Source organism: Brachyhypopomus gauderio, chromosome 16 (genome assembly GCF_052324685.1).
Source record: "Brachyhypopomus gauderio isolate BG-103 chromosome 16, BGAUD_0.2, whole genome shotgun sequence".
NCBI classification, from domain to species: Eukaryota; Metazoa; Chordata; class Actinopteri; order Gymnotiformes; family Hypopomidae; genus Brachyhypopomus; species Brachyhypopomus gauderio.
Genome location: NC_135226.1, coordinates 7,757,438 through 7,827,175, shown reverse-complemented (window position 1 = coordinate 7,827,175; position 69,738 = coordinate 7,757,438). Strand labels below are relative to the sequence as shown.

General features: G+C 43.3%; 7 protein-coding genes across 12 annotated transcripts in view; 6 read left to right on the top strand and 1 right to left on the bottom strand.

The window, feature by feature from the left end:
• nlk2 (nemo-like kinase, type 2) overlaps positions 1 to 4,863 on the top strand; it is a 41,680-nt gene extending 36,817 nt beyond the window's left edge. The window contains exons 8-11 of the mRNA XM_076977451.1: positions 460 to 546; positions 835 to 1,033; positions 1,954 to 2,047; positions 2,213 to 4,863. Coding sequence (XP_076833566.1) covers positions 460 to 546; positions 835 to 1,033; positions 1,954 to 2,047; positions 2,213 to 2,267 — 435 coding nt within the window. The 3' untranslated portion in view covers positions 2,268 to 4,863. The remainder of the gene's footprint in view (positions 1 to 459; positions 547 to 834; positions 1,034 to 1,953; positions 2,048 to 2,212) is intronic.
• A 12,722-nt stretch (positions 4,864 to 17,585) lies between these two features.
• Positions 17,586 to 20,443, top strand: lyrm9 (LYR motif containing 9). Of its 2 annotated transcripts, XR_013121629.1 has the most exons (4): positions 17,586 to 17,893; positions 18,202 to 18,294; positions 18,374 to 18,502; positions 20,310 to 20,443. XR_013121629.1 is itself a non-coding variant. In XM_076976474.1 (3 exons), the coding sequence occupies exons 1-3, from the start codon at positions 17,768 to 17,770 to the stop codon at positions 18,440 to 18,442; spliced, it is 288 nt and encodes a 95-aa protein (XP_076832589.1). In that variant the 5' UTR covers positions 17,586 to 17,767; the 3' UTR covers positions 18,443 to 19,916. The 2 variants fall into 2 exon arrangements, 1 of the variants encoding a protein (XP_076832589.1); XM_076976474.1 differs by lacking the exon at positions 20,310 to 20,443 and having other exon boundaries at positions 18,374 to 19,916.
• On the top strand, positions 20,310 to 30,560 carry LOC143477740 (nitric oxide synthase, inducible-like). Its single transcript, XM_076976475.1, is given in 25 exon segments — positions 20,310 to 20,445; positions 20,551 to 20,652; positions 20,816 to 20,964; positions 21,890 to 22,052; positions 22,139 to 22,230; positions 22,383 to 22,524; positions 22,669 to 22,808; positions 23,327 to 23,501; positions 23,660 to 23,761; positions 23,910 to 24,104; positions 25,187 to 25,272; positions 25,387 to 25,531; positions 25,611 to 25,715; positions 25,842 to 25,891; positions 25,983 to 26,157; positions 26,244 to 26,364; positions 26,484 to 26,562; positions 26,676 to 26,866; positions 27,020 to 27,186; positions 27,556 to 27,766; positions 27,888 to 27,975; positions 28,212 to 28,333; positions 28,424 to 28,572; positions 28,880 to 29,074; positions 29,823 to 30,560. Coding segments are annotated over 25 exon segments (3,321 nt in total). The 5' UTR covers positions 20,310 to 20,385; the 3' UTR covers positions 29,940 to 30,560.
• Positions 30,561 to 35,910: 5,350 nt separating this feature from the next.
• LOC143477883 (uncharacterized) lies at positions 35,911 to 43,822 on the top strand. Its single transcript, XM_076976740.1, has 16 exons — positions 35,911 to 35,997; positions 36,387 to 36,498; positions 37,451 to 37,637; positions 37,966 to 38,373; positions 38,462 to 38,605; positions 38,736 to 38,819; positions 39,167 to 39,235; positions 39,408 to 39,604; positions 39,943 to 40,102; positions 41,320 to 41,427; positions 41,528 to 41,624; positions 41,886 to 42,116; positions 42,446 to 42,518; positions 42,684 to 42,773; positions 42,910 to 43,031; positions 43,623 to 43,822. Exons 1-15 carry the CDS (start codon positions 35,916 to 35,918, stop codon positions 43,004 to 43,006), a joined length of 2,139 nt encoding a protein of 712 aa, XP_076832855.1. The 5' UTR covers positions 35,911 to 35,915; the 3' UTR covers positions 43,007 to 43,031; positions 43,623 to 43,822.
• Positions 43,823 to 53,882: 10,060 nt separating this feature from the next.
• On the top strand, positions 53,883 to 58,735 carry LOC143478198 (centrosomal protein of 164 kDa-like). The gene is made up of 9 exons (XM_076977163.1): positions 53,883 to 54,013; positions 54,132 to 54,291; positions 55,551 to 55,658; positions 55,759 to 55,855; positions 56,794 to 57,024; positions 57,353 to 57,425; positions 57,599 to 57,688; positions 57,825 to 57,946; positions 58,538 to 58,735. Exons 1-8 carry the CDS (start codon positions 53,886 to 53,888, stop codon positions 57,919 to 57,921), a joined length of 984 nt encoding a protein of 327 aa, XP_076833278.1. The 5' UTR covers positions 53,883 to 53,885; the 3' UTR covers positions 57,922 to 57,946; positions 58,538 to 58,735.
• Positions 58,736 to 61,216: 2,481 nt separating this feature from the next.
• On the bottom strand, positions 61,217 to 62,601 carry LOC143477817 (uncharacterized). Its single transcript, XM_076976652.1, has 3 exons — positions 62,579 to 62,601; positions 62,371 to 62,450; positions 61,217 to 62,276 (listed from the first exon to the last, which is right to left on the bottom strand). Exons 1-3 carry the CDS (start codon positions 62,579 to 62,581, stop codon positions 61,346 to 61,348), a joined length of 1,014 nt encoding a protein of 337 aa, XP_076832767.1. The 5' UTR covers positions 62,582 to 62,601; the 3' UTR covers positions 61,217 to 61,345.
• A 1,300-nt stretch (positions 62,602 to 63,901) lies between these two features.
• Positions 63,902 to 69,738, top strand: part of LOC143478024 (uncharacterized) — a 9,993-nt gene continuing 4,156 nt past the window's right edge. The window contains exons 1-12 of one of the 5 annotated variants that reach the window (XM_076976940.1): positions 63,902 to 64,665; positions 65,290 to 65,376; positions 65,778 to 65,889; positions 66,840 to 67,026; positions 67,341 to 67,478; positions 67,569 to 67,658; positions 67,747 to 67,890; positions 68,021 to 68,104; positions 68,720 to 68,788; positions 68,981 to 69,177; positions 69,328 to 69,423; positions 69,572 to 69,731. In XM_076976940.1, the coding sequence (XP_076833055.1) occupies positions 65,295 to 65,376; positions 65,778 to 65,889; positions 66,840 to 67,026; positions 67,341 to 67,478; positions 67,569 to 67,658; positions 67,747 to 67,890; positions 68,021 to 68,104; positions 68,720 to 68,788; positions 68,981 to 69,177; positions 69,328 to 69,423; positions 69,572 to 69,731 (1,359 nt within the window). In that variant the 5' untranslated portion in view covers positions 63,902 to 64,665; positions 65,290 to 65,294. Of the gene's footprint in view, positions 64,666 to 65,289; positions 65,377 to 65,777; positions 65,890 to 66,839; positions 67,027 to 67,340; positions 67,659 to 67,746; positions 67,891 to 68,020; positions 68,105 to 68,719; positions 68,789 to 68,980; positions 69,178 to 69,327; positions 69,424 to 69,571; positions 69,732 to 69,738 lie in introns of all 5 variants that reach the window. The other 4 variants (XM_076976938.1, XM_076976939.1, XM_076976942.1 and 1 more) reach the window with 4 other exon arrangements.

The following is a 69,738-nucleotide window of genomic DNA, read 5'->3' as shown; positions in this document are numbered from 1 at the left end:
GAGGAGAGGTGGGGGTGTGGGTGGGGGTGTGGGTGGGGGTGGGGGTGGGCCTGGTGGGTGGTGGAGATAATTAGACAGGGTTAAAAATAACCCTGATCATTGTTCTCGCTGTCCCATATCCCCAGCTAATGCCTGGCCAGCTATCTGCTTTGGCATTGTTAGTAGAAACACCCCCACCCCCCAACCACACAACACCAGACCCCACATCACTGTAGCCTGGTAGAGGAACGTTCCTGCCATGCCCAGAACCCCTTTCATGGTTGATGGATGTTCTTCAACTGTGTTCGGGTCATAATGGCCCGTAATGGGAGGCCTGCAACTGGTTACATGTGTGTCATCCTTCGGCACCCCTGCCAAGATTCACGCCCGGAACCTTTCTCGCTCTTTTACCGTTGCCGGTGGTGGATAAGTGTCCTGTTCCTTTCCGTGGCCTACAGTGTCCTGTTCCTGTTCCCACAGCCTTCACTTCCTGTCCTGTACACCCTGTCCAGTCAGGCTACCCACGAGGCCGTTCACCTGCTCTGCAGGATGTTGGTCTTTGACCCGGTGAGTGTCCTGAACTCTCAGCTCTTACCAGACCAGCCGCTTCATCCGCAAACCAAATTCCAATTCCACCTATTTGATTCATTTTTATATACTAGTTGTGGGTGTGAGGGTCAGATTATCATAGTGAATCACCTGAGAGTGATGTGTAAATCTGGAAGCGTGAATTAGTTTAAATGAAATAGTGAAAAGCGTGAAAATAGTTTATGTATGCGTCAGAGTGCACCGATATCCGTGTAATCGTGATCGCGTCTGCGTAGTAAAAGTGACTAACAGCGTTGTCGTCGACAGTCGAAGAGGATCTCGGCGAAAGACGCTCTGGCCCACCCGTACCTGGACGAGGGGCGTTTGCGGTACCACACCTGTATGTGCAAGTGCTGCTACACCACGTCCTCTGGCCGGGTCTACACCAACGACTTCGAGCCCATCACCAATCCCAAGTTCGACGATGGCTTCGAAAAAAACCTCACCTCTGTGCGGCAGGTCAAAGGTGAGAACAGACTGGCCATCTGTCTGTATATCGCTCGCCCACTAGCACAATTACACATACTCTCTCTCTCTCTTTCTAGCTTTCTCTCACTCTCAAACGCTCTCTCTCTTGCATTCTCTTTCACTCTTTTTTCTCCCTCACTCTTTTTTTCACTTTCTTTCACTTTTTCCCGCTATCTCTCTGTCTCTGTATCTGTCTCTTGGTCTCTCGCTCTTGCACTCTCTCTTCCTCTGTCCCTCCCTCTCTCTCTCTCGTGCTCTCTCTCTCTCTCTTGCACTCTCTCTCTCTCTCTCTCCCTCCCTCCCTCTCACACTCTCTCTCTCTCTACCTCTCTTTCATGCTCTCTGTCTCTCTCACTTGCGCTCTCTCTCTCTCTCTCTCTCTAATTGGGCTCAGGCAGGTCTAGGATCATGCTCCTGTCATGCCTGTCTGTGCTCCTGCTGCTAGCGCCCTCCTGCCTTACTGCCCCCTGCTGGCGACGTCATGCACCACCACACCCCCCCCCCCCAAGCTTCATTTTCACCTCCCATCATCACCACCAGGCTCCTGTTCCCGGCTGCTGTTAGCAACAGCTCGTTGCTTAAAGTCAGGCTTAGAACAGCCCCGCCCTTCCTCCCCCCTCGTCTTCCTCCTGCCTAGGGCGTTCTGCGGGGAAATTAACAGAGCAAGGGTGAGCAGCCTGTGTGCTCTTGTGGGGGGCAGCGGGGAGCCTCCTCACGTTCACACGCACGAGGACCCGTCTGACTGTGCACGTCACCCCGCACGTTTCTTTTACACGTTCTGGCTGTCAGCCTTCTTGACTTTAAAAGGTAGAAGAGAACTGCAGACTCAAGGCCTTTCAACCAAAAAGTTGAAAGTTGTCGTTTATAAATACCAGTCGTTTACAAAAGTCCCCTTGTGTGTCTGTTTACATCTCACAGAGATCATTCATCAGTTCATCCTGGATCAGCAGAAGGGAAATCGGGTGCCGCTCTGTATCAACCCCCAGTCCGCTGCCTTCAAAAGCTTTATCAGGTGAGCGGGGCGCAGTGCTTTTGGAGGAGGAGGAGAACAGATGTTTTTCTGTTCTTTTTGTTCTGTTGGTATTTCCTCAAGCATGTTGTGAACACTAGTCGGAGACATAAGGGTGCTGTGGGTGTGACTGAACCCCCCCCCCCCCCCCCCCCCTCCTTCTCTCAGCTCTACAGTAGCCCAACCCTCAGAGATGCCTCCATCTCCGCTTGTGTGGGAGTAGCTCCAGACGACGACGACGATGATGGTGACGAAGATGATGATGATGATGATGATGAAGACATGAAAACCATGGTGGTTTCCCTTCCCTAGTCTCCTCCCACTCACCCCCCCCCCCCCCCCCCTGGACTACTGACGCCCAGGCGCGCCCGATCCTGCGTAGCATTTCACTGGAGTCCAGCGCTAGCCAAAGCGCTCATGCGTGTACTGTAGTACTAACGAAATGAAGTTTAAAGACGCAAACCACTGCTGACTAAGGAGGGACAGGAGGGAGGGACGGCCTCAGGGCACGTGTGTGTGTGTGTGTGTGTGTGTGTGTGTTGGGGGGTTGTGTGGGTGGGTGGGCACATATGTACACACTCACTCTTGTAGCGGCCGGGCACAGCCATTAGACGAAGACGAGCTGTGTGGACTCGAGTGTGTGTCAAATGTCAGCATAGAGGCGCTGAAGGAAGCTGTTAATCCGATATCTGTATGTCAGGCTTTATTTATTCACCAGTAGAGGGCGATATTTCTCTTTCACTCGCTGACTCGCTGACGTGCACACACGTGCCGCCTCTCCCTCAGGACCTCCACTGGTCCAGCTAGAATCAGCTCATCGCTATTAATTTATTTAATGTTAAGTTGTAGTAAATAATTTTATAGTTTGTTCTTTGTTTGTTCTTATTGTTTTTTTCATCTTTTTTGAAGTATTTGTCAGTTTCATCCTCTTTCTCTCAACCATTACTTCCCTTTTGATTTCTCATGTTGAAGAGGTCAGAGGTCGCCGTTCGCAGTCGTGCGTGACACTGCAGGGGATGCCGATGGCGAGGGCGTCTGTGCCGGGTATGGACTCCCAGCTCACGTTTTGCCCCCGTCGGTGCCGAAAAGCGGCGCGGTGGGCGTGACCCGGCGTAGCCAGCCTGGACACGAGATGCCAGTACCGGCCCCAGCCAATCGGGCTGTAGGGGGCGGAGCCACCGCAGGTCTGCGTATGCGTCCCCACCTCCCCAGCTGAACACGTACTGGGGGGGGGGGTGTAGTGCTGTTGCCGCGTAGAGCAGACGTGTAGTCCCGTAGGTCAGGACCGAAGCGGGAAGGTCCCAGGGGCCTACGCTGGGGCTGGGAGCAGGTGGCGAGACGTCTCGTTTACGTCTCGGCTGCCGTCGTGAGACATGACTGAGCAGCAGTAATGCAAAAACAAACAAAAACATAAAACGTCGAAGGAATGTGAACGACTGCTTGTTTGTGAAACCATGCGGTAACCTGAAATGCCAAAAAAAAAAAAAAAGACAGCAAAGATTTCCATGGGGTAAAGAGAAGAGAGAGGCTAAACAGGCATTCCGTGAAAACGATATTCCCAAAGCTTATTCCTAAAGTGTGTGCGGGAACATGCATGAACGGCTCCAGCGCATGATTCCGGCCGTGTCCCGGCCCAGAGTGGCGGGACCCGCCTCGTGCTTTGGGTTTCGTTGTTTTGGCTTCTCCTCACAGGGAGGGACGTAGTCCGTGAAGGTTTAGAGCAGAGGAGTAGTTTCACCTCCATATATCACACTGTCCATAACACAATCTCTCAGAAAAGAAAAGAAAAGAAAAAAACAACAAAAAAAAAACAGATCTCACAAAATGAAAATATTTAATATATTTTTAGAGGAGTATTTTTATTTGTTCTTTAATGTGCTATGGCATGCTTCCTCGTGATCCACTGAATATGGTATGTAAATAAGTGCGTAGTTGATAGGTTTCCAAACTACCCCTTAAAAAGTTCAAAATATGTGCCGTACAAAAACCAAAAAATGAAAAGAAAGAAATAATACGGAATCAAACATAACAGTACTGCTGTATAGAGGTCAAATTAGCCTGCACATTTTTTTAGGGCTGTGAAATTTGATTTTATTTTTGAGACTTGCATATATTTGTAAATATTATTTTTTTCTTTTTCCACTTTTTTTTCCCTGCACTAACAAGTGTAGATAAAACATAATCCAAAACAGTATGATTATGGAAACAAACACATAACCAATTATGTTAATTGTGTCTTGTGTGTACTGCAGAGCTGTGGATATGAGTAGTCTAATGAAGTAGAACCCATTATTATAATTATTATTATTATTATTATTATAATTATTATTTCATTTTTCTTTAAAGAAACACTGAACTGTTTGTGTATATGTATATAATGAATTCACATTGTTGGTCTCTACCTCTGGAGCTCAATGACTTGGTTGTTTACCTCCACATGTTTTTAATTTAATGTGGAGATTTAAAACTTGAATGTCCCTTCCAACTTTTATATTCCTATAAAACCCTGTGCAAAAAAATGACAAAAAAATCATTAAAATTGCAATTGGTTGGAAGTGGGCCCATCTTATCCCGTGTATTCCTAACTCGTTTTTGCCGACTGTTAAATCACACCAGTCATTTTTGTCATGTGACACAACCCACAATGATTGACATGGTTGGTATCCATCACTGAAAGATGTCACATTTGCATTTGAAGTACATTGTGATTCTAATCTGTTTCAACGAATAACGCTGTTGAAAATAACCTTTGCGGAATTAAAGAGCGTTTGCAAAAAAAAAAAGACTAACCTGTAACTTCTGTTGGGCCAATTTGAAAAGGTACTCGTGCTGTCAAACATTTTTATAAGACATTTGAAGTTTATATTCAGAGGTAATGGTATTTGAATACGTTTTACGGTATATATGATTATAATAAGGAGATAGCTTTTGATTACCTGGAAACAGGTGATTCAGAAGGACCAGATAAACTTTAGATGTATTACATGTTTGGGGGGTGAAAAGCAAGTGTCTGGTCTCTTTTCAAAGTGTAGATTTGAAGTACAGTGGTGAAGCTCATTAAATGTTGACAAAAACAAAAACTACATTTTGTGTTTTTTGTTTGTTTGTTTGTTTGTTTTTGGGGGTTTTTTTGTGCTGCTGTTCATATATTTAATAGCCTCCCTTGTCTGTCAATGAATCAGCCATGATTTGCAGTGATACTGTATGTCTAATGGGGATTGTCATCAAGCTGAGATGAATAATTTCTTCTGAAAAGAGAGGGTCTGTCTGCACACTCCCAGGTATTCCACCGAGTAGCACCGACACACTCCAAACCTGGAACGCCAAACTGCTGTCAAAGTATTCCGCCTTTGGATAAGTGAAACCGAGATCAGCTACTAGCCATGTCATCACCTCTGTCATTCTACTCCTAATAAACTTCAATTCATTTCAGGATTCTTTCGTAAACAAGGTATGTTTTCATTTGTGTTGCTCATTGCGTGCACAGTGGTAACCCCATGCTTTACACAAACAAAGAAATTTCAAAGATATGAGTGAAAAATAATAACCAAGCCAAACATACCACTATAAAAATGTTTTCAGTAATGGGGAAGGATTTACAAAGAACTGCCTGATTGTTAGAAGATCACAGTGCAAAATGTCAGTACATGACTTTTAGATACAGAAAATGCCAGCATCCAGAGACCAAGTGAGAGCTTCAGAAGAAATTATTGGTTGGACATTTACATTTACATTTATGGCATTTAGCAGACGCTCTTATCCAGAGTGACTTACAAAAGTGCTACGTAGTTGCTTGGAATCTCCAAGGTAGTATAGATAGTCCTGAACACAAGGTACTCTAAGCTGGAAAAACCACTAGACAAAAGTCATATGATACCTAACAATTATGCCAAGTCATTATTATACCTAAATATACACATCACCTGAGGAAAAAGACAGTAAGCAATTCCTATAACCCAATTATGCACAATACCTGAGAAAAAGACAGTAAGCAATACCTATAACAAACACCTGAGGAAAGAGACGATAAAGCACAGTAGACGAAAGCATAATTATGTAAAGTGCACTTGAAAGAGGTGGGTCTTCAGTCGGCGTCTGAAGACAGCAAGTGACTCCGATGTTCAGACACAAGGGAAGTTCATTCCACCACCTTGGAGCCAGGACAGAGAAAAGTCTGGATGCTTGTCTCCCATGTGTCCTGGATGATGGAGGGTCAAGACGAGACATACTTGAGGCGCGGAGGGCTCTAGGTATGCTTCTGGGTTTTACCATGGCCATCAAGTATGGAGGAGCTGGACCATTCTTTGCTTTGTAGGCCAGCACCAGGGTTTTATATTTGATACGGGCAGCTACCGGAAGCCAGTGGAGGGAGGACAGCAAGGGAGTGACATGGCTGAACTTGGGAAGGTTGAAGACCAACCGAGCTGCAGCGTTCTGGATCAGTTGCAGGGGTTTGATGGCATGCATAGGAAGACCAGCCAGGAGGGAGTTGCAGTAGTCCAGTCTTGAGATGACAAGGGACTGGACAAGGACCTGAGTGGACATGAATTGTTAGTCATTTGCAAAGCACCACTACACCAGTTAGATACATGTACTCTGAACACGATGAACGTATGAGCTGGAAGAAGCTTCATAATATACATGTATCCATCATATGTGGATGAGCGTAACTGATGACTGCAGGCCTCTTCTAGGTGTACACATCATCTAACGCAAATCAGCTAAATTAAAGGGAGATTCACTACATGGTCCAGATAATAGGAAATAAAGGATTAAAATCTTCAGCATCTTGCAGTGTCCGGTGTCATTGGCAATACTACAGTGAAGGAAGATCATCACACACAAGATTATCACTCTGATTACAGAGTCTTGGCTTACCCTGTGTGGCCAATCTGGCATTTCTTGCTGTTTACTTAGTGCTGTTGGTTGACTTTCTTACTACCATCGTCCTAAAGGTATATACCTAATACTATTTAGGTATTTAGGTCTCAAAACCTTTCCACAAGATAACGCTTATTGGAAGCAGATTAGGAATATGATCTGAAATGGCCTATGAGACAAAGACCTACAGATCTTTAGAAGTGGCTTAATTATTGCACTTTTACACTAGTCTGGGAAACAGCACATGACGCTACCAAACACATCCTCCATTTTATGTAATTGGAAATGTATGTTTTATATAAAGTTATGTCTTCTTCACCATGGCAATATTTTCTGTAAATATATTAATTATTAATATTAGTTTATGCGGATGACACCCAGCACTGTATATCTTCCTAATCTACTCCCACCTTCCTCCCTTCCTGAAGTCAAAACCTTGTTCATACATTTTTCACTGTCCGTCTTGTGGGAACAAAATATACACTCTCAAAAAGGAATAGTCTCTCACTTTATACTGACAGCTCATTCGCTCTCTTCTTTCCTCAGGTTATAACAGGTGTCTTTCTTCCACTCCCGCACCAACCACGCCACACGGCACGCCTATTTTCACCTTCGTTCCTGCCTCACCCCTCACACCACATCTACGCTTGTTCATAGCCGTGTCACCTGTGTCACATTGATTACTGTAATTCACTTCTGTTGGGCCTTCCTCACAAATCCCTTTATAAGCTTCAATTGGTCCAAAACTCGGCCGCCTGTGTCGTTACGCGCAGCGCGTGAATTGACCACATCGCCCCCGTTATGCAGCAACTCCGTTGGCTCTGTGGGAACCTTCGACTCCGTAATCCTTCGAGTTTAAAATCCTTCTCTACACACTTGAAGCCGCCCACAACATGAGCTCCTCCTCATCTTTCTGACCCGGTCCACGTTGCCACCTCCTGCTGTTCCCTTTGATCCTCCCCATCTATTCGGTTTACTGTGCCTCCGGCCCGCCTCAGCACAAAGGGGGTAGCGCATTCTCCCTCTCTGCCCCGAACTCCCACACCACAGCCGTAACACTGAGACTCTACCTCAAAACTCATCTGTTCAGGATAGCTTACCCTTACTTATCTTTAGTCAGTTTCTCTTTTTTTTAATCTTCTTCCTGTTTTTATGTACATTAAAAACGACTAAAACATTCACACACACACTGTGATAGGATGCTCAAATCCTAATCATCAAATGTCCTCACTCCTAAATATTCCACAGTCAACGGTCAGCTGTATCATAAGAAAATTTGACAGCAACTCAGCCAGGAAGTGGTAGGCCTCGTAAACTGACGGAGCTGGGTCAGCGGATGCTGAAGCGTGAAGTGCAAAGAGGTCGCCAACTTTCTGCAGAGTCAATCACTACAGACATCTAAACTTCATGTGGCCTTCAGATTAGCTCAATAGCAGTGCTCAGAGAGCTTCATGGAATGGGTTTCCATGGTTGAGCAGCTGCATCCAAGCCATACATCACCAAGTGCAATGTAAAGCGTCTGATGCAGTAGTGTGAAGCACGCCGCCACTAGACTCTAGAGCAGTGGAGGTGTGTTCTCTGGAGTGACAAATCACGCTTCTCCATCTGGCAATCTGATGGACGAGTCTAGGTTTGGCGGTTGTCAGGAGAATGGTACTTGTCTGACTGCATTGTGCCAAGTGTAAAGTTTGGTGGAGGGAGGATTATGGTGTGGAGTTGTTTTTCAGGAGCTGGGCTTGGCCCCTTAGTTCCAGTGAAAGGAACTCTGAATGCTTCAGCATATCAAGACATTTGGACAATTCCATGCTCCCAACTTTGTGGGAATAGTTTGAAGTTGGTCCCTTCCGCTTCCAACATTACCATAAAGTCATAGATGGCAGAGACTGGTGTGGCTGAACTCGACTGGCCTGCACAGAGTCCTGACCTCAACCCATTAGAACACCTTTAGGATGAATTTGAGCAGAGACTGAGAGCCAGACCTTCTCATCCAACATCAGTATGTGACCTCACATGCACTTCTGAAAGAATGGTCAAAACTCCCATAAACACACTCTAACCCTAAACCTTGTGGACAGCTTTCCCAGAAGAGATGAAACTGTTCTAGCTACAAAGGGTGGACCAATGTCATATTGACCTCTGTGGATTAGGAATGGGATGTCAGTGTATGTATATATATATATATATATATATATATATATATATATATATATATATATATATATTCCAAAATGTAATTTTTGATGTTTGATATCAGTGTCCCCAACGTACATTATAGGATACACCTCTATAAAAATGTTATTGACCTTTTTATTGATGGCCATTATTGATGTAATCTTTGATGGCATGTACCCATTCAGGATGTCAGAAGACCCCTGCACAGCTCTACAGCTGTGTGGTGTTCACCCTATGCCATCGCTATAATAAACTTTCACTGAGGCTGTAGCTATCAACTTTCAACACGAGCAGTAGGTCTCGTAGAAATTGAAGAAATACTTGGTAGAAATCGTGACTCAAACCACCTAGTTATTTAACTTCAAAGGATTTCTGAGCTGTATCCATCCTATTATTTTGCATCCTATAATCAGCTTGTCGTCTAACATCAAAGGTATAATGTGTCGGTTGTTCTGTCAAAATTACTTCAAACGTCCGCTCTGCTTTGATGACAGCTATGCTGACTTTTCACATTCTTTCAGTCACCTTCATTAGGTAGCCATGTGAGATGTTTCTCCAGTTGCTTTACACATGTTCTTTTATCCGATAAGCTGTTTGCTGAGGGATTGGTTGAGGGACTGACTCTGTTTTTGCTATTCTAAAATGAAAAATGTATTGTATTTCACATTTACAAAATTTACCAGGCACTCGTGTTAGATCAGGGTGTTTATAATGCATTATAGGTGTGCAGCTTTCATATTAATATGCATTGCTGAATGAACAATAAATCGGAACATAACTGCGCCCTTCTTCTGACGTTGGCAGCTGGTACTCGGCGTCAGGACTTTGGTTTACGTTATTCATACGTCGTCCGTCACGTGTCCGTTAATCCATGCATCCCTCAGTTGGTGTGTTATGAGTGGCGACACCCTGCAAATTATTGTCATATTGTTTTGATTTAAATAAGCATGTTTAGTGTGTGTGCACGTGTACATACCTTAATGTTACATTGGCTTCTTTTGAACTTGTTAGTGCACTTTTATGTTTATTTTAGTGCTGTCAATTCCAGGTGCCGAGATTAAAAGTCCTCACCAGGATTTTGCTCAATTTTGATTTTCTAATTAGCAATCCAGGTAAAATTAGTGGAATCAACACAATCCAGGAAGCCTGAGCAAAATCCTGGTGAGGACTTTTAATCGCGGCACCTGGAATTGACAGCACTAGTTTATTTACATTTGTTTACTTTAATTAAAAGCTTCAGTTGGAAGCTCAGTTGCTTCGATCGTTTTTTCTATCCATTCTTTGCCCATGACACATAAATAGATTAGATGGAACATCAAAACATATGAGCCCATGGTATGAAGCATGATAAGGTTATTTATAATCTTAGCAAGTTATAAAAATGTAAAGTGTTTGAGATGACTACTACAAACTAACAATCATACACTTGTTCTTTTGGCTTTGAGATGTTTCGAAGGCATAGGGTTATTGATACCATCTTCAACATAATGATAGGCTTGTCGCAAAGTTCTGCAGATATTCAAGTAGCTATTTCCTTACTTTTCTGGAGAAAGTCTTCTAAGTCCGAGTAGCTGAGAGTATGGGATTGAGTTTTTGCAGGCCTTGGAATGTGAAGGAATGTATTGCAAATACGAATCAGAGGTTTATAATAGATGGTGGAATTTTAAGACTTTCCAGACTTCATTGAATCATCCAAAAAGGTTATTGCAGTATGTCACGATGTGCTATATTCCATATATATTCAGGACTGGGTGGATCTTGGAGAATGAAGAAATGAACAGTTGGGTCTCTTCTAATGAGCATGTAGCAATACCAAAAATGTCATCAATATTTCCCTGAAATTATAAGCATACAGGTCCAGTATATTGCTCAAAATTTCTGAGTTTCTCAGTGAGTCCATGAAAGAGGTTAGCATTGGATGATCCCGTTTTACTAGCCTATAGCCATTAAGGACTGGCCCACTCTGACAGACCAGCTTCAGCTTAAAAGGTTCCTCAGGCTGGCCTCCTATTATAGGAGGTTTGTGAAGGACTTCTCCTCCATAGCTGCCCAACAGTTCTGCCTGCTGCAGAAGGACTGTGACCAGGCCCGTTGACAGTCTTGCTAGGGCCCGGGACAAGAAAGTTTAATGTGCCCCCCCCCGGCGCACGTCATTTGAATTTCGTCATTTGACAATCCTTCTGTTAGGTCATATAGTATATAATATAGCCACACATCAAAGCTGTTTCTGACAGCTGACTGTTTATATACTTGACGCGTCGCGAGCGGCGCGAGGGTTCGCGCGAAAATGACGTAATCGCAGTGGCACCGACCGTGTGCGAAGGCCTCGCGCGCTGTCCATTCGCGAGGTCGTGCACCTCTTGACTTTTGTAACTTCGCGCGCGACGCGCTTCAGCGCAATGAACAAAGTCATGTTTGCAGGGTTCATACACCTTTATAATGTGGAATTAAAGCACTTGTACTTCACTTTAAAGGTCCATTTCAATATTTTCCAGCACGTTAAACTTAATTAAGTTAAATATTTATACATATACTCGAAATAATTCGCTTTTTATCACAATATTTAATGGTTATTTTCAAAACGCCCAATCTTAACGTCTTCACGAGAACTGTTCAGTCAGACAGCTATTTGTTGTGAAACGAAGTAGTTACTTTCAAGCATTTTCAAGTACTTTAGCCTAAATTCCAGCACTTTTCAAACCTGGAACACAATGCAACATTAAAATTCGTCAGGTAAATGTTTTCCTTTCTTTTCTGCGCTCCAGATTTCTGTATTTACTTTAACTATCCACCACTGTATTTCCCGCTGTTGTGCGGGTACCAGCCGGTTACGGTCGGTGCTGGATCAAACCATTTTCCAGTGGGATGCGGGGGTGTATGCACTTAATGGAAAATATGCAGATAGGTTAAAAAACATATATATTTTAGCCATTGAGTTTATTTTGAGTACAGAATTTTATATTAATGAAAGATTTCAAGATTATTTAAAAATTATAGACTTTAAATAAAAAATAAATTGCTGGGCTCTTTGATGGGCCCCCCTGGCCCTGGGGCCCGGGACAACAGACCCGGTTGTCCCCCCCTGTCGACGGGGCTGACTGTGACTACAGCTGGACCCAGCATCACCAGCAGGCCTTCAACACCCTCCGTTGGGTCCTTACAGAGTCCCCGTTCCTGCCCCACCAGACCCCAATCTGCCATTTGTCCTGGACACAGACACCAGTAACATAGGACTGGGAGCTGTGTTGTCGCAGGCCAGGCCCGCTGGAGACAGATTGGTGGCATATTTCAGCCGGGTCCTGAGTAGGAGTGAGTGGCGCTACTGTGTTACGCGGCGAGAGCTCCTGGCCGTGATGATGGCGGTGAGGCATTTTAAGTACTGCCTCTGTGGCGCACTGTTCATTGACAAGACCGACCACGCTGCCCTCTAGTGGCTCGCTGGCTGGAGGAGCTCCGAGACTGAGCGAAGGGGTGTAGCAGCGTGCGTTGAAGGACCCGGACACAGAGGAGGAGAGAGGGCAGGTTGTGGTGGCAAGGTCACGGAGGTCGGCTTGTGCTGGAAGCTTGCCATGGAGGCATAGGCTCCGCCCATTCCAGTGTCACCAAGGCTACTACTGGGGTCAGCAGGAGGGATGTTGAGGGTGTCTGCCACAGCTGTGACCCCAGTTCCTCCCATAAGGGAACTCTGGATCAGTCCTGTGCCCAGCTTGAACAGCAACCAGTGAGATTTTGAATCCAGGATTGATTGCTGCCATGTGCGAACGTCTTGGGATTCAGAAGACCCGCACCACCCTCAGAATGATGGCCTGGTGGGGAGGGTTAACAAGACATTGGCCCAGCAGTTAGCTACCCTCACCTCAGCACACCCATCTCCCTCTCATTCTCATGGCTTAAAGGTCAGCAGCAGTCAAAAGGTCAGCTGGAGTCAGCACATTCCTACGCCGGGAATCAGCTGGGGAAGGCGGGACTGGGCCAAAAGAGGACTTATGATACCACTTCTAGATGGAGGCACCTCCTGGCAGGAGAGCTGGCGTGGACCTTTAGCCAATAGAGAAGGAAAGGACGGTGTCCTAAACTGGATGGGGCGCTGCAGTGTTCTGGAACGGGTTGGGGAGGTGGTTTATATTGTGCAGTTGCCCCCTGGAGGCAGGAAAGTGGTCTTGCACAGAGACAGAATGGCCTATACAGGACATTCTCTATCCCTTTTCCGGGAGGGAAGGGTGCAAAGTCCCCACACGCCTGCACAGCTGGGCTCCCAGCAGGAGATGTTCTTGCCTCAAAGCCCTGTAGATTCGGCTGCCCCTCAGAGTCCCGGGAGGCCAAGGAGGCGGCCTCGGGTTGTATGTTGTATGTACATACATGTTGTATGTTCCTTTAAGTTGTTGTATGTGAGTGGGGGGTGGGACAGGGCCTCGGGAGCGAAAGATGGAAGCACGCCTGTGCGAGTGAGCTTGTTAATATTCGAATAAATCATTGGCGAGAGTCACTCACACCTGTGAGTGATTACCTGATGCAAACGTTACGGTGTTTCTCCCAACAACAAGAGCTCCACCCTCATCAGCGAGTTCTTCTACTTCAAAGGTCAAAGGTGAAGTGGTTCAGAGTCCCCACAGAGTTAACACAGTCTCGAGAGAATACGTGTGGCAGAGTTCCTCTCATGTCTTGAATAAAGAAAACTAAACTCTCATCTTCCATAGGAATGACCACGTAGAAACATTTAATGTCAAGGCAGGTAACGTTTGTTCTTTTAGGCGTTCAAGGCATTGTAGAAACTATGAAGAGTCTTTAACATATGTAGGTAAGGCTTGAGCAAATAAAGGCTTGAGCATCCAGAAACTGAGATATAATTTTGGTTGGGCAGGAACATGTAGAGCCAAAAGGAGGTGCAGGAATTATCTTCCAGGAATGAAGTTCATTGATTACACTGAAGATTTCCCCCTGCATTTGAAACACTAGATTTTTATATAGTCAGTGAAAGTTTTACATTTCAAAGCTTCAACAAGCCTAAAAATCTAATCTAAGACAAGACAAGACTTTACTGATCCCATCTCAGGGAAATTTGTTCATCACCAAAGGAATAATACTCTGCCCTAAAATAATTAAGCAAAAGGGGTGACGTTATAAAGCCAGCTGAGCTTTTTTTGTTTGTTTAGAGAAAAGACCTTTACAACCTCTGACATCACTCCAGAGTTACAGTCTTCCACTCAAGCCATTTTTAATCCTGCTATTTCAGCAGGAATCCTCCCTGATTCTACTACTGTAGATCAGCCGTGCTGTCGCCGGCCTTATACGTACAAACTTTAGACCTTTTGTTGCAACAGTTTGTTCTGGAGTAGTTGAGCAATCAGCCCAAGAGTAACGTTTTCATTAGTTTTCTTAAGCAACGTCAACTTCCTATTTTTAGTATGAGCCATGAATTGAAAATGAGTCGAATTCACTTGATGGATTAAATCCTGACGTTTCGGGTCAGAATTGTGTCTTTTTAATTTTTGGTTTTAATATTATCTGTTCCTTCAATATGTTTATGAATTCTCTGAATGTAGCTGCTAACTGTGGTATAATTTTCCTGCTTGATTTAAAGAGAGTAAATTTAACTGACCTGTAGTTATAAGATCTGATCTACACTTTTGGAACCACATGAAATTAATGCTATGATTAATCTACATTTATATCATCTAGTTCCTCATCCTGTCAATTCAGAATCATTTTGGTTGCACAGCTGATGAATGTCACCTGTCCAAAACATCCTGCTCCTCTGGAAATGTTTAATAATTTTGAATATTTCTACACCTGAAAGATTGGTCTTCAGTCTACACCTGGAAACCGCAAATGACTAAAAGACTCTACAATACAAACAGTCGAAACAGGATTTTACTATATATAAAGTAGTTAGTTCCACCATTTAGGTGTAAGTACAGTGTGTTCCCCGTCTTTTAGAAACTCTCTTGTTTACTTACATAGCCTTTTCAGATTTAATTTAAACAGAGACATACTGACCTTCTGTTGTAATTTCAGGTACAATCCGGAACATTCCAGTCATCTGGGACAGACAGCAGTCAGGCTGATTCAGCTTTGAGACGGGACAAGACTGTGGGGTTTTGGTATTCAGTGTTTTCTTTCATCCAAATACAATGTTGGTACAGTTTGCTCAAAAGACAATTGTTAACCTCAGAGAGAGAATGAGAACGATGTTGGATCCAGGAACGTCCAAGTAGCTGTCAGAAAACCTTACAGTAGCACTGGTGCATGGTCCATTTCTTCTGTTCAGTGTGTGTAACTAATGGTGTCATCTTTAGCATTCACCCTAGGGCTATTTGATTGTGTTGGTACATGTCTTTTAACACATAATTTTTAGCCAACTCCCAAGTACATTATGTGATAGATGCATTCTATTTGAAATGTTCTGTGTAACTGTGATCTGAAGCAAAGCCTCATTTTTAGAAATATTTATTGAGTCTTTTGAAATTCAACTACTCTTCTAATATCTTCTGAAATTAGTTTAGATTTGAACTGAATCTTGGTGTTCAGAGGGTATTGGAGTTAACTGCACATTTTTTTCCCATTTACTCACTTGTTAATTTTTAATAAGTTGTTCATAAATTTGGAAGCGGAGGTCAGAATGACACTTGCTCCAAATAATTCACCATTCATTTCAAAATAGGTGCGCAGAGCAATGTCCACAAAGTTCAAGAACATAAAAAAGGCCATACACTATCAAAGTGAAAGAATCCAACAGAATGTTCAAAGAATATATTGTGAGAACCGTGGTGAATCTCACTCAAGGAAATAGAGCAGCCATCTCAGCACAATGCTGTTCTCTGTGCTCCTTTCTGGATTTATTAATCTAATTCATAAATCCAGAAAGCCTCCGTCTGTAGTAGTCTATGATCACTATATTCCCCTCTTCTAGATGCCTCAATGCTCTCAATGCCTAAAAAGTGTAAATCTACAGAAGAATGTTTCTCAAATTCTGAATGGCAAGCCACAGATTAAGTGTTTGATCATTCCGGTGCATTATGTTCAAGTAGTTTTGCCTATATACAGCCACTGATGAGGACATATGATAAATGAAACCATATAGATCCATACTGCATATGGATCTATGTAGAGCCACTGTAACAATGGGTTGGAAGTGAAAATACTCAGGCAAACACGAAAACATTGATCAAAGACAAAGTGATATTATATTGTCAATATTAATGACAATAACCAAGTACGTTATGTTGAGAGGAATTGCATTTAATTGCAGAAATACGGCCCAATGTCATCCGTAGGAGATTGCGGATTGATACGGTTGTTGAGAACAGAGCACTCAGTGAATATAGAACAAATAAAGGCATTTGTGAAAGTTCATCTGGCCTGGACCTTTTAAAGCTAGACCTGCGCCGAGAGTGAGTGAATCAGTCATAGCTGCAGGCCAACCGTCCGACATCACTGTCTTGTCACGACTGCTATCACTATCGCTCTAAATTACAGCCTGAAAGAGGAGTGAATGAGCATGTAATCTTTTTCAGGCAGACATTTTACCAGCATCCTGGGAGTCTCAGGGTGTGGTGTAATAGATCTCTGTCAACAACATACTTAGAACCTGTGTACCTGTGTCAAATAAGGACCAACACATACAGTACCGGTCAAACATTTGAACACACCTACACTGTTTATTTTTATTATTTTCAACATAAAACAATGAAGATGCCAAAAAAATTTAAGAACATGTTCCAATTAACAAACAATATTATATTTGACATTACTATTAAGAATAAGCTTGTCAATTCTTACAATATAATTCATGTTCTTTTATAAAAAATACTGTAATGCTGTTAATATCCCATAAAGTTTATATAACCATTAATAAACAAAACTTTTGCAATTGATAATTTACAACTACATTACCACTGAGGGAAAATAGAATATAATAATAATTACTGAAAGCTGTAACTGTCATTGATTTATAGGCTAATTATTGCATAAGGGCAGGTACTTCCCAGTGAGGTGCAGCTTTTAGTTCTGTAGTCTGGGCCCTCAAACCCTGTCAGCAAAGCGCTACTTTGGTGGGCCTGGGCTTCCCATGCTTTTAAACAATCATGCACTGATGAAATTACCTGGTGCTTCACATTCCTGGAGTTGGACACCTGTCCAGACACCATCCAGAAAATGACAAAAGATCCATTTGGGTTTAGCGGCCTGATCACCAATCACAACCTTTGCTGAGGCAGAAGGAACAGCACTATATTAAATTTCTCTCTTTTAAAATCAAAAGTAATCTGTGGGCCCATTGCTAGAAATTTTCCCCCCAAAACTAATGTGAATTCTAATGTGTTTACAGCAGTTACCACTAACTTATACTACAACTATTAGTATTATTATTAATAATAATTAATGGTGGTGGTACATGATTAATTATTTAGCTTTTGTTTTCTTTTTCTCTTCACGGATGTAAATGGGGCTCTTAATTTGAAAATTTTAAAGGGTCAGTCGAACACAGGAAGTGATTCACCAGTTTGTACCTCGCTTTTCAAAGTGTGGTAGCTACACACAAAATGCCATATACCAAAGTCGATATATCCCAGGGCTAATTAGGACATTTGTACTGTTATTTATAGATTATGTTTGTGCTTTTTTAAAGACCGTGTTTGTATGTTCACTGTAGAAACCAGGTAAGCCCGAAGAATGCCACCACTGCCCGGATCTGAACTGGTGCGAAGTCCAGTGCAGCTCTACCGTTACCTGCTGCGATGTTGTAAACTCTTACCGTCGTCGCGTATGCAGAAGCACTACCGGCACGCCGTGAGGCAGGTAATGTGTTGAGGTCCATCTGCAGACCTGCACCGAGTTGCAGTTTGACCAATGTAGCCAGACCTGCGACCTCATCACCTTCTTATGTTGTACACTTACAACAGTCACGTGCTCATTTGTGCAGAGTTACAACAATCACGTGCTTATTTGTGCAGAGTTACAATAGTCACGTGCTCATTTGTGCAGCGTTACAATAGTCACGTGCTCATTTGTGCAGAGTTACAATAGTCACGTGCTCATTTGTGCAGAGTTACAATAATCACGTGCTCCTTTGTGCAGTTACAATAGTCACGTTCTCATTTGTGCAGAGTTACAACAGTCACGCAGATGAAGAGGATCCAGAAAGAATTCGCCTGATAATCCACAAGGCTATTTCAGATGCTGACTGGATATTAGCTAAGGTAGACATAATCAATCGTCTATGTGTATAACGTCAACGAGTAAGAATCACAAGCTACTAATTTTTGTTTCTCATTTCAGTACACAAAACGGGGATTTCCAGGTCATAATGAACCGAGCCCATGCAGCTCCAACACGAAACAGTTCTGAGATAAAACCCAGGCTTGAAATGAACTGGACACTTTAACAGTGGTTTTAACACTGATCATTGTAAGTCAGTGGTTCAAGGTAACAGTATTCAAAAGGATGCAAGTGTCCTAGAAACCATCCGAATTTAGTTCTGTTTATTTGCCTACAAACGGATCATTTGCTCATGGAGTTTGTGTCTACCAGTTGTACTAGTATCTACATTTACATTTATGGCATTTGGTAGACGCCCTTATCCAGAGTGACTTACATTTTTATCTCATTTTTATACAAGTGAGCAATTGAGGGTTAAGGGCCTTGCTCAGGGGCACCTCAGTCATGGCCTCAGGTCTGGGAATCGAACCCATGACCCTCCGGTCACAAGACCAGTTCCCTACCACCAGGCCATGACTGCCCGTACTATTCTACTATCTACTATTCAAAATAAACACATAATCTGTGTCTACTTCGAGACACTTTACCTTACATGCGTTTAATCCTACAGGTGAATAAATTATTACAAATAAAATGTTATCATGGAAAATGGAATGAAAATAAATGTATCTCAGGTTTGCATCATCCGTGGTGTTTACGGCCGCATTCTATCCATCCCAACCCCACATTTAATACATGCACAACTTATTAAATTTAGGTGATTCCAAATTTACAAACTAGGTTTGAAATCGTAGATAAGAATATGCATGTCAAACAATCATCAATAAAACAACAGAGCAGAATGAGTCAGATACACTCCAGTACCAATTTATACCCTTCGTGCACTTTAAAACACAACACTGACAAAGGACCCTGTTTGACTAGGAGGGACGACCACTTGGCGAACAATAGCCTCCTACAGGGCCAGAGATATTTTGGCTCCTCATCAAAGATTTCTGCACAAATATGCTGTAAAACGAGTACAAACCTGTTCACCTAACTGGGTCTGAGTAGGTACTCCCATTATTCCCAGTGAGAAGGAGAGAGAGAGGGGATGGATGGGGGATATAACACTACATATTAAAAAAGAAATGGGGTCGTTCTTAGATTGAAGAATAACTTGATTTGTGAGCAGAACAGGAAGAATTGGCCTGTGATAGTTTAGTATTTTTGCTGTTTTGGGCTTGGATGTTGTGATTATGGACACATTTCTGAGTGGAATTGCTTTCTCTCACGGCTGCACAGAACCTCCAGATCATATCTTTTTTTTTTTAACAATGCGTTTTACTAAAACTCCAAAAACTATTCATCTTTGGACCTTGCTTGTAGAGTCATCATCCTTATTCCATTTTATCAGGTGTTTGAGGACACCTCAATTTAGAGAACTGTAGGAGTTCTTTAAAGCACATATCTGGCCCTGAGGTATTTGCTCATGTTGTGTGTGTGTGTTTTTGTTTGTGATTTTGTTTAGTTTTTGCCATTGGTGCTTTAACATGAAATTTAGACTGTGATTTATGATGCCTATGATTTTGGAACATGATTGTGAACTGTTTGGCACTGCGCTCTTGTCTATTAGGAAATCACCTTAAACTATGGTCAATATAATATGAAAAGTGTGACTTCTATAAACTTTATAAAATGTTTTTATAATAGTAAAACTAAAAGACGTCAAAAACAACGTGTAAAACCAGTATATATTTGTGATTACATAATCGTTGCATAGCTTAAATTTTTTAAGAGTTCGAATCAAAAGTACCCCCCCTAAAAAAAAGTCGCGCGGATGACGTCTACACAGGTGTCGTTTGAAGGCAGGTACAGCCTATAAAAACCTGTAACGTTTTACACTACAAAGCAGACACAGAAAGAGCAATAACAGGTAAACACTGGATATTTTAATAAGTTCTGAGTTTCTTATACTATACGTTTATTTACTGCATTTATTTATTTGTTTATTTAGGATTCTCTTTTTAACAAACTTTGGCTAACACAAAACCGAATATTAATCCTAACGGAAAACCGCCCGGTAATAAGATATGGGGAAGAATCTCTTTCAAGATAACGTTAAAGGACGCCGTCCGGCCGAACTAAAGGAGGTCAGTGAACACTGCTAAAATAACATACGACTTCAATAAGAAAACATAGATATAAAAAATAAAAAACAAATGAACGTGCTTTACAGTTGTATATTTTTTCCATAGTTGTCGCAGAATAGGGTCAGTCGATGTCCCTTTTCAGTTAACCTGCGGAACTACGAGAATGGATCTCAATACAAAGACTCGCTATTTCAAAGAACAGTGAAGGTGGGTGTCTTCACACTGGGTGGAGGTCTACATCCCACCTTCTAATAGGACTTGACTTTCTTTTTGATAGCATCACGTTTTGATTACATCTTATTGCTATTCTTAGCCGACTGGTGTTATTTTCGTGGTTTGAAGTGTGCATTTGCCTTTTTTGACGTTTTAGAATCAGTCATGCGGATCAGATATTTGCAAAGGCTCCGTAATGTTTCCGAAAACTTTAAAGCTGAGCCCGCCTGACGCTCCACCTGCACCGAGCGACCTTCTCCCTCAGGCTGTTGACTTCATCAACGAGTACTACAAATCTTTCAAAAAGTAAGCATTGTTTGAGATTATACTTTTGGCTTATAACTAGTGGTGGGCCGTTAACGGCGGTCGTTAATTTGATACTCTATCGGGCGATATAAAAATTATCGCCGTTAATCTATTCTTATAGTTGGGCTGGAAACTGATCGTTTAGCTCGGCTGTATTCCTAACCAAATTGCACAATAGGGGGCAAGAACGAGTTTTCAAACCTGTGAATTACAAATCGTACGTGTGTTTACATGGATGCAACCACGAAGTCGCCAGGTTTGCATCATGGAAAATTCATTTTTAGGAACGTAAAGTGTTACCGGAGCGGAGCTCGGAGCGGTCGTTTTCTGCATGGTCCTAGCGCTAGATTCGTCGCTATTTAAATATTTATTTTTAACCGTTAAAACTGCAGAGGACCAAAACCGGCTTTTGAAAAAGTTCCCCCCAAATTACGTCCGTGAGGTTAAATGTACTAAATGTTGGCTTACATTTCAAATATCATGTTTAGCTGAATAAACATGTTATCAACCCCTTTTAATGTACAGTAGCCTAGGCTATGTAGGCTTACAAATTCATGTTTAACTGAATAAACCGTTGAACACGAGTAGCCTACATTTTATTGAGCATGTTTTTTTCTTCAAGTATCAAAGTAGAACAGCTTCCTCAAGCAGTCATTGATGCATTTTGGAAACAGGAGATGAGCCCCTGGTCTAATGCACCCTCTGTATTAAGAAATCCTATCTCAAAAACTGACTTTTAGTCATTACTTGGGTAGCACGCATATGAGCCATTTTAATATAGATTAATTTCAAGATTTCAGTGAGATTAATCTAGATTAAAAAAATTAATCTATGCCTCACCCCTACTTATAACTAATGCATCAGCTATACGTATAGTTCTCTGTTTACTGAAAATGGCTCATTCATTTGTAACCCTTTAATGCAGCTCCAAAACAGAAGAGCATTTGGCTCGTGTTGATGAGATTGCTCGGGAAATAGACGCTACAGGATCTTATCAGCTCACCACAGAAGAACTCACGTTTGGAGCCAAACTGGCATGGAGGAACGCACCAAGGTGCATTGGGCGGATTCAGTGGTCTAACTTACAGGTAGAAACGCTTAGCTCATTCTGATACTTCCAACTACCAAACTGTAATTAGTCATGAACACCAACGTGAGATGTTCTCCTCCACAGGTATTTGATGGTCGCAAATGCCAAACCGCCAAGGAAATGTTTGAGTGCTTGTGTACTCATATCAAATTTGCCACAAATGAAGGAAACATAAGGTGCGTATTTGGTTTTCAGTCTTAATTGCCAATTGTAAATATTTGGTTTTCAGTCTTAATTGTTTTGTTGTCCGGTATCCGTTTCCAGTGATTTACTTAATGTTACATTTGTATGTGAAAATTTATAAATGTTGTATTTGCTTCATATACAGATCAGCCATTACGGTGTTTCCTCAAAGAACTGATGGCAAACATGATTTCCGTGTCTGGAACAGTCAGCTGGTAAGATATGCTGGCTATGAGATGGAGGATGGCAGTGTAGTAGGAGACCCTGCTAATGTGGAATTCACAAAGGTATCCACAAGTCAGCACTCTGCTAATCACTGCTTTGTTGATGTATTTTATAATAGGTAATTTGTTCTTGTGCATTTTTACCACTTAATTTGTACCATGAACTGGTTTTCACTGCTGGACTATCATATTTCTGTAATCTCACAGATTTGTATCCAGCTTGGATGGACACCAAAATATGGCCAGTTTGATGTGGTGCCACTGGTTTTGCAAGCCAACGGGGAGGATCCTGAATTGTTTGAAATCCCCCCTGAGCTGGTGCTGGAGGTTCACATGGAGCATCCTCAGTACGTGACATGCATGCTGACATCTTGAGTAGTAGTAGTTGTCAATAAAGCATCTTCAGTGATGTGCATTTTTGTAAAAACTTTCCAAACTTTCACATAGTCATAATACATTATGTTCTTCAGTGACCCCATACTGCTCAAAGAAAACTATGCTGTATTCCTGCAGTTCTGGTAAACACGCTTGAGAGAGAGCTTCAAGGACACTGAGAATAAGAGTTTTGTTAGTGAAGCTTCTATAACACTTAATTCTAGTGGCAATTTTGGGCTTATTCTGCTCTGTCCTTGCTGTTGACACACACCACTGAAGCTCTTCCATGGATCTCTCATGATCTCGCATAGCTTACACTCCACTTGAGCTCGTCCTAACACAGAAGAACATCTCCTTCCTCCATTAACACAAGAATCCACTGACTCATGAGAATGAACTGACCTTTCCTTCAATTCAACACACACACAGTTTGACAATGGTATTTTATTACTAAGTGATTAGTGATTTATTTTCCATTCTTTTTGTCCAGGTATGATTGGTTCAAAGAGCTGAACATCAAATGGTACACCCTGCCTGCGGTGGCCAACATGATGCTGGAGATCGGAGGTCTGGAGTTCACAGGATCCCCGTTCAATGGCTGGTACATGGGCACTGAGATCGGCGTGAGAGATCTCTCTGATCGCCAGCGCTACAACATTCTAGAGGTGACATTATTGGGCTTGATCACTGTATCAGTATGACGTGTATTGAAAAGTCCATTGAACCATGTATACAATACTACAGAGTGCCATTTGGTACAGGGAATTGGATTACGATAGAACTTTGAGACCAATTTCTGCTTCTTATGTCTTCTCTTCTGTAGCGCGTTGGTCAACGTATGGGCTTGGAGACCCACAGGCTGTCCTCACTGTGGAAGGACGAGGCTTTGGTTGCCGTCAACATTGCAGTAATTCATAGTTTCCAGGTACGACCTCAATGGATTTACAATGCCGTGAATTGGACAACATCACTGTAAAGATTGGAGAGAAGAGGAAGAGGCAGGATGCAAGTGACCAAGCATAGGCCAAGATACACACACACACACACACACGCTACTTTGTCTTGTGATGCAGAAAAACAAGGTGACCATCAGCGACCACCACACAGCTGCCGAGTCCTTCATGCAGCACTTGGAGAATGAAGTGCGTCTGCGTGGGGGCTGCCCCTCTGACTGGGTCTGGCTGGTGCCCCCTATGTCTGGCGCTCTTACCCCTCTGTTCCACCAGGAGATGATCAACTACACCCTCTCCCCTTTCTTCTACTACCAGGTATCAATGAAAGATTTATCCGGTAGAGAACAATGGGGTTAGGAAATGCTAATTTTACTGAATGAGCAGCATAGCATTGAAGCCATTGCTTATAAAAAGTAAAAGAAAGTCATTTCTAGGGCTGACGGCAAATAATCGATTAATCGTTGGTCGACCAAAAAAATTACTAGTCGACCAAATTCCATTAGTCGATTGGTCGCAGGGAAAAAAAGCTGCGTCTCGTCAAAGGGCTTCTGGGACTTTTAATTTCAACGGCGTGACAAAGGAAGACGTGACACGAATTTACCGTTGGTGATTTGTTTGACAAGGACAGCGCTGGACATGCGACCTGTGAATATCGTCAGTGGTCAGGGATTTAAAAATCTAATTGAATGCCTCGAGCCCGGATATAGCCTGGTAAGACGTGAAACAGTGACGCACGCGGTTAAGAGCAAATACAGCAAAACAAAACACTTTAGGGCAAGATCGAAAACTGTAAAGCACTCAGCTTCACAACGGATATATGGACTAACCAGATGGAACGTATGACGGTCACAGCGCATTTTATTTCTGATAACTGCCGACTGCATTCATTCGTGCTAGGAACTAAAGATTTGGGAGTGACCCACACAGCTGCTAACATAGCAGAGCGACTCAGCGAAATAATGGCAAAGTTTAGAATCCCCGCGGGAAAAGGGTCGCTCTTGTACACGACTATGCCGTGAACTCTTCGACTGGGAGAAGAACTGAGCAGATAACCGAACTAGTGTTTAGATGAACCAGGAAACATTGTTAGTCACACAAGGTTACTCCTGGCGTTAGTGGTAAATGCGCATAGATGCGGCAGCCCGGCATTAAAGATAAAACTTCACAAATGTGTATCCCGGTCAAAATGGGAAATTATTTTTGGAGGGGGGGGGGGGGGGTGTGGGGGGGGTCGATTAGTCGGAGTAAATAACGACCATTGGTCGATCAAAAAAATCCTTGGTCGTGGACAGCCCTAGTCATTTCATTAATTTCTTTCGACACGTGGGTCAAAATGTATGTCGGTGTACATTACATGTTTTCTCCTTGTCTTAGTGTGTTGTTGCTGTTGTTTTCAGACTGATCCTTGGCTAACACATGTGTGGAGAGATGAGACAAAAGCACTGAAGAAGCGAAAAATAATCAGCTTCAACGCCTTGACTAAGTAAGCCAGCATCACATGGTTCTAAAGTTTACCATAATGCTAAACTCCCTTTATGCATATTACTTCATGACTATTCATGGCCAACGCTGACCAATTGGAATCCTGCTTCTCCAGGGCTGTTGTTTTCTCCCAAATGCTCATGCAAAGAGCCTTGAAGAACAGAGTCCCTTGCACCATCCTCTATGCTACTGAAACGGGGAAATCACAGTCCTTTGCCAAGAAGCTGCAGGCCATACTCAGCTGTGCCTTCAACCCCAGGGTAAAGAAACGGTAGCAAATGTTCTGATACAAGCATTTTGAAAAGGAAACGGATACAAAGCATTTGTTTCCCCATACAGTTACTCTGCATGGATGACTACAATGTTTCTGAGCTTGAGAAAGAGCACCTGTTGCTGGTGGTAACAAGCACTTTTGGTAGTGGAGACAGTCCAGGAAATGGAGAGGTATGCACCAATGTGCTCAGTACTAGTAAGTTGCTCTTACAGGGCTGGAATTTAATTATGGGTTAAGTAAATTGGACATGTGGACTCACTATATTCATAAGTAATTATTTTTGTTTTCTTTATCAGAGTTTCAAAAAGGAGCTGATGAATATGAAAAGTCTCAGAAACAATATCAGGTTGGTCCAATAAGATACCAAGTGAATGAAATCTATTTTTAGATCAGGATGTGTGATTAATCACAGGATGTGATCACGTTCCTCCACACAGGTACTGCGTCTTTGGTCTGGGCTCTCGCATGTACCCCCATTTCTGTGCCTTCGCCCATGCTGTGGATGCCAGGTTGTCAGAGTTGGGAGCCAAGCGTGTGACTTCCACAGGGGAGGGAGATGAGCTCAATGGTCAGGATGAGGCGTTCTCCGCATGGGCCTGCACAGCATTCCAGGTTGGTGAGGCTCTCGTCACCTTTTATTGAAAAGAAACACTCAAATTTTGTTTGGGTCTGAAAATGCTCTCGGTCTGCTCTTGTAGGCTGTGTGTAAGGAGTTTGGCATTGAAGTCCAACTCTCAGGACATCCGAGTCTAACTGAGACCTGGGACCCTCTGAAATACAGAGTGCAGCCTGACAACAGTGTCTTTGAACGCATCCCAGGTACCCCATGAAAAATATAGCATATCTTTGCAGTGATTTTGCAATTTTAGTGCAATTTTAATGGAAAACAATCAGTGGAAAATATTGTGGTGGTGAAGACATCTTGTGTATCTTCACAGCTCTCTCTGCAGTGCACTCTAAGACTGTATTTCCCATGAAACTGAAGTGGAGGAAGAACCTACACAGCTCTCAGTCGAGGTCTGCTCTCAGTACCTTCTCTACTGCCACAGACACTTTACTTTTGGAAAATGTCACACCATTCTGACATCTCTAGGCATTTCTTAACCCTGTCCCCCCATCCTTGTTTGCAGACGCTCTACTATACTGGTAGAGCTAGAGACAGGTGAAGGGAAAGAGGTTCTGAATTACGCTCCAGGGGATCATGTGGGCGTTTTCCCAGAGAACTCACCTGAGCTGGTGACTGGCATTCTGAAGCACCTCCCCAATGCACCTCCCACCAATCAGAGTCTCTGTCTCGAGTACCTGTTTGTCTCCAGCCCTGGTAATAATATTCCCTCTTTTGTCAAACAATAATAAATCATTGTAACTTTTTATAAAAAAAGATTGTAGTCAACGGGAGGTCAGTGGTTGCTCAGTGTGGCCAATGTCAATATGCTGAGAGATTCTGTTCGGTAATGAATATGGTATTTTTCAGGGAATGACAAGTGGAGCCCAGATTCGCGTATTCCGGCATGCCCTCTGTCCAAAGCTCTCACTTATCTTCTGGATATCACCACACCCCCTTCACAGAGCTTCCTGCACAAACTGTCACAGATGACCAAGCAGAAAGATGACCAGCAGCGTCTGCTGGCTTTGTCAAAGGTAACCTGTTAGGTAGACAGCAAGTTGGGTACATACTGTAGACGATTGCCGAGATATAAAAAACTGGTCTTGTTAAACTTTCCAAAGTTCTAAAATTGGGTCACTTTAAATCTAGGAAGTAAGGAAAGTGTATAGTAATCCTATATATGAATCTTTATTTATGCACATGTTAGCAATAGAAAATCAGCTTTTTTTTTGTTTGTCCTATATACAGGTGTATATAAAGTGTTCTTTGTATATGTCCTATGAACATGAGGCTGTGACGTCTGTCTGCTATTTCATTTCAATAAATGATGATATTTTTCTTCATCTCTAATATCAGCAGAATGTGTCATTATTAGACGTTCATGTGATGGCGTCTGTCTGCAGGACCTGAAGGCTTATTCAGACTGGAAGGCGTTCCGTAGGCCCAACTTCCTGGAGGTCCTGGAGGAATTCCCTTCCCTGGAGCTCTCTGCAGCTTTCCTGCTCAGTCAGCTTCCGCTGCTGAAGCCCCGCCTCTACTCCATCAGCTCCTCCCCAGACCTCCACCCTCACGAGCTCCACCTCACCGTGTCCGTGGTCAGCTACCGAACGCAGGGTGAAAAAAGAAGACACACACATCACGTATCCCTTCACTCAGCATAAATACAACTCAAAAACAATGACTGTTGAACTTGGTGTGTAACAATGTTGAGAGACACTTTTGTCCTCGTTACCAGATGGAAACGGTCCTCTGCACCACGGTGTCTGCAGCACATGGCTCGACACCATGACAGAAGGCCAAGTGGTCCCCTGCTTCGTTCATGGGTACTGACCACAAGTTTGAATCTTTTGCTTTTGCTTCAACCCTTTAAAACTCCATTTAGTTCATAATCATGAGGCACATTGTACAGTAAATACTGTGAATTTAACAAAGAACATGCTGATGTATCTAGCTACAAGATGGAGAAACACATTGATTGGCTCTTAAAATGTAGGGGGTTAACAGAAGATCAGAGTACCTTCTCTAATGTTTGACATATTGAGATGTTCTTTGATTTCAGATGCAAAGCCTTCCACCTTCCATCGGATCCACATTCTCCTTCTCTTCTAATCGGGGCTGGAAGTGGCATCGCCCCCTTCAGGAGCTTCTGGCAACAGCGCTTCCACGACATGAACAAGACAGGTACTCGCCTGCCCGCCTACACAGGCAGTCTGCTGGTTACCCAGTGTCCATTAAGTTGATTTCCTGAGGATGTGTGAATTTTGCTCATAGGGTTGAAAGGGGGTCCAATGATACTGGTGTTTGGGTGCCGTGCAGCAGACACAGATCACCTGTATAAAGATGAAACTTCTGACATGAAAGCGAAAGGCGTTCTGAAGAGCATCGCTGTAGCGTATTCTCGCCAGCCTGGCCAAGCTAAGGTACCGTCTGCTCTTCTACTGTGACTTCTCACAACTGACAGAGTAACTTAAACTTTTGTGTATAATTACATATTGGTTTTGCTTACATTATATTCCATGGAACAACAAAGTAACTAAATCGCACGATGATGAATATTGTGAAAGTGTTCACGTCAAATGCTTTAGAATTAAGTTCAGTAGATGGTGCAGAAATTGGTGTAACTATGCGCCCACGTGTCATTACTAATAGAAATTACAACAAATCTCTGCTATGCATTTTCCACATGTTGAAGCAGAATTGCCCTTAACCTCTGCTCTTTTGGGGCAGGTCTACGTTCAAGATGTTCTGAAGAAACAGCTTAGTGAGGAAGTTTGGCAGGTCCTCTATCAAAGCCATGGACACCTGTATGTGTGTGGGGGAATTAATATGGCCCGGGATGTTGCTCACACCATACAGGAGATTCTGGTTGGTCGTCTGGGCATAAGTGTCACCCAGGCTCAGGAATATCTGCAACAGCTAAAGGTGATCGCTCATGGTGTTCCTGTAATACATAGGCCTGTATGGGTTTACCCTCAAAGGTCGTATTAAAACAAAAAAGTCATATGGAGCAGAATCAGTTGCAGATCTTATCAGATCTTCTTGTTTTAAGGTTATGCTTACCACATTTCATACTATTTCCGTTAACAAAAATCCATTCAAATTTCTGTCCAAGACATCTTTAAGAGGCAGGGTCAGAGAAAGAACCCGTCAGTCTCGTTACAAGGCTAAACCTTCCACTGAAACAGCTCTCTTGACAATCACTACAGCTCTCCACAAAGCTCACACAACACTATAACGCTGTGGAGGAGGCGGAAGGAGGCACATGATCACCACGCTCTCTCATTTTTAGGCTGTACTGAGGCATTAAAACTAGCTGGTTCCACATCTTACTAATTTTGTTAGGTGCACATGCATTTATTGCCATTTGTTAATTTTGCTGACAGAAATAAGTATGCAGCAAGCTGTTTGAAGCATTGTAGCGCGGGGTTTGACATTTCAAATGTGCTGGCGCTAAGTTAGTTATGACCCCGTATTAGCATAAAACTGTAAAAATGCAAGTACAGCGGTATTTTCCTCACTTTGAGCAGTCCAACGTGATGTTGGGAACAGTGTCGTTCTATGGGAGCTTGACAACAAACATGACCCCATTATGAATGTTATTTAACAAGGTGTTTTGTTTAGAGGACGTTGGCATGTGTGTGTGAAGTAACTTCATGTTTTCTGTCTGCAGGCTGAGAAGAGATATCATGAGGATATCTTTGGAGGCTAGTGCCATAAGACTGTGCCACTTTGGGGATTTCTATCTCTCATCTTTTTAAAGAAAGAGGGACCTGAGAGAAGAAGATAAAAAGACTCGGAACTCATATGCTTATTATAAAAAATGTTTGATTATAAATGGGATTCGGTTTCTTTCCTCAATTTCTATAATATGCATGATTTATACTTCAATTTAAGGATTCAATAATGTCAAATCCCTTTTGTCATTATGCTGTAAACAGTTTTTAACCGGTTGCTTCTTGTAAGACTTACTAAACAGTTTCATGTGTTCTGACCTTTAGTCACAGATGGGCATTTCAGTGTCTCTCTTGTGGGCTGGTGTAGTATTGGGTATAACTGAATGGGTCTTGTGGTGAGTGTTGGCTGTATTTTATTAATAATAATAATTATTATAATAATAAGGTGTTGTTTAAGATTATGCTGTGAAGTCAACTTCATAATGATTCAGAACCCTAGAGTGCTGAGGACTTCAGTACTAAAGGTTTTCCCTTCCTGCTTTTCATGTCAAGGGGAATCTGATGGAATAGAGTTCTATATACAGAACTATATATTCTATATATATAATTATAGAGCTCCTGTCTTTTTTCCCTGTGAGAGCATATTAATGCTTTTGTGTAAAACCTTATTCAAAGCCTCTCCTAATGTTTTCAGATTATTCTCTGTACTGTTATATTTATGAAAAAATAAACACGCCTATTCATGCCAAAAACAGATTTGTGTAAGGATATCCTTTAAAACTCCAGGCATAGTTTTTGCTTTGCTAATCTGTAGATTATTAACCACATAGAATCTAATATAACAGGTAAATAATTTCACAACTGATCATAAAAGATGAACACAGATGTAATTACATGATTGATCATAAGAGATTAACACAGATGTAATTGCATGTTTGCGTGTTTGTGCGTGTGTGTGTGTGTGTGTGTAATGCACAATTTTCCACAAGTGTGGACACTACAGCATCTTAAATGTATGAAAATCTTCATAGAATTTGAAGAATAGAATTAGTGTAGCCACCCGTTTTTTTAATTATTTACCTAAGCAACTATTTGCAACAAATCCAAGCAAGTACACAAATGAAGCATGATGAAACCATGTGTTATATGACCTCATTCTTATCTCTGCTGTGACGCTCGGGGCTGGACGAAGGACGAGACACGAAATCCTTCTGGACTGACGTCACTTTTAGTTTATTCACAGATATTGCGCAATAGCGCACAGAGAACAGAGATATACACACACAGCAACGTGTAGACTTTAGACAACGACGAGCACAGGACACTGCGCGAGCGCACATTAAATAGACAGACCACATTAGCCCCATGTGATTACGAGACGATTCACAGGTGAGACACATTATTCACACAACAAAGCTATCACCACGGAGTTCCGAAAACGCAGACAGAGCACGTGGACAACGTTTACACACGCCCAAAAGGGAGGGGCCGGGGTCCTCAACGTGACAGACGCCCCCTCCAAGGGCACTACCCGTCCCGGGGTGCCAACAGGACCGAGTGCCCCGAACCCACGACGATGGGCGGATCCGACGCGCTCAGTCCTGCGTCTGGGAGGTGACTGCCCTCGGGGAAGCGTCCGCCACGGACCGCCTAGAATACCCTCCCTGGGAACATAGGGGAAAAGACGTTAGACACGTTACACGGGACATTCACAAACACGCACACAGGCACATTGACACATAGAGGAACGAATGGGAAAAATGGGTTAGGAATACAGACGGGAAGACTGATGAACACAGGCACACACACACATGAAACAGGCGCCAGGCTGCGCGCCAGAAGGATAGCGATGAGGGGAGTGAGATCGGGAGCCACTGGTGCTGCAGGCGCTGCGGTGGGCGGTGCTCCTCCTGCCCTTGCTGCAAACCCTCCACCGGGCGCAGCGCGGTTGGCCGACGTGGCAGGTGCAGCGCGGTTGGCCGACGCGGCAGGTGCAGCGCGGTTGGCCGACGCGGCAGGTGCAGCGCGGTTGGTCCCAACCCTCGGTGGGCCGTACGGGAAACCCTCCTCGCCCGTGGATCTCCCTCCGGACCTGGCAGTGGGAGTGGCCTCCTCCGCTTCCATCTCCTCGTCACTGCCACGGCTCCAGCTCATGGGCTGTCCCGAGCTGCCACCCCGGGAACAGTCCATGTCGCTGGCTGGGGAGAGCTCGGGGGATGAACCCGCCTCTGGACTCCTCCTCCTCTTCGCCGTCCCGGCGGACAGTTCCGAGGGGGAAGGGCTCTCCTCCTCCTCCGTGTAGGAGCCCTCGGACGGAGGGTACTCCCCATTCTCCTCCTCCTCCCCACCGTCTTCCTCGGGGCATGCGGAGCAGTCCGACGGGGAGGGGTACTCCTCCTCGTCACACTCTTGCTCCTCGCCCTCTTCCTCGCCCTCCTCGACGGGGGGAGAGGGAACTACGGGCGGAGGGAGGTAGTCCTCTTCCTCTGACTCCTCCTCCTCCTCTTCACCGTAGTCGACGGTGGAGACATCGTCTAGCGACGGAGGGTAGGCTTCCTCCCCCTCCCCACCGTAGTCGACGGTGGAGGCTTCGCCTAGAGACGGAGGATAGTCCTCTTCCTCCTCCTCCTCGCTTGGCGAATCCTCCTCCCCAAACTCGCTCTCTGGAGTGCTCTCCGTCGAGCCAAGCACGAACGCCCCCATCCTCAGAGGCGAGGGTTCGCGGGAAGGAGAGGGGTGTCGCTCTCGCCATATCCGCCGTGCCTGCTCGAGGAAGTTGTCCGCTATCTCGGGGACGGAGGATTCCCGAGCCATGCGCAGCATATAGGCGCATAGCGGGTCCTGCTCCATGAGCTCGGGGTTGGCGGTGGCTTGGCAGCGCTGGCCAGGAGAAGAGTCGCGATGGCGCCGCTTGCTGGCTCGATTGCCCCTCTTCGGTCGGGTGGCATAGCCCGGCATGGTGTCTCACACGGCTCGTCGTTCTGTGACGCTCGGGGCTGGACGAAGGACGAGACACGAAATCCTTCTGGACTGACGTCACTTTTAGTTTATTCACAGATATTGCGCAATAGCGCACAGAGAACAGAGATATACACACACAGCAACGTGTAGACTTTAGACAACGACGAGCACAGGACACTGCGCGAGCGCACATTAAATAGACAGACCACATTAGCCCCATGTGATTACGAGACGATTCACAGGTGAGACACATTATTCACACAACAAAGCTATCACCACGGAGTTCCGAAAACGCAGACAGAGCACGTGGACAACGTTTACACACGCCCAAAAGGGAGGGGCCGGGGTCCTCAACGTGACATCTGCAGCTCAGTGGGGAACCGTCAGGGCCCTCTACGCCCTCTCAGAGGGCCTAAAAATATTCTTAAAACATAAATATATATAATATAATTTATCCAATTTTATTTTATCTACTTACAGTTTGACAATCGACATCTAAACAATTACAAAAATATAAGCAAATAAATTATTCACCCGTGTCTATTCAATCTGTGTTGGAAGGTGAGGGGTTAAGTGGAAGCCTGTGAGTCTGTGTCTCCCCCTATCAGCACTGTGATGCCCGCTGTTCGTTTACAGAGGGCCTGGCAGTTATAATTCAGCGCAATACCAGTTTCAAATGACAGTAAAATTGACCAATCATATCTTCCCTCTTAGTGGGCGGGCTTAACTGTATGATAATTTCCGCCCGCTGTGGCGACGCTAGCTGTCGTTAGCGTACCACCACTAGCTAGTTCCGATTCATTCCTTTGACGTCCTCGTGCGCGTTGTTTACATATTCCGCTTCCGAGGAACACGGAGCTGTGAACCTTATTTTGTTGGAACCTTATTTTCTTAAGAAGTTATCTAGTACAGATATTACTGTTTATTGCGTGTCTAAAGCTGTACTGTCGTCTCAGTTTTTTTCTTTATTGTAGTTAATTAGGAGAGGAAACATTTTTTTTTCGGGGGGATGGGAGCGGGCCCAGGTTTAATGGTCACGGTTCGCTACTGATATACGGTCTCTGGTATGAACCCTTTGGGTACAAGCCAGGCTGCATCAGGTTATTGTAGCAGCCTGGCTGATTTGGTGTTTTAGTTAAAAAAAATAGGAAATTGTCATATCACGTGCTACTCAACTTTGGAATGTTTGGTTTAGAATGTTTGGTTGGGAAGGTGGAATGTTTGGATTCAGTTTCGATGCTGAAAAGCTGAGAAATTGTCGCATGACATTTGGCTCTGAGAATTATCAATCCTAAAATCTGAGAATCCTATCAATCCTACAATCCTTACAAATCTTACAAATCTTCCCAGATCTATTTTTTCTAGATCTTTCTATCTTTCTATTCTTTCTAATTTTTCATCCAGGAGATTTTTTTTACCCCAGGAGAAGTGACCAGCCAAGGCAGGAACAGGAACAGAAGAACTTCGTAGACACACCAGGTGAGAAAAATATATTTTCATATACTGTACATAATTTTATACTTCTATGTAAGACAGTATATTTAGTTCATGGGTTAAAGTTCTCCGTCACTACGACGGATTTCCGTCATTTGATTTTTTTGGGGAAAAAATCCGTCAAATCATAATAAACCACACACGCGCGTGCTATCTGTTTTGTGGCCGAAATATTATTCTCACTGGCGCTCATCAGCGCTGGATGGATGACGGCGGTGTCATTTGATTGACTTGCGGTTCATTCCGCCTTCAGATTTGCGGACAGTAGAAAAGTTTTTACCCCCTCCTGCCTGGCGTGACCGTAGTGCGCGACTCTGTACACCTGCGCGAACGGCGGAGGCTACTTGCTGCATCACATTCTTTTTGCAGTGTTGTCCGAAGCGATATGTGGTAGTATAAAGAAACACCCCTCAAAAACAGGGGAATGAACATTTACCTGACCAATTTTAATGTTGCAGTAGTGCTGGAATTTAGGCTAAAGTACTTTAAAATGCTTGAAATTGTAACGGGTTGAGCCACCGCGATTACGTCATTTTCGGCGTGCGGACCCTCGCGCTGCTCACGCCACTCGTGCTGCGTCAAGTATAAAGGCTTAAACCAGGCTTAACATGGATGGTGTTGTTCTGTTTGTATTTAAAAGCTCTATCCAGTGGTGTGATTTAAATTTGCCATTTTTGGACATTTAATTTTTTTGTAACATACCTACTTAAAGCAGGTAATCTTACGGCTTATGTTTTTGCGATGGTGAATCTGATAAAAACGAGAGATTCATACCTTTTAAAACTCACCAGGATTCACTAAATTTGACTTGATCTTTAAATCATTTTCTGGAAGAGGACCCCCAGATAACTCCCATTAAATACACATTTATGTACATTTATTGCTCAGATGTTCATTCTCTTTTCTCTCCTTACACAGGCTGTTTAGATAAATATACTTTATAAATGTGTTTATTGTGTAGAATTAGGCAAAAGAGGCCAACTACACCACATTTTCAGTAATTGCTGGCATTGTCTTTTGCCAGGAAAAATTTTCAGTCAAATGAAAATTTCTTGCTTTAAACCATGATTTAGTTCTTATGAGTATGGATTTCCATAGGCTTGTTCATAATTATTAAAAATTAAATATACACATTTATGTAGTAGGTTTTTAAGGTTCAGAAAAATAACATGTATATTTATTCTGCTGATGACTGTCAAGCTCTTTATTTCATGTGTACAGAATAATATAATTAATGGAGCATGGGTTATTTTTGATTTCTTTGACTCAGCACAATTTTCATAAATCCCACCATGTTAACATTGTCCATGTGGCCATGGAAAAAGCAAATAAAAATAAACATTTTTAAAAAGAAACAGATTTCTAACATCACAAATTCTTAAGCATTCTCCCCACATTCTGATGACATCACATGGCACCATAGCCCTTCTTATAATCATTTGTTCATTGGGAAACACTTACAAGGCATTTGAGCCTCACTGTGAGGCGTGCTGGGTTTCACTTTACCTGCTGTGGGATTTTCAGGTGTGCCCTACAACCCCCAAGAGACAGTGATCCACAGACAATATGGTAATATCTGTCTACTGCACTGTTATTCGTATAGTACATAATCTTTTTCTTAATGTTCAGTCAACATGACAGCAGATGCCCTTCGGAGACCAGTTGGAGACCAGTTGATCCTGGAAGAGGATGAGAATTATCTCCCATCTGAACAAGGTACATTAGCTGTCGCATACTACCTGTTACAGTTTAGGACCCCGGATAAAACTTTAATATATGTTACTGAAATGGTATACTTTAATATCCACCATTGATAAAGTCTACAAGCTACAACAGTTCCATCATTTAATAACTAAATTATAATGTTGACATAATAACTTAATAATATATAATAATAATAATAATAATAATATATAATAATAATATTAACAACACATGTCCAGTTGGGACTCTTGTATGTTCGTCCAAGCTATAGCTACACTTTATAACATAGAATCAATCTCCATGCATTATGGACTTAACTATTTGAATTTGTGGGATTTTACTTGATTTGAAAATATCATACTGATTGTGGGTATATTCATCTTATCCGTATTCCTCCTCAGAGGTCCATGAGTATGCCAGAGAAATTGGCATTGACCCTGATGGGGAGCCAGAGCTGCTGTGGCTGGCCAGAGAGGGGATTGTAGCCCCACTACCTCCTGATTGGAAACCCTGGTAGGACAAACTCATTCTCATACAGTCACCCAGTTTTCTTATCCTTACACACAGAGCAGTGAGCGTTGGTGTGAGCGTTGGTTCCTTTTAGTAAAATCCAAGCATACTCTAATGTGCCCTTAATTGAGGAATGGCTTCCATTCCAAGAACTCTACGTCTCATTCATGCTGTCTCATTCATTCAGGCTCTTGATTACCTGACCTACCAAGGCCCTTTGTCCCCTGTAACTCAGTTATAATTTTAAGTACCATTTATAGAAGTAGGATGCATCAGGACTTTATTGTGAGTGTCATAATGTCACACGGACTCTCTGGAAGCTTGCAAGAAGTGGGCATTGAATCACTTATGACCTAGGTGATTAGATGAGCAAATTAGACAGCCCAACTTTTTTTAAAAGACCTTGGAACTGCAAGTCTGGAGAAGACTGAATATTTTGACTGGGAAGTAAGACTGGGCAAGAGAAAATATAACAGACAGAGGAGGATTTTTGAAGTTGGAGAGTATGATGTGACATGAAAGATCAGACACAATTTAACATATTAAATCATTTTTGGATTCTGTATTCAAATGGTTTGGGGGGAAGTATGTTATAACCTTATTGTCAGGTGTAACAGTGGTGTCTTTATATGAGTCAGTACCTTCATACATAAAACACACAAAGACAAGATCCAGGGGATATTTAATGTTAGTTGTCCCCGAAACTAACAATTGCAAAGTATAAAATTAATATTTCATCACTCTATGCAGCAGATTTGCTTGTAGACTTGGCCTTCTGGCACTATTAATCTGAGCAATGAGACCCAATATACACCACTCAGTGTTTCAGATGTTGACATGTTGACACCTTTGTGGACAGTCCTGTGCTGGAGAACCTAGGCTTGTCTACATGTCATGTGTTTTTATGTGTGTGTTTAGCTATGTGATGAGCTTGTCTCTCTTTCCTACTCTCCAGTCAGGATGTGACTGGAGAAGTATACTATTTCAACTTCTCCACGGGCCAGTCCACCTGGGACCACCCCTGTGATGAGCACTACCGCCAACTAGTGGCCCAGGAGCGGGAGTGTGCTCAGCCATGCCACGGCCATGCCATGGATGAAGAGGAGGAGGATGAAGAGCCGAAGAAGGCGTCTGTCCATGAGGTGAAAACACCTGCTAGAATATAATGCTCTGATTTTTAGCTCACTGTCACCTTTGTAGTCTTTACACTGCAGTTGTTCACACATTATGTTCCCAGCTTTTATACACATTTATACAGCGCCACTAACATCACTGTGTGTGCTCACGTGATCTTGGTGTTACTGTAGCACCTTGCTCTACCTGTCACACACACAAACACACACACACACACACACACACACACACACACACACACACACACACACACACACAGATCTTGTGAATGTCTGTACATGCATGTTTATGCATGTGTGTTTGCATGTGTTGGTGTGTTTGTCTGTGTATGAGCAGGACAGTGAACTCAGGGTGGCAGAGGAGACTGAGCTGGACGTGGACGAAGAAAAGAAAAAGAGAGAGAAGGAGTGTGTGTGTGTGTGTGAGTGTATGTGTGGTGAGTTGTCTGGTCTGTTGCAGGAGGTGAGGGAGGAGGTGCAGAGGGAGCACAGCAGGAAGCTGGAGCAGCTGTCGCAGGAGTACCAGGAGCAGCTCTTCACCCTCAGACATGAGCACCTGGAGGAGGTGCAGAGGGAGCACAGCAGGAAGCTGCAGCAGCTGTCGCAGGAGCACCAGGAGCAGCTCTTCACCCTCAGACATGAGCACCTGGAGGAGGTGCAGAGGGAGCACAGCAGGAAGCTGCAGCAGCTGTCGCAGGAGCACCAGGAGCAGCTCTTCACCCTCAGACAAAAGCACCTGGAGGAGGTGTGGCAGGGAGAATTCATTTACTCACAGCTCAGTGATCACCTGAGAGACCGAGCCAGTGTGTGTTCATCACACGGTGTGTGTGCAGGAGAGCGTGGAGAGGGAGCGCTTGTTGAGGGCTCATCTGGAGGAGAGGGAGAGGATGCAGGCTTCGCACACGTCCCAGCTGGATCAGCTCAGACTACAGCTCGACTCTCAGCTCCAACACACCCACAAAATACACATGCAGAAAGTAAGATCCCACACCCATACGATACTCACGTGCAAAAACGCCTCTTCTGCCGTACCCAGTCGGGTGTTTATGTGTATAAAGACGGTGAGAGTTGTTTGTATTTGTTTGTTTTTCTTGTGTGTGTGTTTAGGCGTTAGAAGTGCAGAAGATGATTGAGCAACTGGACATGAAAACCAAAGAGCTCAAAACTCAGGAACTGCTACTCCAAACTCAAGTACTTTACCTGCGTTATTTGAGTGTGTGTGTGTGTGTGTGCTACTCCAAACTGAGATACTTTACCTGCTTTATTTGAGTGTGTGTGTGTGTGTGTGTGTGTGTGTGTGTGTGTGTGGGTGTGCTACTCCAAGCTCAGGTACTTTACCTGCTTTATTTTAGTTAACTGACTCAATGACCTGTTTTGAAGAAAAAAAATGAATAGGTCATGTCTGGAGTGTGTGTGTGCGTGTGTGTGCGTGTGTGTGCGTGTGCATGTGCGTGCATGCATGTGTGTGAATCTTCAGTCCAGTCACTCAGCTGCCTGATAAAATGATCTGTGTGTGTGTTTGTACTGTTGGTCTGTAGGCTGCAGATTTGAAGAAGAGGAGACAACAGCTGAGTGAGGAAGGAGATGAAGTTGAGAAGGGGATAGAGGTGAGTGTGTGTGACCAGGTGTGTGTGTGCATGTGTGTGTGTGTGTGTGTGTGTGTGTGTTTCATTGTGAACTGTTATGCTAGGTTGTGTGTGTCCCCCAGGTGTGTGTGTGTGTGTGTGTGTGTGTCATTGTGAACTGTTATGTTAGGTTGTGTGTTTGTGTGTCCCCCAGGCTCTCTCACGTGTCCTGAGAGAACGGGACAGTCTGCGTGCAGAGCTGGACCGATTAAGAGATGAGAGGAGGAGAGAAAGGGAGGAGCTGGATAAAGAGAGAGAGGGAAGGAGGAGGGAGAGGGAGGAGAGCAAGAGGATGATGGAGGAGAGAGAAAAACTTCAGGCTAGATGTGATGAACTCCACAGAAGGCTCAGGTAATACACACACAAACACACACACACACACACACACATACACACACATTAGCTTTGACCAAGTCAGTACTGGTCTCTGGTGACACAAATGCACGGTACACAGAGTGTGTACATGTACAGATCTGTGTTGGTGTGGAGGGCTCCCTCCGAGTGGAGGAAATGGAACCTCCTCTCTCCCCTGTGCCCACCTCCCACAACCTCCCGCAGCATAGACAAGTATGTGGGTGTGGGTGGGTGTGGGTGGGGAGGGAGGCTGTCCGATTGTATGTATTTATCATATGTTTATATACTCGTTTGTAATCTCCTCTCTCTCTCTCTCTCTCTCTCTCTCTCTCTAGCTTGCGGGAGTATATCTCAGGTGAAGGTGTCCAGCAGAGAGCAAGACAGTTCTTGGAGAAACAGACCAGCTGTCTGAGAGCGAGACAGGCGGCACTAAGGACGGCCCACCCCAGCCCGCAGAGGTCCGCTGCAGGAGGCTCTGCTCAGCCTCTCTGCCAGGTCCGTCAAGTCTAGTCAGTTTTATTTATAAAGCGCTTTTTACAAAACATGGTGTCACAAGCGCATGGGTCCAGATCCCTATTGAACAAGACAGGGGCAAGTGTGGCAGAGACAAACTCCCTATGCGGATTAGGAAGAAACCTTGGGAGGACCAAGACCCCAAAGGGAAGCCATGCTCAATTGGCCCAGCAACTTTAAGTTCATATTTATAGTCCTGTGTCTATCTGAGCAGTCACAGTCTCTCCAATATGGATGCTGGGCCTCAGGTAGGATGCTGGCCGTATTGGCACATGCATCCACGGCATCAGCACATCCACTGGCAACCCAGAGCATCTTCTAGCTCCTTTATGGAATTGTCTTTGTAGAAACATGTAGTCAAGATACAGAATGCAGGTTAATATGTAAAATCAAATTAAACTTCCATATATATAGCACACGTGCCAGTGACTTAGCATGTGGCTCCAGCAGGCTTATCCCTAGCAGCATAACTAAAGGGAGGGGCCTGGAGGTGACCACAGGCATGAGGGTACTGAGACATTACTCTGCCTTCGGCTGTAATCTTGTAGTTTTCGGATCTGAGCACAATCCTGTGCTTTGAGAGAGCAGCAGGTGAGATGGATTATGGTATGCAGTGAGTTCACTCGGATATTGTGGAGGACTATTTAATGCTTTATAGGCCAACAGAAGAATTTTAAAATCAGTTTGATATTTAAGCAGGAGCCAGTGCAATGCTGAGAGAGTAGGACTAATGTGATGCACTTCTCAAGGCCTAGTTAGGACTCTGGCTCTTGGATTCAAGTTGGAATGCAGCAAGTTGGACTTTCTTTAGGGACTGTTTATATATATATATATATATATATATATATATAACTGAGTATCATCTGCATAGCAATGGAAGCTAATACCATGCCTACAAATGCTTGCTAGCCTATATAATGAGAATAACATGGGACCCAATACAGATCCTTATGAGCATTCATTATTTTCAAGTACAAATTTGTAACGATCGGTCAGGTAGGATTTGAACCAGGAGAGTGATTGACCTTTTATCTGAGAATATTAAGAGATCGTTAACTACTTTAGACGGTTTCAGTGCCGTGGTGGGTCTAAGCACGTTAGGTCTTGCAGTGCCTACAGCCATGTAGCCAGGTCAGATGGGAGAGAGTAGGAAGCATGAGTATAGCTCCTCTTAGATGTTCTGCTCCCCTGTGCTGTAGGAGGTGAGTGAGCTGGAGAAGCTGAGGGAGAGGGTCCAGAAGGGCCACGCGATCCTGAGAAAGAAGGAGGAGAGACTCGGCCAGCTGGAGACGTCACTGGCAGAGGAGGTAACACACACATACACACACACGTATGCCTGCACCCACACACTTACGTACAAACCCACATTAATACCTACCTGGGCTTTACAATGTTTTACTGTCTCAGCTGTCATGTGATGAAGGCGAGCGGCTCGTGGGAGATCGGAGAGTCTCTGATGTCACAGAGTCAGAGACGAGCGGTGTGTGTGGCCAAGAGGAGACGAGTGAGACACACACTCCATGTGCATGCACAACACACACACACGGGCAGACATTTTGAGAAGGCACAAAGTTTACTACCACAGTTTTTTTTTATGGTGGCAAGGAAGCAAACTGTGAAAACTAAAAATATGCCCATAACTGTAAACAGCTCTAGAGTCCACTCTGGTCTTGTTGGTTCATAGTTATCTGATGTTTTTATTTCTCTAGCAGTAATACACCCAAACTCTGGTCTTCCTCTCTGCTACTCCCACTCTCTGTTTCAGCACATGCAAGGCCAGTGAAAGTGCAGCAGTTAGCAGAGTCCCTGCAGCAGATCTCTGGCCAGCTGAACACAGTGCTGGGTGAACTGGAATCTTTCACTGGGAGGAGCGTCCAGCCCCTCCCTCAGCCACCTCCGTCCTCCTCCTTCCCTTCTGCCCCGTCCTGGGCATGGACACCAAGCCCCGCCTCCTCTTCAGTGGCTCAGAACAGCTTCTTACACTCCACCATTAATGGTCAGTGTTGGGAACGTTACTTTAAAAAAGTAATTAGTTATAGTTACTCACTACTTGTTCAAAAAAGTAACTGAGTTAGTAACTGAATTACTCTATAATAAAAGTAACTTGTTACCAGGGAAAGTAACTATTTGCATTACAGTTAAAAAAAAAGTTATATGCCAATGAATAAGGATTTTTTGAAAAAGCAGTTTTCACATTGATTTTCTGTGCTAGGATAATGCCGATCTTTTCCAGTGTAAGGGTGGTGCAGTGTAGAGACCTGCTGTGTCAAATTGGCTTCAGAAATCTAAACCGCACTACCTGTATTAAGACTGCTCTGATTTTAGGAGTTTCCATGGATACCAGTGCCCGCTATCCCATGAGGGCTACCAGAGCATATAGTGGATACACTCCAGCAAGGTGACTACACACACTTGCACACCTGTGCAGGCTCGGTCACAATCTCTCACTCTCACTCTCGCTCACAGGATCAGTGCTGCTGTTGATTTTGAAAGGAAAATTGATGAACTCATACAGTGCTTTTCCATTATGTGTGTGTGTGTGTGTGTGTGTGTGTGTGTGTAGTCTCTCCTCTGAGCTAGATGGCCAGAGGCTGCAGAGACTGATCGACGACAACAAAAGGTGGCTGGAATCACGACGCAAAGACCCAAATGTGTATCCTTTCACAATCTCTCTCCCCCTCAGCTTATACACATGTACGTATCACACACAAACCAGTACGGGAACAGAATGCATCATATTTTCACACACACTCTCTTGCACCCTTGTATTCTCCTGAACCTCTGCCCAGGCCTCTCTTCACACGCTACCCAGCTGCCCCGCCCACCAATGGGCTGGTCCAGCTCAGCCTGGACAAGAAGAATCAGATCAAGGTCTACCATTACTGAAGAGGCACAACCCACTGATGTCCATGTATGTCCAGTGCAAACAAATCAATGGATAGACAGAATACAAACATGCCTATGGACATAAGAGAACACACATGAAATTGTCAAGAGACTTCTGTATAGTGTTATATAGAATGTATAACACTAATGAGATTAAGCACAGTCGTGTGCATCTACAGTGTACAGATACAGTGTTTAAAGTGTAGTATTCAACACATCTGTCCCCTTTAATCCCTTCATACCTTTGTATGTGTTGATGCCATTAAACAACAGCTGTACAAGTTCATATCCACAACAGAAAAGCCTCATAAATCCTGATGACAGGATTATCTTGATCTAGATATTATAGTCCCTAATCTTAGTCTGAAGATGAGGATCACCAACAGAGGTTGTGTAAGCCATATGAAGGTTACAGCTTCCTAGGAGTGTTGTGCTTCACAAAACAACGTGTTTACAGATGTGACACTTGGGGACCAGACAGTGCTTAGCCTGTAAATCCTTTTCATGTAGATATGAAATTTTGCATTTATTTTTGTAAAACGAATAAATCTGTGGTGTTTTACATCAGTGTGGCTTGTGATGTTTGATGGTGTGTGTTTCACTTCTGTGCTTACAGTAAGATCAGGAATAGACCTTCTGTTCAGCAATAGCACTTCTACTGCACACCGATTCTGCAGCACATGCCCCACCGTGGATTCTTCTCAGCTCCACCACGAGTGCAGTCAGAAGAAAGCAGAACAATGACTTGCAGCAGAGAAAAAAACTGCCGTTTTTGCACATCACAGAAAAGTGAATAAAGTTTAATCTGATTCTAGACCTGCTGTAATTGTTATTTTACCGATCTACAGGACATCCTGACACACACCCACTTGCGCTACTGAGAAAACATACAAATGCTTTATTCAGTAATCTCAACCATCAGTTATTAAAAACACAACTTTTTTTTTTTTACATCTGTGCAAATTAGATTCCACCATGTTCACTATCACAGAAGGACTAGTAAAGTGTCCTGGTGAACTAGAGTATTCACTCCTCAGTCAAACCCAAGAGGCCCCAAACCAACATGGAAGGGAGCAGATTGACTAACACACGACTCGGGCCACGTAGGAAAAGAAACAACAAGTACAAAATGCATTGACATTTGCATGGCAGGTTTGATTTTTCCTACGATTTTTCCTTCCCTCTAAAGAGGAGTCACCAACTGCATGAAGGGTCAATCACACCTGGTATTAACAATACATTTGGTGATTAGTGTGTTCACCAAATACAACTGTAAGCAGGGCCACAAAACCCACCTCCAACATGTGTTCTGTGAATGCCTGATTGACTAGATCTAAAACGTTATCACTGTGAGCCTGCTTGAGCAGATCTGCACCACTCTTGGGTAAAGGAGATGCCTGTGGTTCGAACATTATTAGAAGACCATACCATAAACTCTGCAATGTAGGTCTGTCCCCCTCACTGTGCTCATGGATCAAAGACTTTCTCACTAACAGACCACAAGTGGTAAGAATAGGGGACCACACATCATCCCAAATCATTTTAAACACTGGTACACCGCAGGGCTGTGTGCTCAGTCCAGACCTCTTCACACTTTTTATGATTGCAGCCCCATCCATGTCTTCAACACATTTGTGAAATATGTGATAGACAGTAGTGATAAACTGCATCTCTAACAACAATGAAACTCAGTACAGAGAGGAGATTCAGCACCTGGCACGGTGGTGCTCAGACAACAACCTAGCTCTGAACACCACCAAAACTAAAGAGATCATCAGAGACTACCGCACAGTTAAAAGAACTGCACATGCCCCTCTACTCATAGATGGAGATGAAGTGGAACGTGTGCACAGCATCAAATACCTCGGACTCCACATCACAGCTGATCTCACCTGGACTCTAAATACCAGTGGGGAACCGTCAGGGCCCTCTATGCCCTCTCAGAGGGCCTAAAAATATTCTTAAAACATAAATATATATAATATAATTTATCCAATTTTATTTTATCTACTTACAGTTTGACAATCGACATCTAAACAATTACAAAAATATAAGCAAATAAATTATTCACCCCTGTCTATTCAATCTGTGTTGGAAGGTGAGGGGTTAAGTGGAAGCCTGTGAGTCTGTGTCTCCCTCTATCAGCACTGTGATGCCCGTTGTTCGTTTACAGAGGGCCTGGCAGTTATAATTCAGCGCAATACCAGTTTCAAATGACAGTAAAATTGACCAATCATATCTTCCCTCTTAGTGGGCGGGCTTAACTGTATGATAATTTCCGCCTGCTGTGGCGACGCTAGCTGTCGTTAGCGTACCACCACTAGCTAGTTCCGATTCATTCCTTTGACGTCCTCGTGCGCGTTGTTTACATATTCCGCTTCCGAGGAACACGGAGCTGTGAACCTTATTTTGTTGGAACCTTATTTTTCTTAAGAAGTTATCTAGTACAGATATTACTGTTTATTGCGTGTCTAAAGCTGTACTGTCGTCTCAGTTTTTTTCTTTATTGTAGTTAATTAGGAGAGGAAACATTTTTCCTGTGTGACGGTTCTGTGTGACGCTGCTGCGGAGCGAAATTTGAAATTGTTTTCTAAAGTATAATAATCTATTTACGTGCTAATCTTTACCTTTTGCCTTCCTAGATAAATTTTACAGGTTTTATTCCGGCCGCTGACCAACTTTCTGCCTTCACAAATCAGCTAGCGTAAGTTTATATATCGGCTAGATACGGTAAGTGTTTTGATTTATTCATGGCTGGTGTTGGTTTGTTCCCGTGTTCGGAGTGTGGCATGTTTAGTCTAGACCCTTTCGCCACTGATAGTAATAGTGATAGTATTTGTGAGAGGTGCAAACTAGTAAATTCTCTCGTGGCGAAAGTGGAAAGCTTAGAGCGACGCGTCCACTCATTATTGAGGGATAGAGAGACAGGGTCAGTAGTAGGTGTGGACGCGCCAGGGAGAACTAGCGCCTCCGCGACTCCGGCGATAGAGCCCTCACAGCGGGGCGAATGGGTGACGTCTCGGCGGCGTAGTCGGAGAGCGAGGGCTGCAGCTACCGCTAACGCCAGCGCTAGCCCACCAGAGCACCACTCGCCGGTTCACGTGTCCAATAGGTTCGCCCCGCTCAGTGCTACACCCTCTGAGGAGACTCTGGTGATAGGAGACTCTATAGTTCGACACGTGAAAGTCGCTATTCCTGTAGGGGCACCAGCGGTTACAGTCAGCTGTTTACCGGGAGCCAGAGCGCCGGACATTAGTGGCAACCTTAGACTGTTAGCCCATAAACGATTCTCTAGGATAGTTATACATGTAGGGGCCAACGATATACGTCTGCGGCAGTCAGAGGTGACTAAGGCTAATGTTAAAGAGGTGGTTAAATTAGCCCAGACGATGTCCGATGCCGTAATCTGCTCTGGCCCCATCCCAATGCGGCGCGATGATGAGCAGTACAGCAGGCTCACGTCGCTAAACCGCTGGATGTCCAAGTGGTGTTCAGAAAATCAAGTGGGCTTTATTAATAATTGGGAAGAGTTCGAGGGCAAGCCTGGTCCTTTAGGCAGGGACGGTGTCCACCCCACCCGGGATGGCGCTGCCCTGTTATCTTGCAGCATAGCCCGTAGTCTGTTAGTTAGTGGGCAGTGTAGCACTAGGAGCTGCTGACTAACCAGAGTCGCGACCAGGCCGCAGACTAACGGGCTAAACCGTCTGTCTGCGAGCTGCTTAGAGGCGTCACCAAGATCCCATAGGATTGAGACTGTGTCTGTGCCCCGGGTTAAATTAAATCATAAGAAAATAGTCCGCCCTAAGTTTTTAACTAATATTCAGACTTCACATCAAATTATTACAACCTATATGACCGATCTGAAAATTGGAATAATCAATATTCGATCGCTCAACTCAAAAGCAGTTTTTGTAAATGAACTTATAACAGACCAGAACATTGATATTCTATGTCTAACTGAAACGTGGGTTCAATCTGGTGATTATTTAACTCTAAACGAAGCCACTCCTGTGGGATATAGTTATATACATAGACCTAGACTGTCAGGCAGAGGAGGTGGAATATGTATAATCTATCGTGATTGTTTAGAAATTCATCAGAAATACTTAGATATCTCAAACTCATTTGAGATGCAGTCTATTAATGTAATTAGTCCATCTGAAAATAAAAGTACATTTTCCCTAACCAATGTATACAGACCACCAGGGCCTTACTCAGATTTCTTAAATGATTTCACCGATTTTGCAGCAAATTTAGCAGTATGTAGTGACAAAATAATAATGGTAGGAGACTTTAACATACACTTTGATAATGCGGAGGATCCACTGACAAGGGCTTTTACTTCTATATTGAACTCTGTCGGCATTAAACAAAACGTAGTAGGACCTACACATTATCGAAATCATACCCTAGATCTAATATTAACGCTGGGTATCGACGTAGATAATATAAACATACTCCCGCAAACCGTAGCAATCTCCGATCACTATTTAGTCAAATTCGATTTTCACCTTAATATAAATACCCGCCCGTCTCCTTGGCAGTGTATAAAGCGCTCGATAAATTCATCAACAGCAACACAGTTTATTGAAACCCTCCCTGACTTAACTGCTTTAGCCCACTCGCCATCCGATCCAGGAGAGTTAGATAGTCTAACCGACTACTTAGAGAATCTGCAGATCAGCTCTAGATATAGTAGCTCCACTAAAATATAAAAAAGCTAGATCCAAAAAGCTCGCCCCGTGGTACACTGACCAAACTAGAAACTTAAAACAAATAGCACGTAAATTAGAGGGGAAATGGCGATCTACTAAATTGGAAGTATTCCACTGTGCCTGGAAGGATAGCATTATTGAATACAAACGGGCACTCACTAAAGCACGCTCAGCATACTTAGCCTCACTGATAGAGAAAAATAAAAACAATCCTAGATTTCTTTTTAATACTATTTCTAAACTTACAAAAAATCAAGCAGGCACAGAACCTCAGATTCCAGTAAACCTCACTAGTAATGTATTTATAGATTTCTTTGATAATAAAATAGAGAATATTAGACAAAATATAAAACCCTTTATTAGCAATACAACTGGTATGTCATCTGGTTTGGTTGATATTGATTTAAATTACATACCGGGAGAAAAACTTGATGCTTTTCATCCACTCCCAAAATCAGAATTAGAGAAAATAATTTCTTCCTTAAATTGTACTACCTGCACATTAGACTCAGTCCCCTCAAAGTTATTAAAAGAGGTATTACCAGCTGTAACTGAACCTCTTCTAACTATAGTTAACTCATCCATTACAATAGGTCACATGCCCAAATCATGTAAGTTAGCAATTATCAAACCTCTGATCAAGAAACCAAATCTTGATCCGACTGTGCTATCTAATTATAGACCCATTTCAAACACATCATTTATATCTAAGATCATAGAAAAAGCTGTTGCCCAGCAATTATGCCTATATCTGCATAGGAATAACATATTTGAAAAGTTCCAATCTGGTTTTAGGCCCCATCACAGTACTGAAACAGCATTAGTTAAAGTAACAAATGATCTCCTCCTTGCATCAGATCAAGGCTATGTATCACTGTTAGTGCTTCTTGATCTTAGTGCAGCTTTCGACACAATTGATCATAGGATCTTGCTAGAAAGGTTAGAACGCTGGGTTGGAGTCTCAGGCACAGCCCTTTCATGGTTTCAGTCTTACTTAACAAATCGCTATCAGTTTGTAGAGCTCAATAATATTTCATCCAAACGTACAATGGTTAAATATGGGGTCCCGCAAGGCTCCATCTTAGGACCACTATTATTTACATTATATATGCTACCATTGGGCACAGTAATAAACAAACATGGTGTCAATTTTCACTGCTATGCGGATGACACTCAACTTTACATATCAGCCAAACCCGATGACAAACTCAGTTTAGGAAAAATTGAGGCCTGTGTAAGAGATATTAAATGCTGGATGTCTCTAAACTTCCTACAATTAAATGAGGACAAAACAGAAGTTCTCCTTGTGGGCCCTAAGGCCGCAAGACAGAAAATTCCAAATTTAATGCTTAATCTTGCAGACTATCCCATTACACCTGGCACAGTAGCCAAAAACCTAGGCATCATACTCGACTCCGACCTATCATTTGATAAATATATAGATAATACTACTAGGATAGCTTTTCTACATCTCCGCAATATTGCCAAATTAAGAAATGCATTATCACAGGATGATGCAGAAAAATTGGTGCATGCCTTTGTTAGCTCTAGACTAGACTACTGCAATTCACTACTGTCAGGATGTTCAAATAGGAATCTAAATAAACTTCAAATAGTTCAAAATGCCGCAGCTAGAGTTCTGACCAGAACTAGAAAATTTCAGCATATTAGACCAGTCCTATCAGCCCTGCATTGGCTCCCAGTTAAATTTCGTATTGATTTTAAAATTCTATTATTAGCATATAAAGCACTACACGGGCTTGCTCCTGAATACCTCCAGGAACTTATTTCCTACTATGAACCCCCACGTCAACTACGATCACAGGGTGCTGGTCTGTTATTAGTTCCACAAATTAACAAGGTAACAGCAGGGGGAAGAGCCTTTTCTTATAAGGCCCCCCAGCTTTGGAATAATCTTCCTAAATGTGTCCGGGACTCTGACACTGTCACAATCTTTAAATCTAGGTTGAAAACCCACTTATTTAGTCTAGCGTTTGATAATTAATATCCCCCTTAGATAAAGGTACAGATCCAGGGGTTCATAGACGAAGGGTTTTATGGTAGACTGGGGCGCTGGTGCTGTCATCCTGTCACTGCTCGTGGTCACTCAAGTTTGTTGACGGTGCAGTGGACGGATGCCATTGTCTCAGGATGCCCCCAAGCCTATGTTACCTTCTGGTTCTGCCTTTTTTAGCTAGGCTGTAATAATTTAACTTGGTGCCGGAGTTGCTGCCACACTCCAGAAATGTTTATAATTTTACCTGTCCTGTACATGTCCTCATACAGAGCTAATTTTCCCTGTTTCATTTCTCCACATGGCTGCCCGCCTGCTTGAGGAATAATGAGATGAGGAGAGATGAGGAGAGTATGATGTGACATGAAAGATCAGACACAATTTAACATATTAAATCATTTTTGGATTCTGTATTCAAATGGTTTGGGGGAAAGTATGTTATAACCTTATTGTCAGGTGTAACAGTGGTGTCTTTATATGAGTCAGTACCTTCATACATAAAACACACAAAGACAAGATCCAGGGGATATTTAATGTTAGTTGTCCCCGAAACTAACAATTGCAAAGTATAAAATTAATATTTCATCACTCTATGCAGCAGATTTGCTTGTAGACTTGGCCTTCTGGCACTATTAATCTGAGCAATGAGACCCAGGGCACCACTCAGTGTTTCAGATGTTGACATGTTGACACCTTTGTGGACAGTCCTGTGCTGGAGAACCTAGGCTTGTCTACATGTCATGTGTTTTTATGTGTGTGTTTATCTATGTGATGAGCTTGTCTCTCTTTCCTACTCTCCAGTCAGGATGTGACTGGAGAAGTATACTATTTCAACTTCTCCACGGGCCAGTCCACCTGGGACCACCCCTGTGATGAGCACTACCGCCAACTAGTGGCCCAGGAGCGGGAGTGTGCTCAGCCATGCCACGGCCATGCCATGGATGAAGAGGAGGAGGATGAAGAGCCGAAGAAGGCGTCTGTCCATGAGGTGAAAACACCTGCTAGAATATAATGCTCTGATTTTTAGCTCACTGTCACCTTTGTAGTCTTTACACTGCAGTTGTTCACACATTATGTTCCCAGCTTTTATACACATTTATACAGCGCCACTAACATCACTGTGTGTGCTCACGTGATCTTGGTGTTACTGTAGCACCTTGCTCTACCTGTCACACACACACACACACACACACACACACACACACACACACACACACACACACACACAGATCTTGTGAATGTCTGTACATGCATGTTTATGCATGTGTGTTTGCATGTGTTGGTGTGTTTGTCTGTGTATGAGCAGGACAGTGAACTCAGGGTGGCAGAGGAGACTGAGCTGGACGTGGACGAAGAAAAGAAAAAGAGAGAGAAGGAGTGTGTGTGTGTGTGTGTGTGTGAGTGTATGTGTGGTGAGTTGTCTGGTCTGTTGCAGGCAGTGTTAATTTTGACAGCAATTTTTGATTTAGTTTTAGTCTTAGTCTTTTGACTAAAATGTCATTTAGTTTTAGTCATAATTTAGTCTTTGGATTTGTTTTAGTCTTAGTCAAATTTTTGTCGACTAATTATCATTAGAATTTAGTCGACTAATTATTCAAAGAATTTAGTTGACTAAAATATATATAGTGTAATAGTTATTATATACTCTTGCACAAAATGAAACATTTATTAACCAGTTACAGAATATTATTGTTTGTATTTGCAATATATACAAAAACAAATTTCCAAACAACTTTTTTGACCTGAACTTATAGTTATTGAGCATAACAATAATAAACCATTGATGACCAGTAGGTCCGATCTACCTGAAAAGCATATGTAGTTTATGAACAATGCATATTACATTGTATATAAAACTGGGTGCCGTAAAAACAACAATGTCATAGACCGCTGATATCATTTCATTTGTCGTATTTTTCCCGACATCATTGTCACACATGGTTTACACACCGTATTCTTTTTCTCAAAGTCAAAGGAGAAATGTGTCCATATATCGCCGCTCATCTTTCTCCCTGCTGACATTGTCGAGTTAACGTCGAGTTGAATTTCATGAGTGGCCACAGTTCACAGGCTGGTATGGTCTTCCCGGGTTCTGTGCGATGTGAAGACGTTAGTTCTGATTGGACGGTTACCCGGTTTGTCCCGCCTATCCGTGTACGCTAAAGTAGTTACAGCTGGATCTCTTCTTAACTTATCCCTACCTTTCACTAAACTAAATCAGGTCTGATTAGATGTCGTCGCTGGCCAATATTTTCGTCTCGTTTTTACTCGTTGACGAAAATGTCCATTAATTTCGTCATCGTTTTTATCCCTTCGCATAGTTTTTTATTTAGTTATCGTCTCGTTTTCGTCGTGAAAAAAGGTTCGTTGACGAAAACTATGACGAAAATTATTCGTCAACGAAATTAACACTGGTTGCAGGAGGTGAGGGAGGAGGTGCAGAGGGAGCACAGCAGGAAGCTGGAGCAACTGTCGCAGGAGTACCAGGAGCAGCTCTTCACCCTCAGACATGAGCACCTGGAGGAGGTGCAGAGGGAGCACAGCAGGAAGCTGCAGCAGCTGTCGCAGGAGCACCAGGAGCAGCTCTTCACCCTCAGACAAAAGCACCTGGAGGAGGTGTGGCAGGGAGAATTCATTTACTCACAGCTCAGTGATCACCTGAGAGACCGAGCCAATGTGTGTTCATCACACGGTGTGTGTGCAGGAGAGCGTGGAGAGGGAGCGCTTGTTGAGGGCTCATCTGGAGGAGAGGGAGAGGATGCAGGCTTCGCACACGTCCCAGCTGGATCAGCTCAGACTACAGCTCGACTCTCAGCTCCAACACACCCACAAAATACACATGCAGAAAGTAAGATCCCACACCCATACGATACTCACGTGCAAAAACGCCTCTTCTGCCGTACCCAGTCGGGTGTTTATGTGTATAAAGACGGTGAGAGTTGTTTGTATTTGTTTGTTTTTCTTGTGTGTGTGTTTAGGCGTTAGAAGTGCAGAAGATGATTGAGCAACTGGACATGAAAACCAAAGAGCTCAAAACTCAGGAACTGCTACTCCAAACTCAAGTACTTTACCTGCGTTATTTGAGTGTGTGTGTGTGTGTGTGTGTGTGTGTGTGGGTGTGCTACTCCAAACTGAGATACTTTACCTGCTTTATTTGAGTGTGTGTGTGTGTGTGTGTGTGTGTGTGTGGGTGTGCTACTCCAAACTGAGATACTTTACCTGCTTTATTTGAGTGAGTGTGTGGGTGTGTGTGCGCTACTCCAAACTCAGGTACTTTAGCTACTTTGAGTGTGTATGTGCAACTGGTAAACTGAGCTCCATTGTATTAGGTGCCCGTATAGCTGTAGTTATAAGTTACTAATCATTCGTCAGTCAGTTCTTTGTGCTGAGAAGTTAACTGACTCAATGACCTGTTTTGAAGAAAAAAAATGAATAGGTCATGTCTGGAGTGTGTGTGTGCGTGTGCATGTGCGTGCATGCATGTGTGTGAATCTTCAGTCCAGTCACTCAGCTGCCTGATAAAATGATCTGTGTGTGTGTTTGTACTGTTGGTCTGTAGGCTGCAGATTTGAAGAAGAGGAGACAACAGCTGAGTGAGGAAGGAGATGAAGTTGAGAAGGGGATAGAGGTGAGTGTGTGTGACCAGGTGTGTGTGTGCGTGTGTGTGCGTGTGTGTGCGTGTGTGTGCGTGTGTGTGCGTGTGTGTGCGTGTGTGTGCGTGTGTGTGCGTGTGTGTGTGTGTGTGTGTGTTTCATTGTGAACTGTTATGCTAGGTTGTGTGTGTCCCCCAGGTGTGTGTGTGTGTGTGTGGTGTGTGTGTGTGTGTGTCATTGTGAACTGTTATGTTAGGTTGTGTGTTTGTGTGTCCCCCAGGCTCTCTCACGTGTCCTGAGAGAACGGGACAGTCTGCGTGCAGAGCTGGACCGATTAAGAGATGAGAGGAGGAGAGAAAGGGAGGAGCTGGATAAAGAGAGAGGGAAGGAGGAGGGAGAGGGAGGAGAGCAAGAGGATGATGGAGGAGAGAGAAAAACTTCAGGCTAGATGTGATGAACTCCACAGAAGGCTCAGGTAATACACACACAAACACACACACACACACATACACACACATTAGCTTTGACCAAGTCAGTACTGGTCTCTGGTGACACAAATGCACGGTACACAGAGTGTGTACATGTACAGATCTGTGTTGGTGTGGAGGGCTCCCTCCGAGTGGAGGAAATGGAACCTCCTCTCTCCCCTGTGCCCACCTCCCACAACCTCCCGCAGCATAGACAAGTATGTGGGTGTGGGTGGGTGTGGGTGGGGAGGGAGGCTGTCCGATTGTATGTATTTATCATATGTTTATATACTCGTTTGTAATCTCCTCTCTCTCTCTCTCTCTCTCTCTCTCTAGCTTGCGGGAGTATATCTCAGGTGAAGGTGTCCAGCAGAGAGCAAGACAGTTCTTGGAGAAACAGACCAGCTGTCTGAGAGCGAGACAGGCGGCACTAAGGACGGCCCACCCCAGCCCGCAGAGGTCCGCTGCAGGAGGCTCTGCTCAGCCTCTCTGCCAGGTCCGTCAAGTCTAGTCAGTTTTATTTATAAAGCGCTTTTTACAAAACATGGTGTCACAAGCGCATGGGTCCAGATCCCTATTGAACAAGACAGGGGCAAGTGTGGCAGAGACAAACTCCCTATGCGGATTAGGAAGAAACCTTGGGAGGACCAAGACCCCAAAGGGAAGCCATGCTCAATTGGCCCAGCAACTTTAAGTTCATATTTATAGTCCTGTGTCTATCTGAGCAGTCACAGTCTCTCCAATATGGATGCTGGGCCTCAGGTAGGATGCTGGCCGTATTGGCACATGCATCCACGGCATCAGCACATCCACTGGCAACCCAGAGCATCTTCTAGCTCCTTTATGGAATTGTCTTTGTAGAAACATGTAGTCAAGATACAGAATGCAGGTTAATATGTAAAATCAAATTAAACTTCCATATATATAGCACACGTGCCAGTGACTTAGCATGTGGCTCCAGCAGGCTTATCCCTAGCAGCATAACTAAAGGGAGGGGCCTGGAGGTGACCACAGGCATGAGGGTACTGAGACATTACTCTGCCTTCGGCTGTAATCTTGTAGTTTTCGGATCTGAGCACAATCCTGTGCTTTGAGAGAGCAGCAGGTGAGATGGATTATGGTATGCAGTGAGTTCACTCGGATATTGTGGAGGACTATTTAATGCTTTATAGGCCAACAGAGGAATTTTAAAATCAGTTTGATATTTAAGCAGGAGCCAGTGCAATGCTGAGAGAGTAGGACTAATGTGATGCACTTCTCAAGGCCTAGTTAGGACTCTGGCTCTTGGATTCAAGTTGGAATGCAGCAAGTTGGACTTTCTTTAGGGACTGTTTATATATATATATATATATATATATATATATATATATATATATATATATATATATATATATATATATATATATAACTGAGTATCATCTGCATAGCAATGGAAGCTAATACCATGCCTACAAATGCTTGCTAGCCTATATAATGAGAATAACATGGGACCCAATACAGATCCTTATGAGCATTCATTATTTTCAAGTACAAATTTGTAACGATCGGTCAGGTAGGATTTGAACCAGGAGAGTGATTGACCTTTTATCTGAGAATATTAAGAGATCGTTAACTACTTTAGACGGTTTCAGTGCCGTGGTGGGTCTAAGCACGTTAGGTCTTGCAGTGCCTACAGCCATGTAGCCAGGTCAGATGGGAGAGAGTAGGAAGCATGAGTATAGCTCCTCTTAGATGTTCTGCTCCCCTGTGCTGTAGGAGGTGAGTGAGCTGGAGAAGCTGAGGGAGAGGGTCCAGAAGGGCCACGCAATCCTGAGAAAGAAGGAGGAGAGACTCGGCCAGCTGGAGACGTCACTGGCAGAGGAGGTAACACACACATACACACACACGTATGCCTGCACCCACACACTTACGTACAAACCCACATTAATACCTACCTGGGCTTTACAATGTTTTACTGTCTCAGCTGTCATGTGATGAAGGCGAGCGGCTCGTGGGAGATCGGAGAGTCTCTGATGTCACAGAGTCAGAGACGAGCGGTGTGTGTGGCCAAGAGGAGACGAGTGAGACACACACTCCATGTGCATGCACAACACACACACACGGGCAGACATTTTGAGAAGGCACTAATTTTGGTTTTCACAAAGTTTACTACCACAGTTTTTTTTTTTTTTTATGGTGGCAATTTGTATCGATTCTAGATTGTGAAGAGTGATTAGATGAATTGCAATTAATTGCAAAGTCATTCCCTGTGATGAAAATTACCTTCTCACAAAAATGACTGCATTTCAGTTAATGGAGATAATTTCAGTGATGATCTCGTTAGTTCAGGAGAAAAAAAGTTAATGAGGATAAGACAGCTGACATCAATCTGTCATGCTGATTAGAAGAGAAGACTGGTTGCTTTAAAAGGGTAGTGGTGCTTTTACGTTAACCATGGTCACCTCCAAGGAAACACGTTCAGTCATCATTGCATCAAAAGGGTTTCACAGTGCGGCTTGTACAATGCACCCCAATCAACCATTTATCCCGTCACTAAGGACTTTGGGGAGTGCTTCAAGTTGCATGAAGGAGGCTTCAGGGAGTATCTCCTACAGGAGTGTCTCCTACAGAGGAGGCAGCTATGAGCCTCCTCACACCATCAAAGTGTGGGGTTGCTCCCAGTCTTGCCTAAGCAAAGCACAGCCATGAAAAAGGGAAGGTATCAAAACATCCTTCCAGAACAACTTCTCCCAACGATTCAGGAGCAGTTTAGCAGCAATGAACAATTATGGACTGTTAATAATTGTACTTCATTATATCACATAAACATTTGACAAAAGGTTCTTAAAAAAAGCTGAGGAAGCAAACTGTGAAAACTAAAAATATGCCCATAACTGTAAACAGCTCTAGAGTCCACTCTGGTCTTGTTGGTTCATAGTTATCTGATGTTTTTATTTCTCTAGCAGTAATACACCCAAACTCTGGTCTTCCTCTCTGCTACTCCCACTCTCTGTTTCAGCACATGCAGTGCCAGTGAAAGTGCAGCAGTTAACAGAGTCCCTGCAGCAGATCTCTGGCCAGCTGAACACAGTGCTGGGTGAACTGGAATCTTTCACTGGGAGGAGCGTCCAGCCCCTCCCTCAGCCACCTCCGTCCTCCTCCTTCCCTCCTGCCCCGTCCTGGGCATGGACACCAAGCCCCGCCTCCTATTCAGTGGCTCAGAACAGCTTCTTACACTCCACCATTAATGGTCAGTGTTGGGAACGTTACTTTTAAAAAGTAATTAGTTATAGTTACTCACTACTTGTTCAAAAAAGTAACTGAGTTAGTAACTGAATTACTCTATAATAAAAGTAACTCGTTACCAGGGAAAGTAACTATTTGCATTACAGTTAAAAAAAAGTTATATGCCAATGAATAAGGATTTTTTGAAAAAGCAGTTTTCACATTGATTTTCTGTGCTAGGATAATGCCGATCTTTTCCAGTGTAAGGGTGGTGCAGTGTAGAGACCTGCTGTGTCAAATTGGCTTCAGAAATCTAAACCGCACTACCTGTATTAAGACTGCTCTGATTTTAGGAGTTTCCATGGATACCAGTGCCCGCTATCCCATGAGGGCTACCAGAGCATATAGTGGATACACTCCAGCAAGGTGACTACACACACTTGCACACCTGTGCAGGCTCGGTCACAATCTCTCACTCTCACTCTCGCTCACAGGATCAGTGCTGCTGTTGATTTTGAAAGGAAAATTGATGAACTCATACAGTGCTTTTCCATTATGTGTGTGTGTGTGTGTGTGTGTGTGTGTGTGTGTGTGTGTAGTCTCTCCTCTGAGCTAGATGGCCAGAGGCTGCAGAGACTGATCGACGACAACAAAAGGTGGCTGGAATCACGACGCAAAGACCCAAATGTGTATCCTTTCACAATCTCTCTCCCCCTCAGCTTATACACATGTACGTATCACACACAAACCAGTACGGGAACAGAATGCATCATATTTTCACACACACTCTCTTGCACCCTTGTATTCTCCTGAACCTCTGCCCAGGCCTCTCTTCACACGCTACCCAGCTGCCCCGCCCACCAATGGGCTGGTCCAGCTCAGCCTGGACAAGAAGAATCAGATCAAGGTCTACCATTACTGAAGAGGCACAACCCACTGATGTCCATGTATGTCCAGTGCAAACAATTCAATGGATAGACAGAATACAAACATGCCTATGGACATAAGAGAACACACATGAAATTGTCAAGAGACTTCTGTATAGTGTTATATAGAATGTATAACACTAATGAGATTAAGCACAGTCGTGTGCATCTACAGTGTACAGATACAGTGTTTAAAGTGTAGTATTCAACACATCTGTCCCCTTTAATCCCTTCATACCTTTGTATGTGTTGATGCCATTAAACAACTGCTGTACAAGTTCATATCCACAACAGAAAAGCCTCATAAATCCTGATGACAGGATTATCTTGATCTAGATATTATAGTCCCTAATCTTAGTCTGAAGATGAGGATCACCAACAGAGGTTGTGTAAGCCATATGAAGGTTACAGCTTCCTAGGAGTGTTGTGCTTCACAAAACAACGTGTTTACAGATGTGACACTTGGGGACCAGACAGTGCTTAGCCTGTAAATCCTTTTCATGTAGATATGAAATTTTGCATTTATTTTTGTAAAACGAATAAATCTGTGGTGTTTTACATCAGTGTGGCTTGTGATGTTTGATGGTGTGTGTTTCACTTCTGTGCTTACAGTAAGATCAGGAATAGACCTTCTGTTCAGCAATAGCACTTCTACTGCACACCGATTCTGCAGCACATGCCCCACCGTGGATTCTTCTCAGCTCCACCACGAGTGCAGTCAGAAGAAAGCAGAATAATGACTTGCAGCAGAGAAAAAAACTGCCGTTTTTGCACATCACAGAAAAGTGAATAAAGTTTAATCTGATTCTAGACCTGCTGTAATTGTTATTTTACCGATCTACAGGACATCCTGACACACACCCACTTGCGCTACTGAGAAAACATACAAATGCTTTATTCAGTAATCTCAACCATCAGTTATTAAAAACACAACTTTTTTTTTTTTTTACATCTGTGCAAATTATATTCCACCATGTTCACTATCACAGAAGGACTAGTAAAGTGTCCTGGTGAACTAGAGTATTCACTCCTCAGTCAAACCCAAGAGGCCCCAAACCAACATGGAAGGGAGCAGATTGACTAACACACGACTCGGGCCACGTAGGAAAAGAAACAACAAGTACAAAATGCATTGACGTTTGCATGGCAGGTTTGATTTTTCCTACGATTTTTCCTTCCCTCTAAAGAGGAGTCACCAACTGCATGAAGGGTCAATCACACCTGGTATTAACAATACATTTGGTGATTAGTGTGTTCACCAAATACAACTGTAAGCAGGGCCACAAAACCCACCTCCAACATGTGTTCTGTGAATGCCTGATTGACTAGATCTAAAACGTTATCACTGTGAGCCTGCTTGAGCAGATCTGCACCACTCTTGGGTAAAGGAGATGCCTGTGGTTCGAACATTATTAGAAGACCATACCATAAACTCTGCAATCTAGGTCTGTCCCCCTCACTGTGCTCATGGATCAAAGACTTTCTCACTAACAGACCACAAGTGGTAAGAATAGGGGACCACACATCATCCCAAATCATTTTAAACACTGGTACACCGCAGGGCTGTGTGCTCAGTCCAGACCTCTTCACACTTTTTATGATTGCAGCCCCATCCATGTCTTCAACACATTTGTGAAATATGTGATAGACAGTAGTGATAGACTGCATCTCTAACAACAACGAAACTCAGTACAGAGAGGAGATTCAGCACCTGGCACGGTGGTGCTCAGACAACAACCTAGCTCTGAACACCACCAAAACTAAAGAGATCATCAGAGACTACCGCACAGTTAAAAGAACTGCACATGCCCCTCTACTCATAGATGGAGATGAAGTGGAACGTGTGCACAGCATCAAATACCTCAGACTCCACATCACAGCTGATCTCACCTGGACTTTAAATACCAGTGGGGAACTGTCAGGGCCCTCTACGCCCTCTCAGAGGGCCTAAAAATATTCTTAAAACATAAATATATATAATATAATTTATCCAATTTTATTTTATCTACTTACAGTTTGACAATCGACATCTAAACAATTACAAAAATATAAGCAAATAAATTATTCACCCCTGTCTATTCAATCTGTGTTGGAAGGTGAGGGGTTAAGTGGAAGCCTGTGAGTCTGTGTCTCCCCCTATCAGCACTGTGATGCCCGTTGTTCGTTTACAGAGGGCCTGGCAGTTATAATTCAGCGCAATTGGCTCCATGCACAAGATGGCGTCCATTCTGTTTCCGGCATTTGAGGGTGTGCATGAGAAGTTCCGGTCTGAGCACTTCCGTGGTTTTAGTATTAATATCAACACGAAGAGATAGCGAGCTAGTTGGAAATAATGAGTGCATTCAGGGTTAAAGAGAGAAGACTGGCCTTATTATATTATAGTTATATATATATATATATATATATATATATATATATATATATATATATATAGTTATATACTTATTATAGTTATATAGTTTTGTATAGTTATATATATACATTGTTATTGTTTTTTTATATAATGTTTGCTTATTTGGTGCTTGTAAATAGTTTTTTTATGAATGTTATAATAACTCCTTGACCATAATTGATTAACACTAGAATGACTGAAATTTCAAGATCCTGAGGACATCACCCCTCCTTCTTCCCAGTAATTAAGAGAGCCATAAGTCAGCCTTTATTATGTTAATTCATAGAGAAACACTCAGGCAGCAACTCTGTGGTACATTCAGAAAGCCCCCTAGTATAACATCTCTCTTTCACTCCCTTTCTCTGTCTCATATATATATATATACACACACACACAAACACACACACGTTATAGTTACATATAGACATCCACACTGTATACACTACATTATTGATTGTTGTTAGTGTAACATCTCAGTCTCTTCCTTTTCTCTCTGTAACACTAGTACTTACTACTAGTAACACTGTAACTTACCAATTTAGTAGAGATATACAGAAGAGAGCTCAATTCAATTTCATTATTTCAGTGAGGGTTATGGCAGTTTATATATGCATATTTCATGCTTGGAAACAACCAAGTCAACCAAGTATTCTTTAGTCATTCTAGTGTTAAACAACCATTATTCAGTTTCTGTATTACATCTTTTTTTTATTATACACTAAATGAGTACAACTTTAATGCCACCTTAATTTATTTTATCAGCTCTACAAATATAGGGCAGTTCTATATTTACATCTTGTAGTTCTTCTGTCTCTCTGTATAAGATTCTGCTCAGTCTGGTTTCGGCATTGTTTTACACATATGGGAAAGCATGGTAGCATAAAGAAAAGGACTCAATGTCAACACATTTAAGATTTATTAAGAATCAATCATTAAAATATCATTAGTTCATAAATTTACTGCATTTTAAATAGATAACTGCCAAACGTGATGAGAAGTCATTACACTGACATGTAAAAATAAAAAAATTAAAAATCTCCCTTCTCTCTAATGGTTTTAGCCACTTCACAGTCTCTGTATATGCGCTGAATGAGAATATCATCCTCTGCAAATACAACAAAATCACACCACTCCATACCTGTAAGTAGGAGCTGGCCTTGTACCTGCCAGTAGTAACTGTGAGTCTGCTTCAATTTCAGTGTGCCACTCTGCATTTTCAGGTAGCTACAGTCCACATAGCTTTTTGCATTGGGGTATTTAATTTCCACCAGTCCAAAGGGTGGGCTCTCAGTCGGGTCAAACACCAGACCATCAGGAGATGCCCCTAACCAGGGGGCATCAGGGTGGATGACAAACCCACAAGGCCAGTAATTGGTGTTTTTTATTCTGCAGTACTCCTGTATGGCAACCGGTTCCAGTGCCAATCCCCTCTTCATTGCAGCAGTTTGATTCACTCCCTTTCGAATCCTTTGTGACAGGATTTCTGCAGAACTCTGACCTCTGACATGGCATATTTCCCTGAATCGGGAGGAAGTTATTCTTGGCCCCCTGACTCGGTGCCACTCCACAGAGTTGCTCTGCTCTCTGATGGCAACCTCTATCTTCCTTGCCATGTCAAATGTAGTGACAAGTGACTGCAGATGGAGGTGTTGTTGGTGACTGCACACGAACTGGCAGTTAGTAGGCTCAAGCCTATAGCCGTCTACAGGTAGAGGTGGTGGCAGAGGGGCATCTGGATGGTGTACTACAACCCAACTCACTGGTACTGGATGCTGGTAGGATATGGGACTACCCGCCTGGACTTTCCCAAAAGCTGAATCAACCAGCGGGACGTCAGCACTTATGGCCATGGTGGTGATGAGTGGAGCAATGTCTGCAGTGAAGTCCTTGTACTGCTCATCAACTTTGAGGACATCTGGATCTGGCAGCTCCCCTCGCACTGCCTTGTAACGTTTACTCCTTTGAAAAATCGAATTCCACAGTAAGGACTTTGTACACTCATACAACAAAGGTTATACAGTAAGCAAAGCATACATAGGAAAATTAATTTTACCTTACACCATCAGCAACTGTAAACTGCTTCGGCTTGGAGGACAAAAATACCATGTCACTTACTCTGCCTGGTTTCACACCCTATTAATTACATAAAAGAATGATCACACTACTTTAAATGTTTGTTGATGTGACATAATACATCAGCTCATAATGTAGCTTGTTGAAGAAATAATTTAACTTTGGTATGGTTGGGAACACATACTCACCATGGTTCTTGGCTTGTGCCAGCGTTGTTGTTTCTGTGCAGCTTAGGACTGGGGTACAGCAGCCAGGTTCAGTGTGGAGTAGTGTGCAGTCTGAAACAGTAGTGCAACATTGTGGTTGCAGAGTGCTGTCCCAGCCACACAGGAGCACTCGGCCACTGCAATGTCCACCGGTACACGGTCTTCAAAGACAATCTAAACATAAAAAAAAACCAGTCAAAATCTCAGGCTAAATGAGTGGTGTCCAATTTTATATGCAAAGGAATGGTGTGGCTGCAGGTTTTTATTCCAGCCAAATATATAACAATAGATGCTTAAACAACTGATTACACTTGTTTAATTATATGTTTTTTGCTGCTCATTATGTAGCAAATACCTGCTTCCAACCCAGACCTTTACACACAAGTCGGGACACCCCTGTGCTTAATCACGGCAGGTTATCAATTGTATCACCAAGAGTATAAGCAATATAAGTTTACTCCCTCTTACTGCAATATAAGAAATAACGATAAACTTATCTACCTTTTATCATATCCCTTGTCTCAATTTTCTTCAAATATTTTAAAGTTAGTGAATCACTGAACTGTGTTAGTAAAACAGTGTTAGTAAAACAAAGGAACAGGCGCAGGGTACAAAATACTTACCACTGCCAAGTCATTAAGATATTTGGACCCTGCATGTATTATACTAAATATACAGTAAATAACAACTGAGGCTGTGAACCAACAAACACTGTTTTTCCTCCCTACTCTGAGGTCGTGAGGTTTTTCACTCTTCCTCATCGACCTGTAACAGGTAGCCCTGATGCTCACTCTCCCTGACGAATCTCTGTTTGAAACTGTGGGCATTTAAACAGGACATCATTTACAATATACATAAAAGTTACACTGAATGTCATTAAAACATCTGACACTGGATACAACCGTCGTTAGAGTCCTAGTTAGACAATAAGCTCAGCTAAATCACAGGGTGGGTGTGTAGCTAACTAGGCTGCCTAGCTAGCTGTGTAATGGTGTGACATACCTTCATAGTTGTCGATGTAACTGGATATATACATCTTATATCCTTTTTCCCTTTTGCTCCTCGGGGTTGAGCTGGCCGCTTGGACTATCCGATGCACATCGGTGATGGTAATCTTTGGTAGATCTTGGAGGCACCTAGTGTAAAACACAGCCATCTTCGCTTCTGCGCGTCTGTCCTGTGTGCCGGAGCGGAACTATTCACGCGCACCCTCGAAAAACCGGACGTAGTAACACGTCATCCCGTGCAACTAGCGAATACCAGTTTCAAATGACAGTAAAATTGACCAATCATATCTTCCCTCTTAGTGGGCGGGCTTAACTGTATGATAATTTCCGCCTGCTGTGGCGACGCTAGCTGTCGTTAGCGTACCACCACTAGCTAGTTCCGATTCATTCCTTTGACGTCCTCGTGCGCGTTGTTTACATATTCCGCTTCCGAGGAACACGGAGCTGTGAACCTTATTTTGTTGGAACCTTATTTTTGTTAAGAAGTTATCTAGTACAGATATTACTGTTTATTGCGTGTCTAAAGCTGTACTGTCGTCTCAGTTTTTTTCTTTATTGCAGTTAATTAGGAGAGGAAACATTTTTTTTTCGGGGGGATGGGAGCGGGCCCAGGTTTAATGGTCACGGTTCGCTACTGATATACGGTCTGTGGTATGAACCCTTTGGGTACAAGCCAGGCTGCATCAGGTTATTGTAGCAGCCTGGCTGATTTGGTGTTTTAGTTAAAAAAATAGGAAATTGTCATATCACGTGCTACTCAACTTTGGAATGTTTGGTTTAGAATGTTTGGTTGGGAAGGTGGAATGTTTGGATTCAGTTTCGATGCTGAAAAGCTGAGAAATTGTCGCATGACATTTGGCTCTGAGAATTATCAAACCTACAATCTGAGAATCCTATCAATCCTACAATCCTTACAAATCTTCCCAGATCTTTCTATTTTTTCTAGATCTTTCTATCTTTCTATTCTTTCAAATTTTTCATCCAGGAGATTTTTTTTACCCCAGGAGAAGTGACCAGCCAAGGCAGGAACAGAAGAACAGAAGAACTTCATAGACACACCAGGTGAGAAAAATATATTTTCATATACTGTACATAATTTTATACTTCTATGTAAGACAGTATATTTAGTTCTTATGAGTATGGATTTCCATAGGCTTGTTCATAATTATTAAAAATTAAATATACACATTTATGTAGTAGGTTTCTAAGGTTCAGAAAAATAACATGTATATTTATTCTGCTGATGACTGTCAAGCTCTTTATTTCATGTGTACAGGATAATATAATTAATGGAGCATGGGTTATTTCTTTGATTTCTTTGACTCAGCACAATTTTCATAAATCCCACCATGTTAACATTGTCCATGTGGCCATGGAAAAAGCAAATAAAAATAAACATTTTTAAAAAGAAACAGATTTCTAACATGACAAATTCTTAAGCATTCTCCCCACATTCTGATGACATCACATGGCACCATAGCCCTTCTTATAATCACTTGTTCATTGGGAAACACTTACAAGGCATTTGAGCCTCACTGTGAGGCGTGCTGGGTTTCACTTTACCTGCTGTGGGATTTTCAGGTGTGCCCTACAACCCCCAAGAGACAGTGATCCACAGACAATATAGCAATATCTGTCTACTGCACTGTTATTCGTATAGTACATAATCTTTTTCTTAATGTTCAGTCAACATGACAGCAGATGCCCTTCGGAGACCAGTTGGAGACCAGTTGATCCTGGAAGAGGATGAGAATTATCTCCCATCTGAACAAGGTACATTAGCTGTCGCATACTACCTGTTACAGTTTAGGACCCCGGATAAAACTTTAATATATGTTACTGAAATGGTATACTTTAATATCCACCATTGATAAAGTCTACAAGCTACAACAGTTCCATCATTTAATAACTAAATTATAATGTTGACATAATAACTTAATAATATATAATAATAATAATAATAATAATAATAATAATAATATATAATAATAATATTAACAACACATGTCCAGTTGGGACTCTTGTATGTTCGTCCAAGCTATAGCTACACTTTATAACATAGAATCAATCTCCATGCATTATGGACTTAACTATTTGAATTTGTGGGATTTTACTTGATTTGAAAATATCATACTGATTGTGGGTATATTCATCTTATCCGTATTCCTCCTCAGAGGTCCATGAGTATGCCAGAGAAATTGGCATTGACCCTGATGGGGAGCCAGAGCTGCTGTGGCTGGCCAGAGAGGGGATTGTAGCCCCACTACCTCCTGATTGGAAACCCTGGTAGGACAAACTCATTCTCATACAGTCACCCAGTTTTCTTATCCTTACACACAGAGCAGTGAGCGTTGGTGTGAGCGTTGGTTCCTTTTAGTAAAATCCAAGCATACTCTAATGTGCCCTTAATTGAGGAATGGCTTCCATTCCAAGAACTCTACGTATCATTCATGCTGTCTCATTCATTCAGGCTCTTGATTACCTGACGTACCAAGGCCCTTTGTCCCCTGTAACTCAGTTATAATTTTAAGTACCATTTATAGAAGTAGGATGCATCAGGACTTTATTGTGAGTGTCATAATGTCACACGGACTCTCTGGAAGCTTGCAAGAAGTGGGCATTGAATCACTTATGACCTAGGTGATTAGATGAGCAAATTAGACAGCCCAACTTTTTTTTAAAGACCTTGGAACTGCAAGTCTGGAGAAGACTGAATATTTTGACTGGGAAGTAAGACTGGGCAAGAGAAAATATAACAGACAGAGGAGGATTTTTGAAGTTGGAGAGTATGATGTGACATGAAAGATCAGACACAATTTAACATATTAAATCATTTTTGGATTCTGTATTCAAATGGTTTGGGGGGAAGTATGTTATAACCTTATTGTCAGGTGTAACAGTGGTGTCTTTATATGAGTCAGTACCTTCATACATAAAACACATAAAGACAAGATCCAGGGGATATTTAATGTTAGTTGTCCCCGAAACTAACAATTGCAAAGTATAAAATTAATATTTCATCACTCTATGCAGCAGATTTGCTTGTAGACTTGGCCTTCTGGCACTATTAATCTGAGCAATGAGACCCAGAGCACCACTCAGTGTTTCAGATGTTGACATATTGACACCTTTGTGGACAGTCCTGTGCTGGAGAACCTAGGCTTGTCTACATGTCATGTGTTTTTATGTGTGTGTTTATCTATGTGATGAGCTTGTCTCTCTTTCCTACTCTCCAGTCAGGATGTGACTGGAGAAGTATACTATTTCAACTTCTCCACGGGCCAGTCCACCTGGGACCACCCCTGTGATGAGCACTACCGCCAACTAGTGGCCCAGGAGCGGGAGTGTGCTCAGCCATGCCACGGCCATGCCATGGATGAAGAGGAGGAGGATGAAGAGCCGAAGAAGGCGTCTGTCCATGAGGTGAAAACACCTGCTAGAATATAATGCTCTGATTTTTAGCTCACTGTCACCTTTGTAGTCTTTACACTGCAGTTGTTCACACATTATGTTCCCAGCTTTTATACACATTTATACAGCGCCACTAACATCACTGTGTGTGCTCACGTGATCTTGGTGTTACTGTAGCACCTTGCTCTACCTGTCACACACACACACACACACACACACACACACACACACACACACACACACACACAGATCTTGTGAATGTCTGTACATGCATGTTTATGCATGTGTGTTTGCATGTGTTGGTGTGTTTGTCTGTGTATGAGCAGGACAGTGAACTCAGGGTGGCAGAGGAGACTGAGCTGGACGTGGACGAAGAAAAGAAAAAGAGAGAGAAGGAGTGTGTGTGTGTGTGTGAGTGTATGTGTGGTGAGTTGTCTGGTCTGTTGCAGGAGGTGAGGGAGGAGGTGCAGAGGGAGCACAGCAGGAAGCTGGAGCAGCTGTCGCAGGAGTACCAGGAGCAGCTCTTCACCCTCAGACATGAGCACCTGGAGGAGGTGCAGAGGGAGCACAGCAGGAAGCTGGAGCAGGTGTCGCAGGAGCACCAGGAGCAGCTCTTCACCCTCAGACAAAAGCACCTGGAGGAGGTGTGGCAGGGAGAATTCATTTACTCACAGCTCAGTGATCACCTGAGAGACCGAGCCAATGTGTGTTCATCACACGGTGTGTGTGCAGGAGAGCGTGGAGAGGGAGCGCTTGTTGAGGGCTCATCTGGAGGAGAGGGAGAGGATGCAGGCTTCGCACACGTCCCAGCTGGATCAGCTCAGACTACAGCTCGACTCTCAGCTCCAACACACCCACAAAATACACATGCAGAAAGTAAGATCCCACACCCATACGATACTCACGTGCAAAAACGCCTCTTCTGCCGTACCCAGTCGGGTGTTTATGTGTATAAAGACGGTGAGAGTTGTTTGTATTTGTTTGTTTTTCTTGTGTGTGTGTTTAGGCGTTAGAAGTGCAGAAGATGATTGAGCAACTGGACATGAAAACCAAAGAGCTCAAAACTCAGGAACTGCTACTCCAAACTCAGGTACTTTACCTGCGTTATTTGAGTGTGTGTGTGTGTGTGGGTGTGCTACTCCAAACTGAGATACTTTACCTGCTTTATTTGAGTGTGTGTGTGTGTGTGTGTGTGTGGGTGTGCTACTCCAAACTTAGATACTTTACCTGCTTTATTTGAGTGTGTGTGTGTGTGTGTGTGTGTGTGGGTGTGCTACTCCAAACTTAGATACTTTACCTGCTTTATTTGAGTGTGTGTGTGTGTGTGTGTGTGTGTGTGGGTGTGCAACACCAAGCTCAGGTACTTTACCTGCTTTATTTGAGTGTGTGGGTGTGTGTGCGCTACTCCAAACTCAGGTACTTTAGCTACTTTGAGTGTGTATGTGCAACTGGTACACTGAGCTCCATTGTATTAGGTGCCCGTATAGCTGTAGTTATAAGTTACTAATCATTCGTCAGTCAGTTCTTTGTGCTGAGAAGTTAACTGACTCAATGACCTGTTTTGAAGAAAAAAAATGAATAGGTCATGTCTGGAGTGTGTGTGTGCGTGTGCATGTGCGTGCATGCATGTGTGTGAATCTTCAGTCCAGTCACTCAGCTGCCTGATAAAATGATCTGTGTGTGTGTTTGTACTGTTGGTCTGTAGGCTGCAGATTTGAAGAAGAGGAGACAACAGCTGAGTGAGGAAGGAGATGAAGTTGAGAAGGGGATAGAGGTGAGTGTGTGTGACCAGGTGTGTGTGTGTGTGTGTGTGTGTTTCATTGTGAACTGTTATGCTAGGTTGTGTGTGTCCCCCAGGTGTGTGTGTGTGTGTGTGTGTGTGTGTGTGTGTGTGTGTGTGTGTGTGTGTGTGTGTGTGTGTCATTGTGAACTGTTATGTTAGGTTGTGTGTTTGTGTGTCCCCCAGGCTCTCTCACGTGTCCTGAGAGAACGGGACAGTCTGCGTGCAGAGCTGGACCAATTAAGAGATGAGAGGAGGAGAGAAAGGGAGGAGCTGGATAAAGAGAGAGAGGGAAGGAGGAGGGAGAGGGAGGAGAGCAAGAGGATGATGGAGGAGAGAGAAAAACTTCAGGCTAGATGTGATGAACTCCACAGAAGGCTCAGGTAATACACACACAAACACACACACACACACACACACACACACACACACACACACACACACACACACATACACACACATTAGCTTTGACCAAGTCAGTACTGGTCTCTGGTGACACAAATGCAAGGTACACAGAGTGTGTACATGTACAGATCTGTGTTGGTGTGGAGGGCTCCCTCCAAGTGGAGGAAATGGAACCTCCTCTCTCCCCTGTGCCCACCTCCCACAACCTCCCGCAGCATAGACAAGTATGTGGGTGTGGGTGGGTGTGGGTGGGGAGGGAGGCTGTCCGATTGTATGTATTTATCATATGTTTATATACTCGTTTGTAATCTCCTCTCTCTCTCTCTCTCTCTCTCTCTCTCTCTCTCTCTCTCTCTCTCTCTCTCTGTCTAGCTTGCAGGAGTATATTTCAGGTGAAGGTGTCCAGCAGAGAGCAAGACAGTTCTTGGAGAAACAGACCAGCTGTCTGAGAGTGAGACAGGCGGCACTAAGGACGGCCCACCCCAGCCCGCAGAGGTCCGCTGCAGGAGGCTCTGCTCAGCCTCTCTGCCAGGTCCGTC

Bases quoted from the DNA above. Each gene is read 5' to 3' on its own strand.
- LOC143478198 (XM_076977163.1), top strand. From the start codon at position 53,886: ATGCACGGTACACAGAGTGTGTACATGTACAGATCTGTGTTGGTGTGG. The intron at 54,014-54,131 runs GTATGTGGGTGT...CTCTCTCTCTAG, and splicing joins ACCTCCCGCAGCATAGACAA to CTTGCGGGAGTATATCTCAG. The intron at 57,689-57,824 runs GTATCCTTTCAC...ACCTCTGCCCAG, and splicing joins CGACGCAAAGACCCAAATGT to GCCTCTCTTCACACGCTACC.
- lyrm9 (XM_076976474.1), top strand. From the start codon at position 17,768: ATGCCACCACTGCCCGGATCTGAACTGGTGCGAAGTCCAGTGCAGCTC. The intron at 17,894-18,201 runs GTAATGTGTTGA...TCATTTGTGCAG, and splicing joins ACCGGCACGCCGTGAGGCAG to AGTTACAACAGTCACGCAGA. The intron at 18,295-18,373 runs GTAGACATAATC...TTCTCATTTCAG, and splicing joins CTGACTGGATATTAGCTAAG to TACACAAAACGGGGATTTCC.
- LOC143477883 (XM_076976740.1), top strand. From the start codon at position 35,916: ATGACAGCAGATGCCCTTCGGAGACCAGTTGGAGACCAGTTGATCCTG. The intron at 41,428-41,527 runs GTAACACACACA...TTACTGTCTCAG, and splicing joins AGACGTCACTGGCAGAGGAG to CTGTCATGTGATGAAGGCGA. The intron at 42,519-42,683 runs GTGACTACACAC...GTGTGTGTGTAG, and splicing joins AGTGGATACACTCCAGCAAG to TCTCTCCTCTGAGCTAGATG.
- LOC143477817 (XM_076976652.1), bottom strand. The intron at 62,277-62,370 runs GTAAAATTAATT...GATTTTTCAAAG, and splicing joins ACAGTTGCTGATGGTGTAAG to GAGTAAACGTTACAAGGCAG.